We start from the raw sequence: 72089 nt of genomic DNA, 5'->3' as shown, positions 1-72089 counted from the left end.
TCCTCCCAAAGTCTGAACAGTGGAAGGTTATTAAGTATTTACATGACTTCCCAGTTAGGTGAAGATTCCTTATACAAGTTGATCTCCCATATCTTTATAAGGAAGGGATTATCTCAAACCACTAAAGAAGTAACCAGAGTGTTTGAACTTTGTGTTCCTAATGACCAAGGGAGCCACCCAATCCCACATCTTCTGTTAAAGCCAGTACAACACAAGAGATCATTTCCTGGGGAAGATTGTCAAGTGGATTCCACCCAAATGCCATCATGCAAAGAATTTAAGTACTTATTAGTATTTATTGATACTTTTACTGGGTGGATAGAAGCCTTCCCCACCCAGACTAAAAAGGCCTTAGAAGTTTCTAAGTTTTTACTTAAGGAAATTATGTCTAGATTTGGATTGCCGAGGAGCTTACAGATTCTTTCACTGCTAAAGTAACCCAACAAGTAGCCTTTGCTTTAGGAATTAAGTATCATCTTTATACCCTTCCTATAGGCCCCACTCTTCAGGGAAGGTAGAGAAAGCTAACCATGTCCTTAAGAAAACCCTAGCTAAATTCTGCCAAGAAACTTCTGAAACATGGGTAACTCTTTTACGTATCTCACTGTTAGTCCAGGTAACCCCCAAGGACACCTTGAATTGAAGCCCTTTGAAATGACTTAATGGAAGCCCTTCTTAACTTTAGATCTGTATTTTAATAAAGAAATTCAACAGATACTATCTCATATCATTAAGCCAAGTACAAAAGGTACTCCAAAATTACGGCAAAAGCATTCTGTCTAATCCCCTAAGACTCAATTAGACCCTCTACTACAATCAGGAGACTATGTCTTATTAAAAACTTGGAAGGAAGGGTCACCAGAGAGTCAACTTCAAACCAAATGGAAGGGGCCCTACCAAGTTCTGTTAGGTACCCCCAAATGCTTTCAAATTACAAAGAATCAACAACTGGGTACATCTGTCTCGAATTGAACCTGTTTCTTATGAGTTCCTGCAGGTCCCTCCAGAAAGCCAGACAGAAAGTGCGACCAATTCTTGTAAATCCATAAAAGACTTCAAGCTTCTGTTCCAAAAGGAAAACAAATAAGTTAGACTTGTTGAGGGGCCTTCCCCAGGAGTCCATCCCTGCTCATCATGAAAGTTTTACTTAGCATTATATCCTTTTACTCTATATTAATGGACTGCCTAAGCCTACCGTAGTAAAATAACTTTATTATCAATTCTTCTTGGATTATCACTAAGGGAGAAAATATATCTAACTGCTGGGTCTGCCATTTGAGGCCGGAGAGTCTGGGGAATGCCCAAACTAACTTAAGAGCGTGTCCCATAAATAATGGCACAATATTCCAGACTCTAAATACCACTTTAAATATTACAAAGCCAAAAACCAATCTTATATTGGGCTTCTTCTCCCTTCTCTTCGTTTTCACATAATCAACTTCTCTACATACAAATTTAATTATACTACCATCTCTTTAAATTGTAAAATTAATATAGGGTACATACCCTTACAATGATACCCATACTAGTGACATAGACATCTACAAAGTTATAACTAATGTAAGTCAGGGGGTAACCCTCCCCCTAGAGGGACCTATATTTAAACCTCTAAATTAGTCTAACATTGTAACACAGCACAATTTTAAATTGGATTGAATCCCCATCCGTGCACTGATTTAAATCATGCTCCTGGGTCTAGCGGGGTTGGTTGTGCCTCACGGAAATTAGATTACATTCTTCAAGGAACATTACCTTCCATTAATAGGCTTCTGACAACAAAGGATCCTCATATCCAGTCCTCTCTTGGGCCTTTATGCAATTGCGTAACTCTGCCCAGGACATTCCCATACCGATTTAATCAAATAAATCAAACTTCCTTCCCTGCTCCTTTGGGACTTTACTGGCTTTGCAGCACCCCTAACAATTTTCTTAAGGGACCTAGAGAGCCCCTTGAGGCATGAGCCACTCTCAATTAGACAATTCCGAACATAGGGAGGATTGCACCCTATATCCCATAGGTGGGATAGCCCCAGGAGGCATTACCATTCTTTTTTTTTAAGTTTCAGGTGTACAAACCAACATAATAGTTAGACATTTAAACCCCTCATAAAGTGATAACACACCCCCCAAGCTACTACCCTTCTGACAACTTATATAACTGCTATAATACCATTGACTATCTTCCCTATATTGAACTCCATATTCCATGCATATATATATATATATATATATATATATATATATATATATATATATATAGTTATAGTTGACATTCAATATTATCCTACTTCAGCTTCAGGTGTACAGCACATTGCACAGTCTCTGAAGTGATCTCCCTGATAAGTCCAGTGTCCATCTGGCACCTCACATGATCTTTACAACATTGTTGGTTATATTCCCCATAATGTATTAACTATCAATTTGTATTTCTTAATACCTTCACCTTTTTCACCCTGCCCCCAACCCCATTCCCTTTTATCACTCTGATAGATTTAGTACCTATCTGTCATCGTACCTAGTTATTACAATATTATTGACTATATTCCTTGTGCTATACCCTACATCTCCATGACTACTGTGTAACAACAAATTTGTACTTCTTAATACTTTTCCCTTTCACCTATACTTAACCCCACTCCCATCTTCAAGAAGTCCCTCTAAGATTTCTTGTAATAGTGGTTTGGTGGTGATCAACTCCTTCAGTTTTTTTCTTCTCTGGGAAGCTCCTTATCTGTCCTTCAACTCTAAATGACAGCCTTGCTGGGTGGAGCAAACTTGGTTGTATGTTGTTGCTTTTTATCAGTTGGAATATTTCCTGCCACTCCCTTCTTGCCGGCAAAGTTTCTGTTGAAAAATCAGCTGCCAGTCTTATGGGGGCTCCCTTGTAGGTAATTAACTGCTTTTCTCTTGCTTTGTTTTTAAAAAATTTTTTGTTGGGGAACAGTGTGTTTTTCCAGGGACCATCAGCTCCAAGTCAAGTTGTTGTCCTTCAATCTAGTAGTGGAGGGCGCAGCTCAGCTCCAAGTCCAGTCACCGTTTTCAGACTTTAGTTGCAGGGGGTGCAGCCCACCATCCCATGTGGGAATTGAACTGGCAAACTTGTTGTTAACAGCTCGTATTCTAACCAACTGAGCCATCAGGCCACCCCCCTCTTGCTGCTTTTATGATTCTCTCTTTGTCTTTAACCTTTGACATTTTAATTATGATGTGTGTTGGTGTTGGTTTCTTTGGGTTTATCTTGTTTGGGACTCTTTGTGCTTTCTGGACTTGTACGTCTATTTCCTTCACCAGGTTAGGGAAGTTTTCTGTCATTATTTCTTCAAATAGGTTTTCAATTCCTTGCTCTCTCTCTCTTCTCCTGGTATCCCTATAATGCAAATATCGGTAAGTTTGATATTGTCTCAGAGGCCTCTCAAACACGTCTCCATTTTTTTGTACTCTTTTTTTCTTTTTGCTGTTCTGGTTGGGTGTTTTCTGCTACCTTATCTTCTACATCGCTGGTTGGATCCTCTCCTTCATCTAATCTACTGTTGATTCCCTGTAATATATTCTTCGTTTCCATTATTGTGTCTTTTATTTCTGACTGATTCTTTTTCATGGTTTTAATCTCCACATTTATGCGTTCTACCTCTCTGTTGAAGTTCTCCCTGAGATCACTGAGCATTCTTATAAACAGTGTTTGGAACTCTGCATCTGATAGATTGCTTATCTCCATTTTGCTTAGTTCTTTGTCTGGAGCTTTGTTCTGTTCTTTTATTTGGGACATGTTTCTTTGTCTCCCCATTTTGGCTGCCTCCCCATGTTTGTTTCTATGTATTAGCTGCTATGTCTTCAGTTTTAGTAGAGTGGCCTTATGTAGTAGGTGTGCTGCGGGGTTCAGTGGCACAGTCTTTCTGGTCACTTGAGCCACTCACTCCAGGTGTGTCTCTTGTGTGGGATGTGTGTGCCCTCCTCTCGTAGTTGAGCCTTGGTTGATAATTGCACATCACTGGGAAGGACTGACCCTCGGGCTCACAGGTTGGGAGAACTGGCCTTGACTACAGTGGAAGAGTTGTTGTGCAGGGGCTGATCCTACAGAGCAGGATCTGCTTCAGCAGGACGCTGGTGCCTGCCCAATCTGCCCCTTGGGTGTGTTGTACTAGGAGGCAGCTGGGTGATACTCCAACTCATTTTGAAGCTGGTCACTGGGGAACCACCTTGGAGAGGACCTGCTCTAGGTCAAGTTCAGCCACAGCCCATGCCCCACCCAGGGCCACCCAGTGGGAGCAGAAAGAAATCTGTAGGTGGCTGCTGTCTGTGCTGTGCTTGGAAGCAACTTGAGAGTCCAAATGGCAAACCAAAGCCGGCTGCCACTAATGATGGTTTAGGGCTGCTCAGCCAGAGTTACAGGACATATTCAAGCCAGATGCTGCTTGTCTGGGTTTTGCAAACATTTGAGCAACCCTAAGAAAGTCTGCAGTTTGAGCCAAGCCTGGCGATCCGCACACACACACACAAACAGACACCACTGCAAACAGCCTGGGTTGTGCCCAAATGATGGGAGGGGCCAGGTCTCAAATCACCAGGATATGGCAAACTAATGGTGGAGACTCAGATATGGCAGCTGCCTGCATCTGCAAGTGGAGAAGGGAAGAGCTCAGCAAAGAAACAATGGCCTCCACCAGCTCCCCTATCCAGAAGAAAGCCACCTCTCCAGCCCCCCGATCCCAAGCTGGACAATTCAGTTCCCCACCATATGTCCCTGCTGCCTTTCTAGCTGCTGCCCCAGTGCTGGAGCTCAGAGCAAGTGAGTCTGTTGGTGGGTAAATCTGTGTGCAGCCCCTTTAAGAGGAGCGCCTGTGAGGGCAGCTGTACTCAGTCTCATTCAGTCACAATCTCCACTGGTTTTCACAACCAGAAATTATGGGGACCTCTCTTTGGCACTGGGCAGGAGTGGGGCTGGGACCTCTCACTCCTCTGGGGCAGGGGGATCTCCACAGCTGAAATATCCCTCCCGATCTTTAGTGGTCACACAGGGCTATGGGACCAGCCCCACCCACGTCTCTGCACTCCCTACCATTTGGCTTCTTCTGTGCATCTTTAGTTGAAAGGCTTCAGTTCAGCTTGATTTTAGGAATTCTCATAATGGTTGTTTTGTAGATTAGTTGCAATTTTGATTTGGTCGGCATTACCATTCTTAATATAACAAAGACACACAGTGTCATGCAGGGCGGCCTGCGGGGTCTCAGCTCCCGCTCCCCCCATAAGAATGCAGGACATGGTGAGGCCAAAAAGGAACACCCACAGAGCCATAGGTAGGGGCTTGCTGGCAGCTGGGTTGGAGAAACAGGAAGCAGGAGCCACACTGTTCGCAACCCTCACTGCACCGCTTGCAGGCTCAGCCACCATCTTCTTGCTAGCCCCCATTTTTCTGCTAGCGTAGCCACAGCAGTTATATTAGTGGCCAATGGCTCACTGGTTACAGCTGACGGCCAACTAGCCACAGCTGATGGCCATCCAATCACAGTCGATGGCCATTTACTACCTGAGCCAGCACCTTTCTATGTGAGGCCGAGAGCCTGGAAACTGCACTCTGGGGCTCTCTCCCCACACATAGCTTAATTCTTACAGAGGCTATTGGAGCCTTTTGGGCCTCGGGCCTTGGTCCTGTCGGGGATTAATCTACCATGAAATCACCCTTAGAGAAATAACTACATGAAGAGGGCTTTACGGACACTGCCCACACATTAGGGGCATTACAAATGTGATGCGGGGTCTCTGGTCCCAATCTCAGCGGGTGGACACAGAATAAGGTGAGGCCAAAAAGGAACAACAATGAAGCCATTGATAGGGGAGTCATACCACTATATTCTTGATGGCAGCTGGATGAGACACAAAAGCAAACATCTGCGAGTACCCCAACAAGGGGTTTTTCTGTACTCCAATCTCACTGGTGGCTGGACGAGACAAGGTAAGTGGGATCAACACGATCTGCAATCCATAATCTGCTTGCTAACCACACTTGCTAGCTGCAATCCATGCTTGCTAGTGTAGCCATGGCAGTTATATCAGCGGCTAATGGCTAACTGGTTACAGCTGATGGCCAACTAGTCACAGCTGATGGACATCTACTACCCGAGCCAGCACCTTTCCACGTGAGGCCGAGCGCCTGGAAACTGCTCTCTGGGACTCCGTCCCTACAACAAACCTCTCTAAATTGATGAGCAAATGTAGTCTATAACAACCGACTAGCCAAACAAGGGGGGTGTAGATGCTGTTATCAATAAAACCTATTGCACTTATGTTACCGAAGAGTGGGCTCTTCTCGGCATGGTGTCCAGGTTCTTGGCGCCTCAAGCAAAGAACTGAACGAGACACAGAAATAAAGTGGTGAAAGAACACTTTATTAGTGTCATGCGGGGTCTCTGGTCCTGCTCCCCACACAAGAAAGGAGAATATGGTGAGGCCAAAAGGAACACCAACGGAGCCGTGGATGGGGGTTCATACCACTCTAGTCTTGCTGGTGGCTTGGTTGGAGCCACAGGAAGCAGGCTTCACATGATCCGCAATCCACCGTCTGCTTCTCTGCCAACCAACCAACCAACCAACCCCTAGCGTAGCCACGGCAGTTATATTAGTGGCTAATGGCTAACTGGTAACAGCTGATGACCACCCAGACACAGCGGATGGCCATCTGATTACAGCTGATGGCCATCTAATCACCGAACCAGCACCTTTCCACATGAGGTCGAGAGCCTGGAAACTGCCTCTGAGACTCTGTTCCCACAATTAGAAGAGATAGTACACTCTAAAAAAATAGGAGTGGACCCAAGCAGCAGAGAATGGCTCAAGGGCTCATTATTAAAATAAAAAGAACACTCCAAAGGGTTTGGAGCGGGCCCTGAGCAAAGGCAAGGCTCAAGAGACTCAAAGAGCTCAGATTGGTGAGGACTTGGAGTTTCTATCCTTTCTTCTCTAGAATGGGCTGTTCCTTTCCGGTCATGGGACCACTTGATTGACACCTGTGATTGACAAAAAGCTATTACCTCATCTTTTCAGAACGCCTATGTTCTTTCCCAGAATTCAGTCTGTTATAATGAAGTTCTAGGCATATGTATGATACTCTAATGATGGTATGATGAGGCCCAGGTGAAATGAAGGTTGTTACAGTCTTTACTGCGAAGGTGTGAATGGCTGGTTTAATCTAGTTGGGTATTTTGTACCCATTTGTTCCTCATAGGGTTAGACAATTACAATGAAAATGGGAAGTTTTGGGCTGAGAAGGAAGGTCTTTTGGGTGCTCACATTCTATGGGTTGTGCAGGAATGCAGAGACCCGATACCTAGCTCTAACTGCCTGCCTTGTTTTCCCCTTGAGAGACACGATCCGCATAAAATCTCTATGGGAAGTTGAGGGACAGAAGGTCTTTTCTTCCATATCTGCTTTCTGGTGGACAGGGGCTGTGGGGACAGAACCAGGAGATCAGTTTCCAGGCTCTCAGCCTCATGTGGAAAGGTGCTGGCTTGGGTAGTAGATGTCCATCAGCTGTGACTAGTTGGTTATCAGCTGTAACCAGTTAGCCATTAGCCACTAATATAACAGCCGTGGCTACGCTAGGGGGTTGGTTGGTTGGCAGAGAAGCAAACGTCAGATTGTGGATTGTGTGACCCCTACTTCCTGTGTCTCCAACCCAGCCGCCAGCGAGGATATAGTGGCGTGAACCCATGGCTCCATTGGTGTTCATTTTTGGCCTCACCATATCCTGCATTCTTGTGTGGGTAGTGGGACCAGAGACTCTACATGACAGGGGCACAGAGCTGTCCCTACCTATTAGGGGATTCATGGAACTCTCTCCCTATCTGATCTTAGAAGAGAGGAAGGGGTCTTGAGATTCACCTGGAAGACCATGTTGGCTTCTTTTATTGCTACTGGCAATTTTGCTGTGGTATCCTCTGTATCCCCAAGACCCCTGAATGAGGAGAAATAGATTTCAATTAATAAATCTGTTAGCTCTATAGAGCCTGTGACCATTCAACAAGTCATTCAGGTGTTGTTAATTGTCCAGGAGTTAGGCCTGGGATGGGTAGGAGAGAACATTAGGCTTCAATGATTACAATCAACAAGTATAAAATCACAAGTTTTAGGGTAATTATCTAAAGCAGGGGTAGGAGCTAAAAATCTTGGGAAAAGGAAATTTGAGAGGGAAACTTAAAATTTCCATAGGAAATAAAACTTAAAAGTTTTTCAGTGGGGACGGGCTACTCAGTGGCCCGTATCACTTACATAAACTGTTCTGGAACTGTAGAAACCAACATCAAAAAAATATATAATCAAGCTTAATGCTTGCATCGATATTACGAAGAAAATAAAGACTCACAAAACACACTTAAGGGATGGTTTCCTGGATTTACCTGGCTATTGCCCTTTTTGGGACCACTAGTATATTTAGTTTTACTGTTAATCTTTGGACCTTGTATTTTTATTCTTACCAAATTTGTATCTTCCAGGCTGCAACAATTTCAGGTGAAGATGATGGTCACATAGGACTTCCAGTGAGTTCCAGTCACAAACCAGAACTCATGTTCTCAGCCCCGGGGGTCCCTTAGAAGACGTTTCCAAAGATTTGTATTCCCAACAGAGAGGACTACCGCCCTTTCTCAGGCTAGAAGAAGTAACAGAAGACAGATTTTTCATTCTTCAACAACCGTTTAAGATTAAGGGAATAAAATCGCTGAGGGGGGAAATAATAGAGGGAAGCATCATGTGGACTATTTTGACAGAAGAAGAAACTAGGAGGTTGGATTCCAAGCCTGCTACCTGCTTGCTACCAGACATAGACCTCAGGCACACAGTCACCAATCACACAGAACAGACCATCTGAAGCCTATGGAGCAAAAACATTCCATTCCAATGGCCACTCATGTAATTACTCCCACTACAATCTCGCCACAGGTTGTACCTTACAAAAACTAAGGATAAGCCTGCCCCTATTCTTTCTGTGTCTTGCTTCTTTCCTCCTTTCCCCCACACCAAGAACTTTTCCATGGGAACAAGAAACACCTATAAAACCCTACACAAATGCGCAGAGGGGTCTCCCTTCCACTAGGGATTAGAGACCACCACTCCATCTGTTGAGCAGCCTTTTCTTGCTTACACTCTGCGAAAAGAACTTACTTTCACTTTAAACTCTACCCTCACCCCTGACCTTTGAGGGCGTTTCTCCAGCCCAGGCGTGCTGGGAGGGGACTGTGGTGACCCCATCACTAACCACCGAGGGCTCCCCCGGCCCCCCTACCCACCCTCGCACTGAGGGCAGCATATGTGCAACTCCCCCCAGGGCCAGCCCTCCAGGTGAACCACGCTCCCAACACCTCGCTGTGGCCCCAATCTGGAAGCTGTTCAAACTCCTTCACGGGGGAGTTTTTAATGAGGCTTCATCATTTAGGCACGATCGATTATTACCTCAATCGCTAGCTCCTCTCCCCTTGCTGGAGGATGGGCTGGGCCTGAAAGGTCCAAGCTCCTAATCATGGTTGGGCCTTTCCGTTGACCAGCCCCCATGCTGAAGCTATCTAGAAGCCCACCAACAGTGGCCTCATTAGGACAAAAGATGCTCTTGCAAATCACTCAGGAAATTTCAAGGGATTTGGGAGCCCTGTGTTAGGGAACCTGGGTCAAAGACCAAATATTAGGACAAAACATGCTCCTACACTGCCACCACTCAGGAAATTACCAGGGTTTTAGGAGCTCTGTGTCAGGAAGTGGGGCAGAGACCAAGGTTGATAGATATACTCTTTATGTCACTACATTTATCATGTATATGGCCAATTTGGTGAACTCTTAGTAATTTAAGAGTTTTCAATACATTCTCTTGGATTTTCTGCTATATGATTTTACAATAGGCATATCATCTTAAGAGGGAACACATCTTTTTAACTGTTATACCTCTTGTTTCTGTTTTTCAATTTTTTTCTTTTGTCTTTGTCCTTTTTGCATTATCCAATTGTCAAGAGAATCTCTGTGCTGATCTTTGTTATAATACCCAGTATTGGTGAGAATATGAGAAAATGAGCACTCCTACACATTGTGTGTGCGAGTTAAGGTTTTTTGCAGGGAATTTAACAAAGTCTTTTAATTTTAAATAAATATTTCGAACTGCATATTCACTTTCGGTGACTGTTCAACAGAAATGTTTGTATACATGCTCAGCTGTGTTCCAGGTTTTTCTTTTCAGCATTATTTAAAAAATAATAATAATTCAGATATCCAGGGGTTTTAATTATTATTTATAATTGTGGTAAACAGCACACATAACATAAAATATATCATCTTAATTGCTAAGTATGCAGTTAGCATTATTTTTTTGATAGCAAAAAAGGAAAGAGAAAGAAAGAATAAAAGAAAAAGAGAAGAAGGGGGAAGGAGGACGAGAGAAAAAGAGAGTACGCAAAGGTAATGAATGAAGTAGAAGCAATCCAGTTTTAATTTTTCCCTCAATTTGGACAAGAATTTAGTTCATTTATATGATCGAATACTATGTAGAAAATAATTTAAATTGTGGGTCTATATATAAACTTCCTGAAAAAGATCATGAAAACAAATTAAGTGAAAAAGGTGATTTGCAATACATTGTGATAGTATGATGTCACTCATGTAAACAAAAATCTACATGTGTACATGTAAACATATGTATGTGAATCCATGGGAAAAGGTTTTAAATGATGTACCTTCACTGCTAACAAGGTTATCTCTGGGATAGGTTTGAGTAAGGGGGTACAGGAGGAGAACTACCATATTTTTCTCTCTCTGTTTCCCCATTATTTACAATTTTAAGTAGGAAAATCTAATCCTGTACTCTGTACATAATTTAATGAAAGAAGGACTCCAGGACACAGCCATGTGTGCAATACTAAGGGACATGGTCAAAATGGAGATAAAATCCACATAAAGTTTTTTAATTATTGATTTTTGTAAGCTTTTTATAAATTAATTTCTGGTGAACATAACAATGCAATAGTTGGACATTTCACCCCTCACAAAGTGATAACTCCCCTCTAATCTATTGTCCCTCTGACATTGTATATTGTAAACGTTTTTAATGAGAATGACTTTGAAGATTTACCTTGTTCTCTTCATGACTTAGGTTTATTTCCATCTTTCCTAATGATTAAGAACTATTTTTATTTCCTCTTCTGTGAACTGACTTAATATACTTTGCCCATATTTTCCCTATGGTTGTGTGGAAGAGTATAATTTTTATATATTAAAGAAATTACCCAATTAAAAATATTTTTATTGAAATACAAAAATATTTTAACATACAACATTATGTCATTTTCAGGTTTACACCATATTTATTCAACAGTTATATACATAAAGAGTTATTTGGGCTGGTCCGATGACTCAGGTGGTTGGAGTGCCAGCTCCATTTCCACATGGGCTAGTGAGCTGCGCTCTCTACAGCTGCCATGGGCTGCCATGAGCTGCTGTGAACTGCTGTGGGCTGCTGCGGGCTACAGTGTGCCACCATGAGAGGCCGGTGGCCAGCGTGAGCGGCCGGCAGCTGGCGAGAGCTGCCATGAGCTGCTGTGAGCAGCCGACTGGTGACCGACTGACTGCGGGGCAGGGGTGGGGGGGGTGCAAGGCTCATAATACCAGCATGGGCCAGGGAGCTGTGTCCTACACAACTAGACTGAGAAACAACAGCTTGACCCAGAGTGAGGGGGGGAAAATGATACATTTAAAAAGAAAAAAAAGTGTTCACCATGATAAGTCCAGCAACCATCTGATTCTGTACCACGCTATCACAATATTATTGACTGTATTCCCCATGCAATATTATTGAATGTATTACCCATTACATCCCATGACTTATTTGTTTCATACCTAGAAATTTGGATGTCTAATTCCCGTTCACCTCCTGCCCCTTTAAAAATTTTCAATTACAGCTGACATGAAATATTATTTTATATTAATTTCAGGTGTACAGCATAGTGGTTAGACATATATAATTTAAGAAGTGATCCCCAGGACTAGTCTAGTACCCACCTGGCACTCTACATAGTTATTACCATAGTATTGACTGTATTCTCTATGCTTTACTTTACATCCCCATGACTATTTTGTAACCGCCAATTTTTTTTTTAAATTTATTGGGGTGAAAATTGTTAGTGAAACTACATAGATTTCAGGTGTACAATTCTGTATTACATCATCTATAAATCCCATTGTGTATTCACCACCCAGAGTCAGTTCTCCTTCCATCACCATATATTTGATCCCCCTTACCCTCATCACCCAGCCTTCACCCCCTTACCATCTGCTAACCACTAAACTATTGACTGTGTTTATGAGTTTTTCTCATTTCTTTGTCTTGTTCTTTTGTTGTTTTTGGTTTATATACCACATATCAGTGAAATCATATGGTTCTCTGCTTTTTCTGTATGACTTATTTTGCTTAGCATTATACTCTCAAGATCCATCCATGTTGTCACAAACGTTCCTATATCATCTTTTGTTACCGCCGAATAGTATTCCATTGTGTATACTTCTTTATCCATTCATCTATCGAAGGACATTTTGGTTGTTTCCATGTCTTGGCCACTGTAAACAAAGCTGCAATGAACATTGGAACCCACGTGTCTTTATGTATAAACGTTTTCAGATTTTTTTGGTAGATACCCAAGAGAGATATTGCTGGGTCATACGGTAATTCTATTCGTAATTTTTTGAGGAACCTCCACACTGCCTTCCATAACGGCTGCACCAGTCTGCATTCCCACCAACAGTGTATGAGGGTTCTTTTTTCTCCACACCCTCTCCAACACTTGTTACTATTTGTCTTGTTGATGATAGCCATTCTGACTGGGGTGAGGTGATATCTCATTGTGGTTTTCATTTGCATTTCTCTGATGATTAGCCATGTTGAGCATTTTTTCATGTCTATTTGCCATTTGTATGTCCTATTTGGAGAACTGTCTCTTCAGGCCCTCTGCCCATTTATCAATTGGGTTGCTTGTTTTTTGTTGTTGAGTTTCATGAGTTCCTTGTATATTTTGGATATTAGCCTCTTACCAGAGTCACTGTTTGCAAAAATCTACCATTCAGTTGGTTGCCTCTTTATTTTGTCAATGTTTTCTTTTGCTGTGTAGAAGCTTTTAAGTTTCATATAGTCCCATTCGTTTATTTTAGCTTTTACTTCCATTGCCTTTGGAGTCAAATTCATAAAATGCTCTTTGAACCCAAGGTCCATAAGTTTAGTACCTATGTTTTCTTCTATGCAGTTTATTGTGTCAGGTCTTATGCTTAAGTCTTTGATCCATTTTGAATTAATTTTGGTACATGGTGACAGATAACAGTCCAGTTTCATTCTTTTGCACGTGGCTATCCAATTCTGCCAGCACCATTTATTGAAGAGGCTGTCTTTCCTCCATTGTATATTTTTAGTTTCTTTGTCAAAAATTATCTGTCCAAATTTATGTGGTTTTATTTCTGGGGTCTCAAATTATTTCCATTGTTCTACTTGTCTGTTTTTCTGCCAATACCATGCTGTTTTGATTATTGTAGCCCTGTAGTACAAGCTAAAGTTATGGAGTGTGGTACCTCCAGGATTATTCTTTTTTCTTAGGATGGCTTTGGCTATTTGGGGTCTTTTGTGGTTCCAAACAAATCTGATGATTTTTTGTTCTATTTCTTTAAAAAATGCCATTGGGATTTTGATGGGGATTGCATTAAATCTGTATATTGTTTTGGGTAATATGACCATTTTAACTATGTTGATTCTTCCAATCCATGAACACAGAATGTCTTTCCATTTCTTTGTGTCTTTTTCAATTAATTTCAAAAATGTCTTACAGTTTTCAGCATATAGGTCCTTCACATCGTTGGTTAAGTTTATTCCTAGGTATTTTATTCTTTTTGCTGCAGTTGCAAAGAGAATTGTTTTTTGTATTTCTTTTACTGAGATTTCATTCTTAGCATATAGGAATGCAATGGACTTTTGTACGCTGATTTTGTAGCCAGCAACTTTACTGTTTTCGTTGATTGTTTCTAATAGCTTGTTGGTGGAGTCTTTAGGGTTTTCTATATATAGCAGCATGTCATCTGCAAAGAGTGATAATTTAACTTCTTTATTCCCAATTTGGATGCCTTTTATTTCTTTCTCTTGCCTGAATGCTCTGGCAAGGACTTCTAACACTACGTTGAAAAGCAGAGGTGACAGGTGACAGCCCTGTCGTGTTCCTGAATGTAAAGAAAAGGGCTTCAGTTTTTCACCATTAATTATGAGATTAGCTGAGGGCTTGTCATACATGGCCTTTATTATGTTAAGGTATTTTCCTTCTATACCTATTTTATTAAGTGTTTTAATCATAAATGGATGTTGTTTCTTGTCAAATGGTTTTTCTGCATCAATTGATGTAATCAAATGATTTTTGCCTTTATTTTGTTTATGTGAAGTATCACATTGATGGATTTGCGGATGTTGAACCATTCTTGTGCCCCAAGGATGAATCCCACTTGGTCGAGATGAGTAATCTTTTTAATGCAGTGTTGTGTTTGATTTGCTAGAATTTTCTTTAGGATTTTTGCATCTGTATTCATCAGACATTGGTCTGTAGTTTCATTTTTTTGTGTTCTCCTTACCAGGTTTTGGTATCAGGGTTATGTTGGCCTCATAAAATGAGTTAGGGAGTACTATCTCTTCTTCAATTTTTTAGAAGAGTTTGAGCAGGATTTGTATTAGATCCTCTTTGAAGGTTTAGTAGAATTCACTAGTGAAGCCATCTGGTCCCGGACTTTTGCTTTGGGGAAGGTTTTGGATCACTGATTCAATTTATTTACTGGTGATCGGTCTGTTTAGATTTTCTAGTTCTTCATGGATCAGCCTAGGAAGGCTATATGTTTCTAAGAACTTGTCCATTTCTTCTAGGTTATTGAATTTGGTGGCATATAATCCTTTATAGTATTCTTGGATGATCCTTTTTATTTCTCTGGTGTCTGTGATAACTTCTCCTTTTTCATTTCTGATTTTGTTAATTAGTGTCTTCTCTCTTTTTATCTTAGTGAGTCTAGCCAAGGGTTTGTCAATTTTGTTAATCTTTTCAAAGAACCAGCTCTTTGTCGCATTTATTTTTTCTATTGTCTTTTTTTCTCTATTTAGTTCTGCTCTAATTTTTGTTATTTCCTTTCTTCTGCTAACCTTGGGTTTCACTTGTTCTTCTTTTTCTAGTTCTTTAAGGTTATTTATTTGGGATTTTTCTTGTTTCTTGAGATAGGCCCGTAATGATATAAATTTCCCTCTTAGCACTTCTTTCACTGCATCCCCAAAATTTTGGTAGGATGTATTTTCATTGTCATTTGTTTCTATGTATCTTTTGATCTGTCCTCTAATTTCTTCTTTGACCCAGTTATTCTTTAAAAGTATGTTGTTTAATTTCCATGTATTTGTGTTTTTTCTTGATTTCTTTTTGCAGTTGATATTTAATTTCAGAGCCTTAAGATCAGAGAATATGCTTGGTATGATTTCAATCTTCTTAAATTTGCTGAGGTTGATTTGTGTCCCAATATATGGTCTATCCTTGAGAATGTTCCATGTACACTAGAAAAGAATGTATAGTCTGATGTTTTAGGATGAAGTGCTCTATACATATCAATTATGTCCATTTCATTTAATGTGTCACTTAGGGCTGCTATTTCGTTATTTATTTTCTGTTTGGATGATCTATCCATAGCTGTCAATGATGTATTTAAGTCCCCTAGTATAATTGTGTTTTGGTCAATTTCTCTCTTTAGTTCTGTTAGCAGTTGCTTGGTATATTTTGGTGCTCCCTAATTGGGGGCATAAGTAATGATGACTGTTATGTCTTCTAGTTGTATTGTCCCCTTTACCATTATGAAATGTCCATCTTTGTCTCTTGTTATCTTTTTCACCCTGAAGTCTATTTCTTCGGAAATCATTATGGCTACACCTGATTTTCTCTGGGTACCATTTGCTTGGAGTGTCAATTTCCACTCTTTCACTTTGAGTCTATGCTTCTCCTTGTAGCTGAGATATGTCTCTTGGAGACAGCATATGGTTGGGTTTAGTTTTCTGATCCAATCTGCTACTCTGTGTCTCTTTATTGGTGAGTTCAGTCCATTTACATTTAGGGTGATTATTGATATGTGAGGATTTCCTGTCATTCTATCTTTAGTTTTCTGGTAAAGTACTGTCTCCATTGTTTCTTTGCCTTTTTGTTGTTGTCTATTCTTTCTGTGTGGCAGTATTCTATGATGTTTTCCTCTGTTTCTTCTTTTATTACAGTACATATTTCAGTTCTGGATTTTTTTGAGTGGTTACCCTTAAGTTTATGTAAAAGAAAGTTTGATATTTAGATTAAGTGGTATTCCATTTTCTTCAGCACGTTTACTTTCTCCATTCCCATATTCCGGTTCAGGCCTTACTCTCCCCCTTTTTATGTTTTGGTTGCCACAAGTTGTCCCTGTTGATGGCGGTCTAATAGCCTCCTGTAGTATTTCTTGTAGTGCAGGTCGTGTATTAGAAAATTTCCTCAGCTTCTGTATGTCTGGAAAGGTCTTTATTCCTCCTTCATATCTAAAGGATATGTTTGTTGGATAGATTATTCTTGCCTCATAATTTCTCTCTTTCAATAGTTTGAATATTTGGTTCCACTCCCTCCTGGCTTGTAGAGTTTCTGCTGAAAAATCTGATGATAATCTAATGGGCTTTCCTTTGTAGGTTACCATCTTCTTTTCCCTGGCTGCCTTGAGGATTCTTTCTTTGGTGTTAATTTTAGATAGCTTCAATACAATGTGCCTTGGAGAAAGTCTGTTGGGATTGAGGTAATTAGGTGTTCTATTTGCTTCTTGGATTCGAGGATCCAGTTCTGTCCACATGTTTGGGAAGTTCTCATCGACAAATTGTTTGAATACATTCTCTTTTCCCATCTCTCTTTCTTCTTCTGGTATGTCCATTATTCTTATATTGCTCTTTCTGATAGAGTCAGAAAGTTCTTGTAGAGTTCTTTCATTTCTTTTAAGTCTAAAGTCTCTTTCTTCTTCCATCTGTGTCATTTCCAGGTTTCTATCTACGATGTCACTGATTCTTTCCACCATCTGGTCAACTCTACTACCTAAGCTGGTTGTTTCATTCTTGATTTCTTCTATTGAGTTCTTAATCTCCAGAAATTCCATTTGGTTCTTTTTTAAAATTTTAATCTCTTTTGTAAAATTCTCCTGTTTTTCTTTGATTGTGTTTCTGAGTTCATTAAACTGCCTTTCTGTGTTTTCTTGCATCTTGTTGTGTTTTTTCAGAACTGCAATCTTGAACTCTCTGTCATTTAAGTCACATATTTCTATATCTTTAAGTTCCGTGTTTGGAGACTTTTCACTTTCTTTCTGAGCTGTCTTGTTGCCTTGGTTATTCATGGCAATTACTGATTTATTATTTCTCTTCCTAGACATCTACAAGAGTGGCTTCTGCAACAGGTTGATAAGAAGAAGTCTTTCTTTTGCTTTCCAGTACTTGTTGGTAGAATGTTTTATTTTCTCTCCTACTGCAGCCTTTTTTTCTCTCTCACAGGGTAGTGCTATGTTTTCTCTGTACTATTCCAGCTTCTCACACAATGGGGAGATTCCCTGGGAGATGGGCCTCTCCTCTGTTAACAGTTCACCTGGGTCATAGGGCGCCACGTCCCTGTGGGGGAGCAGAGAGCTTTTGAAGTTCCAAAGCTCTTTCTGCACCAGATTCAGAGCCCATTGGTTTCAGCAGTTCTGTTTACTCCTGCAGGGATCCGCCCAGATAGGTGGGGCCAGGGGCGGGGTGAGTTGTGAGAGGTGGCCCAGAGTAATGGCTGCGACCACCACCATAGCTGTCCCGCTTCCACAGCTCCCTCCCCTTTGCCAGAATTAGTTGGGCTGGGAATCTGTGTCTGTGGTCCACAGTTCTCAGAACAGCAAATATTCTGGTTTTTTGATCTGACACTGCTACTGTTCCGGGCAGTTGGGGGTGGGGCGAGCTCTGGGAGGATAAGGAGGGGGCGGCTAGTCTCAGTGCCTAAGGCTTCCGTTTTCTGCTCAGCAGTGAGGGCTTAAACCACCGATTTCAGCCCTCTTCCCTCAGTCTTTGCTCCGAGGTCTCTGCCATGAGTGTTGGGTTCAGTCGTTTTATATGCTGCCCCCTCAGCCCTGTGTGCCGTAAGCGGAGCCCTAGCAGTCCAAGTTCTTCCCTCTCCCGCAGCTGCGGTAGTTCCGGGATGCAGCGAGCTCGGAGTACTGAGCTAGGTCTGCGTCCTGCATCCGCCCGGCTCCGTCTCCGCACTTCTCCCTTCCCTCCTCCCCCGCTCACGCTATTTGCCCACCTTTAGGTGAATTCAGTAGTGGGCCTGTTCGTCTTGCCTGTCTGCTGCGCAGGGAGTCCTTTGTGTAGTTATTGTTGTCTGATTCATTGTAAAATCCAGGGGAGCTTTACAGAGAGTCACCTCACGCCACCATTTTGATGAGGTCTCTGTAACTGCCAATTTGTATTTCTTAATCCTTCCCCCTTTTCACCATGCCCCCAAACACTCTCACATCTGTCACCGCAAGAAATCTAGTACCAATTTGACACCATACGTAGTTATTACAATATTATTGACTATATTCCTTATGCTGTACATTACATCCCCATGACTTCTTTGTAACAACCAATTTGTACTTCTTTATCCCTTCTCCTTTTTCAGCCACTCCCAAATCCCCTCCCTTCTGGCAACCATCAAAATGTTCCCCGTATCTATTAATTTGTTTGTGTTTTGTCTGTTTATTTTGGTCTTTGGATTCCACATATAAGCGAAACCACTTTGCATCTGTCTTTCTTGGTCTGACATACTCCACTCAGGACAATATAATCCACGTCCATCCATGCTGTTGGAAATGGCAAGAAAGCCTTCCCTTCCATGGCAGAGCAATATTGGATATATGTACCACCCCCTTTTTATTTATTCATCCAGCTGTGGACACCCAGGTTGCCTACACATCTTGGCTGTTGTAAACAATGCTGCAATGAATACATGGATGCGCACGTCCCCTCAAAATAGCATGTTGAGTTTCTTCAGATAAATACCCAGAAGTTGGATTAGTGAGTCCGTCTTTGTCTCATATTATAGTCTTTTTTTTAAAGTCTATTTTGTCTGGTACAAGTATTGTTACAGATTTTTGTTTGTTTCTTTCCATTTTCATGAAATATTTTTTCCCATCCCTTTACTTTCAGTTTGTGTGTGTTTTTGATCTGAACTGAGTCTCCTAAAGACAGCATAAGTAAAGGTTTTATTTTGTTATCCATTGAGCCAACCTATCTATCGATTGGAGCATTTAATCTATTTACATTTAGAGTAATTGTTGATAGATATGTAGCTATTGCCATTTTGTTATTAATAATTTTGATTTTTTTTTTCCATTGTAAAGAAGTCCCTCTAAGATTCCTTGTTTAGTGGTGATGAACTCCTTTAGCGTTTTCTTATCAGGGAAGCTTTTTGTCTATCCTTTGATTCTAAGTGATAGCCTTGCTGGGTAGAGTACTCTTGGTTGAAGATCCATGTTTATCATCACATTGACTATTTTGTGCCAATCCTTCTCTCCTGCAAAGTTTCTGTTGAAAAATCAGCTAATTGTCTTATGGGAGCTCCCTTGTAAGTAATGTCTTGAGTCTTTCTTTTGTTGCTTTCAGGATTATTTCTTTATCTTTAATCTTTGCCATTTTAATGATGATGTGTCTTGGTGTGGGCCTGTGTTGGTTTATCTTGTTTGTGACTCTCTGTGCTTCCTGGACTTGTATGTCTATTTCCTTCACCAGATTAGGACAGTTTTTGATTATTATTTCTTCAAATAGGTTCTCAGTCCTTTGATTTCTTACTTCCCTTTCTGCTACCCCTAAGGCGCGAATGTTGGTATGCGTGATGTTGTCCGAGAGGTCACTTAAACTATCCTCATTTTTTTGGATTCTTTTTTCTTTTTGCTGTTCTGATTTGGTGTTTTCTGCTACTTTGTCTTCCAAATAGCTGATTCGATCCTTTGCTTCATCTGATCTGCTGGTGATTCCTTCTAGTGCATTCTTAATTTCAGTTATTATATTCTTCACTTCTGACTGATTCTTTGTTATAGTTTCTAGGTCCCTTTTTATGCTTGTTATCTTTTTATTGAAGTTCCCACTAAGTTTTTTGCTCATTCTCATAACCATTGTTTTGAACTCTGTATATGATATGTTGCTTGTCTCCATTTCATTTAGTTCTTTTTCTGGAGTATTCTCCTGTTCTTTCATTTAGGATGGTTTTCTTCATTTCCTGATTTAAGCTTCCTCTCTGTGTTTGTTTTCATGTGTTAGGCATATTTGCTATGTCACCCAGTCTTGGCCAGGTGGTCTTATGTAGTAGGTGCCATATGGGGCCCTGGCACAGTCTCTGTGACCACCTGCTCCTGGTGTTCCAGGAGTGTGCCTTGTGTGAGTTGTGTGTGCCATCTTGTTATAGTTGAGCCTTAATTGCTATTGGCACATCAGTGGGTGGGATTGGCCTTTACGGTGATTTGTTGTGGGGTTTGGTCACATCCACATCTTATGGGCTGCTGTGTGGGTGGCTTACCCCACTGAGTAGGATTCATCCCAGTGGGTTCTGGTGCCTGTTGAGACTGTCCTTTGTGTGTACTCGTTGTGAAGCTAATTGGATGGTGCTCTGCCATGGTATGAAGCCAGTCTCCAAGTATTTGGTTCTGGCTACTCTTGGAAGTGGCTTCAGTGCAAGTCCAGGTCACCCACTGCCTTTGACCATCCAGGGACTACCTGGTAGGAGCTACAAAGTGATTTGCAGTTGTTTGCTGCCTGTCCTAAACCAGGAGGCATGTGAGAGAGTCACATTTCGAACTGAGGACTTCTTCCACCAGTACTGGGCCTGGGGTAGCACTGCAAAAATCCAGGACACCCTGAGGCCTGCTGTCAACTGCAAGCTCCCTTAAGATTCAGCTATTGATAAAGCCTTGTGCAGTGTGCAAGTTAGGTAAGGAAGGATCTCAGGGAGTCACTAGAGTGGGAAGAGTTGTAGTCACTGGGTTAATGTAGATTTTAGTTTGATGCCAGCGCTGAGCCTAAAGCTACTCAGCAAAAGTCTGAGCACACTGAGGTCAGTTACCACCTACTTGGGCCCTCAGACTCTGATAGTTTTCCAAGGAAGTGTGCAATGTGGATGGGCCTGGCTGCTTGTTGAAAAAGGGTCTCCAACTTTGGGCAAGTTTGGTGGGGTGGTGTCCTAGAGGAGGTCAACGGACCAATTTAGATTAAGATTTGGTCATAGGGATGAGTGGCTGGTTATCTCAGTGGTTAGAGTGCAGTGCTCATAACACTAAGGTCACCTGTTCAATTCACACATGGGCCAGTGAGAAACAATGGCTTAAGCTTGGAGCTGAGCTGCAGGTGGGCAGCCAGTTGGCTCAGTGGTTCGAGTGCAGTGCTCATAACACCAAAGTCACCAGTTTGATTCCCACATGGGTCAGTGAGCTGTGCCCTCCAGAACTAGATTGAAAACAATGCCTTGATCTGGCGCTGAGCTGAGCCCTCCACAACTAGATTGAAAAAACAACGACTTGACTTAGAGCTGAGCTGCGCCCCCCCACAACTAGATTTAAAACAACAACTGATGGGTCCTGGAAAAACACAGTGTTCCCTAATATTCCCCAATTTAAAAAAAAAAAAGGATTTGGTCATAAGGAGGGCTCAACAGAGGAAAGATGATGTCCACATCTCAGCTGCATACGATAAGGACACCACACAGGGAAAAATGATGACTGTCCAGCCCTTGCTTCAAGCCATACATCTCAGTCTGCTTCCTATATGCCTCTGATGCCCCTTGAATCACTGTCCCTAAGCCGGAATGCAGGTGCATTGCCTGCAAGTAAGGGAGTCTGTGAGCAGGCCCTTTAATAGGATGTTTGGGTTTCACACAGATTTCCATTGCACCCACATGGTCAGAATCCCCATTCTTTTTCACAGCCAGATGTTATAGTAGCTCCTCTTCCTGGCGTCAGTACTCTGGGCTGGGGACTCTGGTGTGGAGCTGGGGTCCCTCACTCCTGCTGGGAGAACCTCTATGGCTGAGATATCCGTCCTGATTCTAAACCACCACATGGAGGTTTTGCGCATCTGCCCCTCAATGTGTCTCAATGTGGCTTCTTCTTTACATCCTTAGTTATAAAACTTCTGTCCAGCTAGACTTCAGGTGGTTCTCCAGGTTGACTTTTCTATAATTTAATTTTAATGTGTTCATGGAAGGACACAAGTACATTGTTTATCTACTCCACCATCTTGATTCTCTTGTACCATTGTTTTCCATTTCTTATTTTTAAAAAGAACATTTTCCCACATAAACAAAATACCATCTTCACACTTACCAAGTGAAAAAACATGTATTTCCTCATACTCAATCCATATTCAAATTTTCCTGTAGTCCTGTAAATACTGTTTATAGCTTGTTTCTTCAAATGAGAATCCATTCAAGGTTTATGCATCGTATTTCATTATCATGTCCATTAAAAGAAACACCAAAACAGTGTTTCTGAACATGCAGTTCTCTTCATTTTCTGAGACACTGACACAGAAGAGATCATTGTTGTACAATGTCCATTAAGCAAGATTGCTATTGGTACTCATTTTAGTTGATTTCAGCTAAAACTGGGTTAGGAGAAGAAAAGATGCACAAAATCAACTATTTCTGAATCTTTATTATTTTAGTTACTAAATATGCTAAAGATGTCCTACCTATAAATTATTCACTTCACAAAACATCACGTGGACATTGTCAATATCCATAATTACATTTCTATGACACCTTTTTATTTATTTATTTTTTAAATTAAAGTTTATTGGGGTGACATTTTTTAGCAAAGTTACATAGATTTCAGGCGTACAATTCTGTATTACATCATCTATAAATCCCATTTTGTGTTCACCACCCAGAGTCAGTTCTCCTTCCATCACCATATATCTGATCCCCCTTACCTTCTTCTCCCACCCCCCACCCTCCTTACCCTCTGGTAACCACTAAACTATTGTCTGTGTCTATGAGTTTTTGTTTCTCATTTGTTTCTCTTGTTCTTTTGTTGTTTTTGGTTTATATACCACATGTCAGTGAAATCATATGGTTCTCTGCTTTTTCTATCTGACTTATTTCGCTTAGCATCATACTCTCAAGATCCATCCATATTGTCACAAATGTTCCTATATCATCTCTTCTTATGGCCGAATAGTATTCCATTGTGTATATATACCACAACTTCTTTATCCATTCATCTATCGAAGGACATTTTGGTTGTTTCCATGTCTTGGCCACTGTAAACAAGCTGCAATGAACATTGGAACACACATGTCTTTATGTATAAATGTTTTCATATTTTTTTGGTAGATACCCAGGAGAGCGATTGCTGGGTCATATGGTAATTCTATTCGTAATTTTTTGAGGAACCTCCACACTGCCTTCCATAGCGGATATGTTATCTTTTCATTTTGTAGTCAACTTTATCATCTTTTTTATGTCATTTTGCTTTTGAGTCATATATAGAAAGTCCTCTTGGCATTAAGGTTATATAAATACTTTCCTAGATTTTTCTTTAGAGTTTTTAGAATTCTTTTCTTGTGTTAATCTATTTTGGAATATATTTCAGACTGACATATGAAAAAACAAGTCTTTAAGGTAATAAGATTTTTGTGTTTATTAAAAATAGAGATGATTTAGTTAATTCGGTTTTATTAGACAGACATGGTAGGTTTCCCACCAAAACTCTGCACATGTCGCTCTGTCTTGAGGAACAAGTCAACTTGCATGACTAGAGCAGGGAGAGCACAAAGTGTTCCAAATGCCCTTTTATTAACTAACTACTAATGATCAACACAAATTTGTGAACGTAACAGCTTTAATTGTGCTAGTGGCACTCCTGTACGCATTTAGATCAGATGTGCTAATTGTGGTTTTGCTCTAAGGTTGATTACTTATGAACAGGGTAAGTTTTAGTCTATCAAAAATTAACACTACTGCTTGGTCTGTTTTTAATTTTATCATGTGATCTTCCCCCAAATGTGTGATCCTCACAAACACAATGGTCTACTTATTTCTCCTTTTGCATGTGCATAGTCAGTGACTGCTGTCAATCTCCACCCTCTTTATAATGTAGTCCTGTGTGCAAGACAACTTGCGGTTATTGGTAGAAAGCTAACTGTCATGTCAGCACTATTTTTAGAATGTTTATTTCTCAGAAAAGTTATTGACTATTTAGGTATCAGAAGTATTGTTTTAATATTGGGCTATCACCCTGGACTTTAAAGAATATTGCCAGAAATTTTATCAGGCCAAGCCAGAAGGCCTGTCCTTTGTGGAGGCTACAGACAAGTCCATTCAACACATGAATGCCTGGGTGGCATTTACATGAGAGCCTTAATTTTTTTTGTTGTCAATAGCATTCTCATGAATATTTCTGCCACATATACATTGTAAGATTATTACATAAGGAAAAGTGCTCTATTCTTAATTATTTTGAGAGATTTAAATAAAGCTTTGCAATAATGGTCATCAGCAAATGAATTTTCCTTTCGTTACTTCTGTACTTGTCAATGGATCAGTAATATGCCTCCTTTGCTCGGGAATATGTTCTGAGAAGCCGAAGGATCTCCTGGTATTTGAGGCGGTTTCCTCCAGTTCATCTGAGTTTAAAAAGCACATATGAATGCTGACTTTGGCCAGACACTAGAGATACAAAAATGAAAAAAAAAAAATCACCCTTGTAGATCTCTGAGTGACATTGCAGGTGGGAGTGATTCCTGCATTCAGTGGCTCAAGCCAGCCATCCATCGGGCCGCTGTGAGAAGCCTCATTACTCCCAGAATCCTGTGGGGATCCTGTGGAGACCCTCCTCCTAGAGGATGTGTTGTGAGGATTAATGACATTAATTTAGCTCAAGTCCTTGGGGACAATGCCTGAAACATGGTAGGTCCCCATGAGGTCGTCGGTGTCTAATCCTAGACACCCTGCCTTCCAAACTGTCCACACTGCCATTCCACTCAGACACAGGTGCGTTTTCCTCATGTCATCCTCCCAATGGCACTCTGGATTTCTGTAGGATGCTCTGCATTCCTCTTTGGAAAGTTGAAAAGTCTTGGAAATCTTTCTTCACAAGGCCAGATGCAGCTACAATTTCACTATCTCCTCATTCACTTTATAAACATTCTCTATTTTATAAACTATTTAAGATATTTTGTTTACTCCTAAATACTTTTTAAAAGAATCACAATTTGCTTTCTTGCACAGACAACAGGCGGCCCAAACTTTCTGAACTCCATATTGTTAAAAACACCCTGTGAAAACTCAGGAATTACCGATTGATGGTAAGAGCAAATTTATATTAGTTTGAGTTAAAGGCATGATAACTACAGCATAGTTTGAGAAGGTAATCCTCAATTCATATATATTCATTATGTGTGTCATCACAGCATGTGTGTCTAAGTATTACGTAGGCCTATTTTGTTATTTTTTTGAAAGACAAAATTGGAGAGGTATTGCCTGCCAATTTAATTGCTTTATTGACTAAACTGGTCTACATCAATGACATATATTTCAACAGATTCTACTCCAGGAGTATGATGAAAAAATAGAAGAGGAGACTTTCAAAATTAGCAAGATGTGTCCCTGTGCGGAAACTGTCTGGAAACATTGGGACCCTGTTATGAGATGAATTGTGCCCCCTCATATTTGGAGATTGAGGTCCTACCCCCAGTGCCTCTGAATGTGACTTTGTTTGGAGATAGGGTCTCTAACGAGGTAATTAGGGTAAAACGAGGTCACACAGGTGAGCCCTAGCCCAAAACAACTGATGTTCTTATAAGAAGAGGAACTTAGGGCGCAGACACAAAGGGAAGATGATGTGAAGAGACACATGGTGAAGATGGCCATCTACAAGCCAAGGAGAGAGGCCTTGGAGCGAACCAACTTTGCTGGCTCCTTGCTCTTGGAATTCCAGGCTCCAGAACTGTGAGTAAATAAACTTGTCTTGTTGAAGCCACCCAGACTGCTGTCCTTTGTTATAGCAGCCACAAGAAACGATTTCAGATTTCAAGAATCACAATGATTTCTTGAGGGTTTTTGAATGCAAATGAGTACCCAAACACCAGAGATGATTTTCTCTTCCTCTGCACCATGTGAGGATTGCGAGTCAAGCTTACATTTGTAATACGTTAAGACCTTTGTCTTCCCCTTTTCATTGCATGGGTGTTGTCATGTCAACCTGTGTGACATCCAAACCTCTGGGGAATTTTTCTAATAGTTTATTTGAGCCAAACGACAATTGCTTGGAAGCAAGATCTGAAATGCCCCAGAGAAGAACAGTTTGCAGTTTCCTTTATGTATTTGGAATTACGTAGGGAACGTAAGGGGGATTACAGGAAGGTGGGAGAAAGCAAGGGAGGGATCATAATGCAGGATAGCTAAAATTATGAGCTCACTTGAAGGTGGTTACCCCTTTGAGGGTATTACATGTGGCATTTCAAAGGTGTGGTAACCTAGACGCACAAGAACAATGGACAAGGCTTGCTTTAAAAGCTTTCACTGACTGTTATAGGTTTGGGGCTTGATCATCTTCCATGATCTCCCCAGTTAGGAATTAATGATCAGGTCACCCTGTGAGGTTTCTTTCCATAGAACCCCTTTTTCATTCACAGTTGAATTACACCTGCTTCTTTTAGAATGAGACCAATCAAGTGAAGGTGATGTGTCGCAGCTCAGGCTTTCGCAGAGGAGGAGTAGGCCCGGGTCCAGGAGCTGCCCCATGTGGCTGGGGAATCAAGTGTGGCCATTCCACTCACTGGCATTGATGTGCATCTAAACGTCATGAGTCGTGGTTTGGTGTTGTGCTATGTACACCCACATCTAACACACACCCTCCTGAGTACCTGTTCTGGGGCGTTAGAGATGGTTTAGAAATTAAATACAACTACAGCTGTGGCAGAGCAAGGCTGACTCATTTTCTGGGATGTTAGGATCCTGTCCTGGGGCAGGGGAGGGCCTCTTTTGCCTGCACAGCTCCCGGGGCTGCCATTCATATTGAGTGTGACGGGCCTGTCATCCCTGGAGAAGGGTACCCTGCTCATCCTCTGTCTGAGGCCCACAGCATTGTTGACATCTGCTAGGAACACTAGAAACATGAAGACAGTTCAAATGTGCTCCTGTTCTTAAAGGAGTTTACAGCATATAAAAGAAAAACAAACCCACATTCAATGTGAGCTAGAACATAATAAAATGTATGTGTAAAGTACTTTTGCAATTAGGAAGCACTTTTAATCCATTTGTCTATTTGATGTTTATAACTACTCTAGGCCACAGGCAAAGCAAGAAAATTATCTTCATTTTACAAGTGAGGAATTCAGAACCAAAAGTTTTCGTAACTTGCATTAGATCACACTGATAGTAAGTGGCAGGACTCAGGACTAAAATTCCAGAGTTTGATTACACAGAGAGATGAACAATAGAGGAGGATGGAGGTGAAGCTGAAAAAACTCAAGAAAAAGGCCGATGAGCTGAACTTCTGATACATCGGACTTTCTAAGACAAAGGGTCAGCATGGACAATGGTGTGGACAGTGAAACCGAGGGTCCTTATGATTTTGATCAAATTTCGTTTTAAATCGTACTGCAAAAACTCGTGTCTCTCTCTCTCTCTCTGCTCTTAGAGACCTAGCCTTGCCCTCTTACCCCCATAATCAGCAAGCCCTGAGGCAGCAGAAGACAGTAGCCAGGATCTGACTAATGGTCACACTCTCCAGACCTCTGGCCGGCTCAAGATAACATTTTGCTCTTAGTTATCTTTCAGCTTGGAGCGCTAAGGTTCAACAACCCCCTGGGTAGAAATGATTCATTACCCTTCCATCACATCGGATCAATCATCTCCCAACAGGTCTCTGAACCCCTGACCCACAATGTCTTGTGACTTTACCTGTATGATCTGTAACCTACCATGTTTCCCCGAACATAAGACCAAGTCTTATATTAATTTTTGTTCCAAAAGACGCATTAAGGCTTATGTTCAGGGGATGTCATCCTGCAAAAGCATGCTCGGGCTTATTTTCTGGTGAGGTCTCCTTTTCGGGAAGAACAGTATTCGCCTGTGGAGACAGGTGTCTGAGCACTAGCTCACCTGTATCTCCAGATTTGAGGCCATTTCCTTAAAACACACACACACCTTTCCTTTCTTTGCTGCAAAGCCCACTCCTGTGTCGTTTGGTGTTGATGCACGTAGGGAAATGAACCCCTTCAATTCAGTAATAAGAGAAAACAGTCCCAGATGGGACAGAAAGAGAAGCGATGGGCACCAGAGATGCAAGGACTAGAGCCATATTTCCTTTGTAGTCCTTAACTCCAGGCCATTGTTTATGATCAGTGGGGTAACATAATCTTGAAAGCTGGAACACTGTTAATTCTTTTTCATTCCAGAAACTACCAGATTCCTGGCACTTAATCAAAAGTGCATCATGAATGTTTATTGTAAAAACACTGGAAGCCCTGGATCAGAGGACGACCTGGCTGGTTTGGGTGTGGGGGAAGAAGTAAGAAGTAAGGAGGGCCTGTGCCAGGGCGGGGGTGGCTCTTTCCAGAGAACTTGATAGTGCCAGAGAACTCAAACTCACTCTTTTAGTTTTGAAACAGTGAAACTCTGTCAAGAAGACAGAGTATTTTGGCCAGAAAGCTGCCTGCGGTTAATTGGAATAAACAAAATAAAACCAAATTACTTTTTGGAGACTTTGACTCAGATCTGTCTCTGTTTCTTGTTGCCCGATAAAAGAAAGGAAGGAAGGGAAGGAGGGAGGGAAGTAAAAAGAATGAAAGAATGGAAAGAAGGACAGAGGAAAGAAAGAAGAGACAGAGAGAGAGGGAGGGTGTGATGGAGGGAGGGTGTGATGGAGGGAGGACAGGCAGAGTTCTGAAGGCCTATCATCTAGCCCCCTTGGCACAAACGCAGCTGGGCCCTGATTCAGGGGAATTTTTCATGTTCCTTTCTCCCCTCTCAGCAGTCATCTTTCCTCCCTTGTCAAGAATTTAATTCTGGGCTATTTTCACTCTCCGTCTCACACAAATAAGAAAATAGTATATAGTCACTTGTTTATATTTGTTGTTTTGTGTCTCAACTCATACACCCTTTCTTCAGGAATGCCCTCTAACTTCCTGCGTGGATTGCGCCCCTGACCATGTGTTCCTACAACCCCCAGCCATCCTGCTCAGCACTCATAGTGCTCTGTGCCACTGAGGGATTCATTTAAATTCCCATCCACCCATGAATGATTTTAATTGTGGTAGTGGAAAATGTAACTCCATGTTGGATCTTCTCTAGAATTTCATAAGGAGAGAGAAATATCAAAGTTAGTTCCAGATTGGAGGGCCCCGTATTTATCTGAGTTGCAGGTCTATGATCACATTTCAGGGAAGGAAAGCCAATGGAATAAGGAATATTCTGTAGCATGTTGTTCCTGTGAGTCTGGAAGGAACTCCGAGAGGTGATCACCTGGACAAACATATTCCAGTGTTTGATTCTGAACCTCCACTAAGATACTTGAGGAAAGAAGGCAGGTTCTTTGTCCCAGTCCCACAAAGCACGGGAAGAACGCCAAGTTTTTTGCAATAAATGCAGGCGCAGGGAGTGTGGTGGGAGCACGGCTGGCCTGCCCTCACAAATTGGGGTGCTGTAAGGATCAGAGCCTAAGGTTCTCCCCTAACTGTCTTTAAAGAGGAAACTTGGAGAAGCCAGGGTCTGCCTCCCAACTGAGCACACTTCCCAGAAGGGAGTGTGTGTCATTTATTCATCCAATGCCTGAAGCCTCATGAGATCCATGCTTCTTACATTTTGCCCACTTTGGCAGTGTCGTATCTTAAATTGACTTCTTTAATGACCTGTCACTGCAGAAGGTAATACTTACATTTGGTCCTTAGCAGGGGTCGATTCTCCAGCAGCGCTGTCTGGTTCCTGCCCTCATGGCATGTTCTCTGCTTCATGCCTGGTCTTTTTCTTTTAGAAGTGACCCACGAACAGAACAGGTTTCTCAAGTGGGAGTGGCTGCTACCATTTCTTTCAAAGAACTGTTAGGATATTAGATATCAAGAGCTATTAAGTATTGTAATGTTGCTGAGTATTGTTACGTGTCATTTGAATAACTTTTCTGTTGGTTGCAGAAAACACTCCAATATTTATTCTTGTGGGGGACCAGAGTTTGCCACCCGAAAATATACCTTTTAGGATATTGATTGTTTTAAGCTAGTTATTTTAAGAAACAAATGACTCAGAAAGAAACATTGACCGTCCCTCCCTCCCTACCTAAAGGAATTCAGAGACAAGAACCTGCTTAAAGTAAGGGAGCATGCCCCTAGCATCATAATATGAACTAAGTGTGGCAGACAAGGGGAAATCTAGCAAATCCTGTTTGTTAGACTGCCCTCCATGTCCAATTGTTTCTGGGTGGCCTGGTAAGAATTTGTTTACCACAGGTTTGCTCTTTCACATCTCCCTGTGGATTGTCTGCTTTCCCTTTGAAATCTTAGACCCCTGCCTCTCTCTTCTTTGAAGGCCTCAATTACTGAATATGTCTTTAGGGGTCACATTCTCATGGAATTCCCGTATGTACATAACAAATCTGGAATTTTCTCCTGTTAATCTGACTCCTGTTAATTTGATTATTAGTCCAGCCAGAAGAATTTAGAAAGGTAAGAGGAAAATTATTTTTTCTGCCCCTGCATTATTCTGTAAGGAAAACCAAATAGCTGTAGGTAGTTGACTGGGAACTTATTTATATCCTAATTTATATCCTTTTTTGAAGGGCAGAGGTACTAGCTGTGAACCAATCTCAATGTTTTGCACTATAGTGTGTGATAAATGTTCATTTAATTAGACTGGGTTAGCTAAGCAATTGACATCATCAAGGATAGTTTAACCCGTTAGAGTAAATTTTTTCTTTTTACTCATGGAAGGTCCCAGTTGACTATTTAGACACTCAGCCTTTCCTTGGCTCATTTACTGTGATCTGATTTTTAAAATGTATGGCTAAATCAATGCAAGTCCATTTCTACCACTGACATCAAGGTAGAATTGCTCTTCAAGTTTTATGAGTCAGTCAATCCACATAATACTAAAAAATATAGGTGGAGAACATGTGTTACATAATATAAATATCACCATAAATATCACCATGAAGTGTTGCCAGTTATGAGAGGAGCAGCCTTTTTCCTCCTTTTGTATTAGAGCTGAAGTGTCAGCAAAACAGAATGTGCTTATTCAAGGAGATGGATTTAGTCGCTGTTCTTTGATCTCTGATCATGGGTGAGTTACTGTGCCATGCTCTAATGTCAAAACCAACTTGTGTTAAATGAGCTAGACATGGGTTACAACATGCTTTTTGATCGTGTTCTTGTCAATCTATTATTTTCAATATTTCAAAGGGGACTTATTTTCAAAAGTAAAACAGTGAAACAAAATATTTACCTGTAACAACCCCAAATTTATAAGTAAAATGAGCTGTGTTTAGTACCCATGATCAAGATCGTTGGTTAATCTTTATTTTCAATTTACCGATTGTTAATTCAGATGGTTTTGAAAACACCTAAAAGGCTCTGTTTACTTTTATTTTTACATGAGTACTGAATTCCTGTTAACTTAAACATAAAAGGCCAAAGTGAGGGGAAGCAACCATTTATTTCAGACCCAAAAGAATAGCTATTCCGGAAGCCTTGATTCAGGCAGAACCTGAAATGGCATTCTGAGTAGGGGGTGACGGCAAGGGGTATTTATGAGAAATGGAAGGGGAACAATTACATGAATAGAAGGAAGGAATTTCTGTAAGTGCAGATAAGCTAACATAGTGATGCTGTAAAGAATGTCTTTAATTTTCAGTTCGTTAGCATAACAAACAGTTGTCTGGGATACAGTGCTTGCCTTAGGCCCAGTCCAAAGGTTATTTTGTCCCATTTTAATATCTCAAAGATTGGAGGATTAAGATGTGCAAGGTAGTTCTTCTGGAATGGCAGCTGTGACTGTGTTTCAAAGTTGCTCTGTTTTATATTATTTTTCACAGTCTTTTGAACCCAAAAATGAACAAGTTCCTTATCCAGGGAAGTTTGGCAAAAGAAAATACAATGTTATTGCTGAGCAAGAGCCATATATTTTCAGTTAGGGTCAGTAGCAGGGACAAATTAAACTGGGATCAGAAAGAAAAAGACATACATTCTCTAGAGGCAGATAACTTTGTTGACATCATTGCTATTTTTGAAGTGAATTTTCTATACCATTAGACACCAGTGAATCACCAAGCACTACTAAGAAACAACTGTGTGTGTGGCCTTCTTCAAATGGACTGGGGGTGCTCTTGCCTTCCCCTTTTTACTGTTCTCTGGCGGGGTCACTACCCTCTCCTCTTCCAACCATCACCTGTGACTGAAATAGCTTAGAGGCCCCCCAAACTCAGCTCTCCAAGACAACTTTGTTGGGAGATTCTGTGAATGAATTTCCAAACACTGAAAAGCCTTGTGGAAAACTGAATGCAGATGAGATGCAGCATATCTTTGATTCATCCCTGCTTGCCTTTCCACCCTCTCTTTCTTGCCCTTGTGTCCAAGAGAGTGGCACTCTCCATCAAGGAATTAGCACCAAAGATATAGTTAATGACTAAGCAATAAGAATGAGGAAGAGAAGATGAAAAATACAGAAGAGGTCTCAGCGATGATAAAAGGATAACCTTTAGGTCTTTATCCCTTCGGCTCTAAAAGCTGGTTTGTCAGGGGTCCTTATTAAAGAATTCTAGTGAGACAGCACAGGGACTGGGGCCCTGAGGCCAAAGGAATGTCAATGTCCAGGAGGAACGCTGCATAAGCTCACCACAAGAGTGCCACCATCCCATCACCCCTATGCAAAAAATACAAAAGTAGCTGATTATCATCTCTCTTCTAAACCACTATTCTGCAAGAGCAGTTGATCAACCTTTGATGCTACACCACCTTCCTACATAGAGTGACCATACTGAGCAGTCTGCCATCTTGCCCGACAGTGCAGTAGTGAAAGGCTCTAACATGGTTACCAGATAAGGTAACCTGTAAAGAAAGTCCGCCACTTTCAAAAAGCCCACATTTACGTGCAAGCCCACTTTGTTTTCAGCTTATAAAAGCAGCCAAACAAAGTCAGCCCCCGAGTCATTTTGGAAGACCTTCCATTCCTCTGTGCTGCCTCCCTTGTGCTCGAGCCTATGGAAATTTTTCTGTGGCTTCCTCTCAATTTTTATCTTGGGGAACCCAAGAACCGAAAATCTATTAACACTAGCAACCTCTTCCATTCTATAAATCAGTGGCTAAAAGGAAAGGGGGAAAGTCCTGGAAGCATTTCCAGTGATGCCACATCAAACCGCAGCTTCGTTTTTGGGTATAGACAATTGAAACCCCAGGCCTTTGTCACAAGAACTGTGATTAGAGTAGTTCTTCAATGTGTACTCATATCACTTATTTTAAAATATCTGACTACTTTTACTTTTGATTTTGTTTTTCCATTATAAGCCTGTTAGGATACTAAGTTACGAAAATGTGAAAACATACATTCAACATCTTTATACTCTTTCTAGGAGGATGCTGGGCCTAGAATTAGTAATTTACATAATTTGGAAATAGTTCAACTTAATTTAAATCCAGGCAGGGTGGTGGAGAATACTGGTCTACAGATTCCTGCCTACATCTCCCTGACAAGTAAACCTACTTTTAGAAAAAGTAAATGAGATTAAGAATGACTTGCTCTTTTGTGAAGCCATGCTGGCTTCTTCTGCTCACCTTTTTATTTTGTACGTGTTAACAACACTTGGAGGTGTTAGCCAATGCAATCAAAAAAAGACAAAAGAGAGGCATGAAAATTGGAGGAAGAAGTACAACCATTTCTATTCGTCGTGATATAATATAGCTGTAGGACTCAAAAGAATCAGTGGAAAATAAAACTAAAACAAACAGTGAGAAAATTCAGTAAGGCACCAGGCTATAAAGGCTGTCGACACATAAAAATTTTCTCACACACAAACGAAAGTTAGAAAATATAATGGAAGAAAAGTGTTTACCTATAATATTAACAGAAAGATAAAATAACTATGAATAAACTAAACATGAAATGTGTAAATCTTATATAAAGAAAACTTTAATGAAACATTTCTGAAAAAGAAAAATAAAATTGAGCAAATAGAAAGATCCAGCATGTTCTTAGATAGGACAACTACATCAATATACAAATGTTAATTCACTACAAGATAAATTCAATGTGATCTGCAGGGGAGCAGAATATGCCATCCCAAAATGTGCCACTTTGGCATGTGGATTATTTTGAGCTGAAGGCAATGGAGACCTAGAAAATTTGGGGAAAACTTTACCTCTCCCTTACGTGCCTAAAAAAATTTAAATAGAAGGCCTGGCCTACAAGTGAGCAATTACCAGAGGTAACTTTTTAATTTAATTTAATTTTATTATTAATTTCAGGTGTAGAAAACAACATAATGATTAGGCATTTATACTTGTCACAAAGTGGTAACCCCCCAAGTGTACTACCCTTCTGACACCATAAATAGTTATTAAAATACCAGTGACTATATTACCTACACTGTACTTTACATCCTGTGACTATATATTGCTAGGTGGGAGGCGAGATGAGAGATGGGTGAGAGGTGAAGGGATCGGGAAGTACAAATGGGTAGTCAGTCACAAAATAGTCACGGGGATGTGAAATACAGTATGGGGAATATAATCAATAATGTTGTAAAGACTACGTAGGGTGTCAGATGGGTACTGAACTTATGGGGGGATCACTTCATATATTATATAAATGCCTAACCACTGTGCTGTACACCTGAAACTAATATGAAATATTGACTGTCAGAGGTAACTTTTTCATCCAAAGACTTACTTGCTTGGCATGGTCAACATCGGATTACATGCATCTTCTCTTTTCTGCCCTCCTCCCCCTTGAAGCCCCAGGCCTCTATAATTCACTTAGCTAGGGATGGCAATAAGCCTTAATTGCCTGAGGGCCTATGGGCAGGTGCCTTGGTTTAACAGGAGAAAAACAAATTTAATTTCGAACTACAGGAGCTCCAAAGATAAGAGACTCAGGCAAGTCAAGATTTCTTATGTGTTGTGTAATTTGTCAGTACCCTGAGTCTAATTCACACGGTCCAGAAGAGCACTGGAGTCTTTGAACACACGAGGATCGCGTATGCTTTGTTCATTTTAAATTTCTGTTCTGCACTGTCCAACTTAAGCCCATGTGCCAGGAGCCCGCAATGTCCTGGTCACTGAGGACTTAATTAACAGTTTGCACAAAGCCACAGTAACACACTTGTGGGGCTGAGCCTCTGGCCTCCTGATGGAAAACCTCAGGCGGGTCAGGCCCTGGTTTGATTCGCCTCCCCGGTGGCCCCGTGGACCAAGTGATGGCAACTAGGACCAGAAAGGACTCACGCCCCCCACCCCCGGCCACCCCCCCCTTCCGTCCTAGGTCCTCGGGAGGCGGTCGGGAGCCGGCGGATCAGCCCGGCTCCGGGGCTGCGGGGGAAGCGCACCAGGCCGCCTCCCCAGCCCGCCGCGCAGCCTGGGCCTGACCGCGAGGGGCGCCCCGGTTTCCCGCAGGGGGCGGAGCGCCGGCTCGCTTCCCGGGGTTCGGCCCGCCTCCGGCCCCGCCTGTATTTGAGGCTGGGAGCTGCTCGGGTCTCCCGCAGCAGCTCCGCTCATTCCCGCAGCAGCTCCGCTCATTCCCGCAGCAGCTCCGCTCATTCCCGCAGCAGCTCCGCTCATTCCCGCAGCAGCTCCGCTCTCTCCCGCAGCACCGCCGACAGTCTGCGGTAAGTGTGTGTCTGGGCTCCTCCGAGGCCAGGCAAGCCCGGAGGCGGGGAGGCGCGGCCCGGCCGCGCGGGGCCGCCCTGGGATGGGGGTGCGGGGGGAGCCCAACGGCTCGGGTTACCTTTACGAGCCCAGCGGCAGCAGCGGACGGTGACGCCACCGGTGAGCTGTGCATGGCAGCCGCTGGCCCGGCCGTGACGCCGAGGATCGTTTGGACCCGAGACGCACAGCCCTGAGCCCGCAGGGGAGGCGGCCAGCGGGCATGGGGGCGGCGCCGAGCATCCCTGGCTGCTGCGCAGGACCCCTGGGCTCCAGGTGACTCCTGCTTACCCCTGCGTCACTGGTGACGCCCGCCGGTCCCTGGACCACAGGTGACCCCGGCCCCAAGCTGCGGGCGCGCGCAGCCAGGAGCACGTCGTTAAACGGGGTAGTGGCGGCGGAGGGGGAGAAGGGGAACTGGAGGCCTGAGAGAAGCCGAGGGGTCGGTGCCAAAGGCTGCCGGTTCCAGGCTCACTGGAGCCTGGTCTTCCTGCCCGCAGAGTGTGGCTTGAGCTCAGGAGCTTGGCAAGTTGTGCAGCACTTTCGAGGTCGCTCAGGCCTGTGAAGATAAAAGTGAGGACCATTCCATATCTTGTTACCTCTCTGTTCTGTTTTGTTTAAAAATTAAACTCACTGCAGGCAAAATATTACAAGGTTTGGTGTCCTCGGGGCTAAGAGGACGTGGAGAAAAATTTGAAAATCATACTTGGGGTTGTGGTGCTAGAAGAAATTGGCATTGATGTTGCTCACTTTCCTTCTCCCCCCGCCCCCAAGGCTCAGTTTTGGAAATGAGAAGTATCAAAAATTAATAATTCAGATGCTGCCAGGAACACTCAGATTCTCTGGGGAAGCTGGGTCACTGCTGGGACTTTTGCTTTCTGGGCCTTGTTGTAACTGATGACAGGAAAGGACCCAAGGCTTCCGGCTGCCTCCAAGGTGTGGTTCAGGATTGATGAGGTTAGATAATGATGGCTTCAAGTCCTGCAGGGTTGTATTCCTGGGGCTAAGTAATGTGTACTGTGAGTAACATGAATGACTGCTGTTATCAGTATTACGATGGGGTGTGTTCCAGTATTTCATGACTATTGAGTAATGCCAACACAAAGAGTGCAATTTTAGTCCTACTTGGGGCCATGTAAACTAAGTATTTAAAGTTATATGAAGCCAATTCCAATTTAAGGCATTTTACTACAGTTCAGTTTCTTAGAGTTAACTCCAACCAGAGAGAAATTAGAATGAATGAATCACTGTTCTTTTTATGTTTGTAGTAAAAACACTCTATATCACACCAAGCATATTCTGTAGGACCTCGAGAAGACCACACACCTTGTATTTCCAAGTTTGTTGAACGTGAGATTAGGCCTAGACATCAGAAGAAAGGAAATAATGTATTAGTCTACGCACCATTTATTGAATACCTACTGTGTGCTAGGCATTGGTTTATTTAATGCTCACAGTAAATCTATGAAGTGGGAGGAATCATCCTCTGTGTACATCTTAGATGACTAATGTTCGGAGAAACATACACACACACACACACACACACACACACACACACACACAGACACACAGAGCCAGAAAACTAACTAGGAACCCAAGTCTCCATTAAACCAATCTTTAAATGGTGAAATTTTGTGGGAAATTAAGGCATCTTTAATCCAAGAAGGCCAGAGGCACAATTAAATAGTGACACCTTAAAAAACATGATTAAGATTTAATCAGTCAAATAAAATCAATTATGAACATTAACTGTTCAAAGTTACTGGTGGTGCTATACAGAAAACAATGGTGCTGGGATAGATTTGTTAGACTGGAGGTTATATATATACATACATATATTTATATATATATATATATATATATATATACACACACACACACATATATATATAATTGTTCATTAATAAAACCTTAATACCCAGTTTTTATGCTTGTGAATAAATATATATTTTTTTAATGGTTCTTTAGGTGAGACCCAAAACTCCTCATTGGGCAGTTGAGGCTTATATGCCATTCAGGACAAGGGAGAGGGAGGCAGGGCTCTGGAATTTCAAAGGGAAAGCTATCAATTTAAAAGTAGGTGAGAAAGAGCAAAGGTGTGGAACACAAATGTCTGGGTCACCCAGAAGCAGTGGGGCACAGAGGGGAGTCCAACAGGCTTTGCTAGATTCTTCCTTCTGCCACTTTTAGTTCATATTCTGATGCTGAGGTGATGCTTTCTTCCTGTAAGCAGGTTTTTATGTCTGACTTCCTGTAGGCAGGTAAAGGGGGAGGGTCAATGTTTCTTTCTGAGTCTTTTGTTTCTTAATAACCAGCTTAAAATCAATATCCCCAAAGGTATATTTTGGGTTGGCAAAACTTGTGTCCCCTTCAACAGTATGGTATATTAGGGGCTTGAAAGGAAACCTCAATACAGCTTTGTCACTGGTGTGGCCCAATAACCACACCCAAACCCACATGCTTCTGGAGGGTTCAGATCTTGATGATTCATCTGTGATTGCTATGTAAAAGTTTGGTTATTCCTGTTTCCTGGGCTAACACGCATAGTAGTTATACAAACTATCCTAAAAGCCTAAAAATTAAACTAAAAGACTTATTTGACAGAACTCTGGGTTATAAAACCTAAAGGAAAACTCAAATAATACTTCATTTTAAGGAAAGACACCAAGTTACAAGAAACTGGAATTTGGTGTTTGGCTGAGGCCTTAGTAAACTCCCTATGAAGGGGGAATTGAAGCTCAAAACACCCTTAACTTACTCTGAATGTGCTTGGCTATCAAAGAATGGATTCTGGGCTCCAGAAGCATCTGGGGTAGCACAGTGACCAGGAACCTGGCAGCCTGTGCAGTGAGGAGGATGGTCCCTTAAGATTATTTTAGCCTAGAGAACCACTAAAATAGCATTGCTATCACCTTAGGGATGGTATAAAAAGATATAACAAAGATAAAATGAATCAAACCCAAGGTATTAATACCTTCATACTGGATTTAAGTAGAAATAAGTTCTGTAACCATTGTACCGTTTTGTGTATTTTTAAACATGTTTGAAAGTCTTAGGTGATTCTAGCTTACTAGATTTCTAAGTCTTGATTTATTAGGTTTATAGATGTTTAAATGTTTACTAAGGTTTGGTTGTGAAATTCGTAAATTTGCTTTAAAAGGTGTTTAAAGCATTAAACAATCCGATCTATTAAAATATGTAACCAATGCTTAAATATTTAAGAAAAAAATTTTTTGTTGTGTAAGCAGTATGCTTGTTTGAGAAAATGGTTGTTTTTTTTCACCTGACTGACAATTAATTGACCATTAACTGTAGTATTTTAGTAGGGAATGTTGTTTATTGTCCATGAAAATTCCTCTTTAGGAATGAAAACCGCTGTGCTCACTAGCAGGGTGAGAGGCTAGGGAGGAAAAGGGAGCTAGCTGGTAGATTATTCCTTGTATCTGAACATGTGGAAAAATTACTGAAAGGGTTTGACTGACAAGTAGAACATTTAGGGAAAAGTTGCCATTGGGACATAGAAAACTAGAGAAATGGGAGGGGGATGCAATATTAACATGTGGAAAATCGGTGTTAAGTGAAAGAAAGGAAATGCTTTCTGAGCTATAAAGAAAAGTATTGGTGGGGAAGGGCAGTACCAGTGTATAAGAGAAAGTGTTGTCATTTGTAGTGTCTCTTTTAGCACTGATTTTTAAACTAAGTGTATATATATTAATTTCATAAAAAGAAATATTAACCACACCCCCAGAACAATTAGGTATGTTGTAGAAAATGTGAAAATGCAGAAAAAGATTAAAAACATGAAAATTACCCGTAGCCCAGAAACATTTAGTGTACAGTATTTCCTTCTATTCTGTCTATAAATTATGCTTACATGTACTTTTCCTAATTTATATAGATAATATTTTAAAATTGTAATTATAGTTTTATATTTCCTTTTTTCACTTAATTTTATATATTCCCATTAAATTAATATGATATTAGAAAATTAGTATCTCCACTAGTATCCCATGCCAGAATCGAAGTGGTTCTCTGTTGTTGGACATATAAAAATTTTTTTTTCTGTACAATATGAATTACTTAATAATTGTTTTTGTGCTTAATTCTTTTTATCAGTATCTGAGTCTTACCTTTAGTGAAATTCCCAGCAGTGAAGTTTTGATTCAGATGGTATGAATGTTTTCTGGCATTTTCTTTTCTTCCTTTGCTTTTTTTTTTTTTTTTAAGATAATTCTCAATTGTAATTGGGAAATATTGGTGTGCCAATTTACAGCATCATTTGCACAATATAAGAAGGGATGACTGTCTTAACTTTGTCAGTACTGGAAATTAATCGTTTTTGGACTTTCAAAGTTCACGTTTTAAAAACGTAAATTTAATTTGCTCTCCACCTGTCCTTTTTTTAGAAGACTGTGTGCCATAGTGATTAAGAGAGTGAACTCCATAGCCACACAGGTCTGGTTCCAACTCTCCCTCTGTAGCTTGTGGCCCTGTGACTGCAGGAGCAAGATACTTAAAGAACTGAGGCTTGATTTCTTTGCTTGTCAAATGCTGACATTCTCAACCTTTTGAATTCTCACAGGGTTGGTTATAAGGATCTTTTAGAAAAAGTCTAACATAGGGCTTAGCACATGGCATATATTCAAAAAAGGATGTTTATTATTTTTTCTGAAGTGACGACTTTTTAATATAATTATTAGCTATTGTTTGTCTTTAAATCTGCTAATATCCTCTTACGTGTTTCTACTGGGATCCATTTTTCTTATCAACTCTTTGGAGCCCAGTTTACTCTCCTCAGTTTTAAGAGTATTTCCTTGATTCTGGCTGCTTTTCAGGTAGGCCATCACATAGTTTGCTAATTATGCTTGTTTTGTCTTATTTCTGATAAATTTCCTTCTCTTTATATATCATGAGTTGTATTTGCCTTGGCCAGACGTATCAAAACAAAGTCACATACGCATCGGATTACAGATGTCTGTATCATGATCCTGTTCTAGGAACAAGGGAACTGCTTATAATATTTTATCAGTGATGATGATGGGTGCTGAAGTAGATAATCCTTGTCACGTTAAGGAAGTTCAGGAATTATCATTTCCTATTTGATTTGATGACCTTATCGTGAGAAGGTCTTTTGGACTTTCAAAGTTATTTCATGATTAACATATTTTCTGCTGTAAAATTATCCTGCATAGTTTGGATAAACCTCCAGGGCATTGTTTATTTACTGTGTCTTTTCTATTTAACAATTTTCAAAGGACAGGAATGTAATTTTACCTCTAACAGCTATCACTAGTCATTTTCAACTGAGAAATGTAATGCTATTACTGACTTCACTGTGGGCTTCGAAATTGAGCTAAATTTTTGCTCTTCTTTCTGCATTAATGTTAAGAATTATTGGATATGAAAGATGGAAGGGAACACATTATCTGGTTTATCCACTTCTTCATAAAAGGAACAGAAATCAAGTAATTTATTTAGGGTTCCAGAGCTGGGACTGTAAAGCCTGCCTCCCTCCTGACTCATGCCGTGTCCTCTGAATGTCCTGGTTTGTTTTTCCCAGTTCAGTATTTTATAAAAGAAGACTGAAACTGCTATTTATTGAGGAACTATTGATCTTTCAACTTTAAATTCCCTTGACACAAAGAAGCAGAAGTGCCCTGATTTTTCCTCAGCCCCAGTAGAGTGCCAAGGGCTGGCCAGGCTAGTGCTCAGGTAGAGGGAGGGTAGGTGTGCCTTTCTGATGTCAGTGAGAGAAAAAGGCAGAGTCCAAAACAAAATCTTTAGGGATATTACCAGTGACACAGTGCTTTATTAATGTCCTTTTAAGTTGGCATTTCTATTTGAATTAAAACTCCTTCAACATTTGAGGGGGAAATGTGTATGGATGGTAAAATAGAGTCTTGGGTGAGGTAGGGAGGCGGCACACGGGATCTCTTTGGCCAGTTGAACTTGCCACAAACCTAATATGCACAGGACCCTAAACCGCTGTCCTTTTTCAATGCACCTAGGGGCAGAGGGGCTGAGTAACACCACAGGCTCTCTGTGTGGGCTAAACCATGTTGAGGCCAAAGCCAGAGGTGTCCTTGTCCTCAGCAAGAGAAGACCAGTGCAGTGTGTGTGTGTGTGTGTGTGTGTGTGTGTGTGTGTGTGTGTAAGGGTCCACTTGTCTGGGTCTTCACATTTGATTTTGTTAGGAACACTCAGGACTGTGTTTCTTGTATTGCAGCAGCTCCTCTTTGTCTAATTCTTAATTCAGAAGTTACCCTGTTTTACCAGTTGTTCTTCTTAAAATTGATAAGCAGGGCTGAATGATCCAAGCTGGTGGAGTAGATAAATGCTGTGCCTGCCTCATCCCGTGAACACATCAGATTATAATTAAATTATAGAACAGTCAACCTGGAGCACCATCTGAAGTCCAGCTGAACAGAAGTTTTATAACTAAGCATATAAAGAAGAAGCCATGTCAAGACTGGTCAAGGGGACAGAGATGCAAAATGGGCCAGCCCAAACTTCTGTGTGGTGGATGAAAACTGGGAGGGATATCTTAGCCACAGTGGAGCAAGAAACCCCAGCCTCACACGAGGCTCCCCAGCCAGGAGTACTGGTGCTGGAAAGATGAGCCCCCACAACATCTGACTGTGAAAGACGGTGGGGATTCTATCCATCTGTGGGACCAAAGGCTATGGGAAACCCAAGACATCCTCTTAAAGGGCCTGTGCACAGACTCGCTCTCAGGCACTCACCCTGGGCTCTGGTGGAGGAATAGTGACTCGGGGTGTCAAAAGCATTTGGGGGGCAGACTGAGGTGTATCGCATCGGGATGTGGCTGGGGGTCAGTCAGCATTTTACCTGTGTGGAATCATTCTGCTGTGCAGCCGGAAGATGGGCACCATCTTGCTTATGTTGAGCCCATCCCCACATGGCCAAATCTGAATCTGACTGGCCTGGTGAGCTCTGCAGCTCTATTCTGCTGACTCACTAAGACCCTCCCACACCCAACTCCATACCGTATGAAGTGTTATTGGCAACTGAACGTTACCGGAGCTGGCAGTCAGCAACCAGCAGTAGGCGGAAACAGGTTTTGGTCTGTCCTGGCTTTTTGCAGAACTACTCTAGGCCTGGCAATGGTGGCAGCCATCCTCATTTGGCAGCATGACCTCTTTCACATGCCTCCAGATCCAGCACAGGCAGCAAACAACTGTGGATCACTTTGTAGTTCCTACCAGGTAGTACCTGACTGGTCACAGGCATTTGCTGACCTGGGACTGAACTGAAGGCCTTCCCAAGAGGCCCCAGAATCAACATACATGGAGATTGGTTTCAGACCATAGCAGAGCACCTCCCAATTAGCCCCACAAGCAGCACACACAAAGGGTAGTCGCAATAGGCACTAGAACCCACTGGAGTGAATCCCACTCAGTGGGGCAAGCCCCCTCCCCCCCACGCACAGCAGCCCATAAGCCAAACCCCACAGTCAATCAGCCTGAGGGCCCATCCCACCCAGTGTCATGCCAATAGCAATCAAGGCTCAACTATAACATGAGGGCACACACAACCCACACAAAAGACACTCCGGGAGCACCTAGTACAGGTGACCAGGGAAACTGTGCCACTGGGCCCCACAGGGCATTTACTACATAAGACCACCTGGAAACAGACATAGAAGATCTGTCTAATACATGGAAACAAACAGACAGGCAGCCAAAATCAGGAAACAAAGAAATATGTCCCAAATGAACAGGAGAAAACTCCAGAAAAAGAGCTAAACGACATGGAGGCCAGCAACCTACCAGAAACAAAGTTCAAAACACTGGTTATAAGGATGCTCAAGGAACTTAGTGAGAACTTCAATAAAGAGGTAGCAGGCATAAAAAAATACATGGGAACCATAAAAAAGTACCAGTTAGAAGTGAAGAATACAATAAGTGAAATGAAGAATGCACTAGAAGGAATCACCAGCAGATTAGATGAAGCAGAGGATCCAATCAGCGATTTGGAAGACAAGATAACAGAACACACCCAATTGGAACTGCAAAAGGAAGCACAGAGTCCCAAACAAGATGAACCAAAACAGGCCCACACCAAGACACACAGTTAAAATGGCAAATGTTAAAGACAAAGAGAGAATCCTAAAAGCAGAAAGAGAAAGGCAAATAGTAACTTATAAGGGAGCTCGCATAAGATTGTCAGTTGATTTCTCAACAGAAACTTTGCAGGGCAGAAGAGATTGGCAGGAAATATTCAAAGTGATGAAAAAGAAGGACCTACAACCAAGACTACTCTACCCAGTAAGGCTATCATTTGGAATCAAACAGATAAAGAGTTTCCCAGACAAGAAAAAGGTAAAGGACTTCATCACCACCAAACCAGTGTTACAAGGAATGTTAGAGGTATTTCTTTAAAATGAAAAAAAAGATAAAAATGAATAATAAAATGCAACAACTGCATATCTATCAATAATTACTTTCAATGTAAATGGATTAAATGCTTTGATCAAAAACATAGGGTGGCCTAATAGATAAGAAAACAAAACCCTTACATATGCTGCCTATGAGAGACTCACTTCAGACTGAAAAGACACACACAGACTGGCAGTAAAGGGATTGAAAAAGATATTTCATGAAAATGAAAATGGAAAAAAACAAACAAAAAATGCTGGGATAGCAGTACTTATACCAGACAAAATAGAGTTTAAAACAAAGGCTATAATGTGAGACAAAGGACCCAGTAATCCCACTTCTGGGTATTTATCTGAAGAAACCCAAAAAGCTACTTCTAGGGGATGTGTGCATCTATATGTTCATTGCAGCATTATTCATATTGGCCATACCTGAGTGTCCACCAATGGAAGAATGGATAAAGAGGAGGTGGTACATACATACAGTGGAATATTGCTCGGTCATGGAAGGGAATGGGTTCTTGCCATCTGTGGCGTCATTAATGGACCTGGAGGTTGTTGTGCTCAGTGGAGTATGTCAGACAGAGAAAGACAGATGCAATGTGATTTCACTTATACTCATATGTGGAATCTAAAGAACAAAACAAACAAATAAAACAGAAACAAACTGATCGATACAAAGAACATTTTGATAGGTGCCAGATGGGAGTGGTGTTGAGGGGGTGGGTGAAAAACAGGAAGGGATTAAGAAGTACAAATTGGTTGTTACAAAGTAGTCATGTGGTTGCAGGGTATAGCAAAAGGAATGAATATTTTAATAATTATGTACTATATTTATTGGGGTGATAGATGGGAAAGGGCTTGGGGGACAGGGTGAAAAAGGTGAAGGGACAAAGGTGAAGTACAAATTGGTAGTTACAAAATAATCTTGGGGATGTAAAGTAAAGCGTAGGGAATAGAGTCAATAATATGGTAATAAGTATGTATAGTGCCAGGTGGGTACTGGACTAGTCAGGGGGATACTTCTGAAATTATACAAATGCCTATCCGCTGTGCTGTACACCTGAAGTTAATACAAAATAATATCGAATGTTAACTGTAATTGAAAAATTTAAAAGGGGGGAGAAAGCTGAAGGGGAATAAGAGGTCCAGATTTTTTGTTTATCACTTGGATTTATCATTTCATTTCGGTGAACTTCAGGTTCCCTATTGTAAAATGAGGAGTTGATAATAAGTCTCTCTAAAGACCCGTTGTGCTTTAACCAGCTTGAAGACTCCTGTCTGTACCCAACCCCATCCCCGACTGCCTGAGGGTTCCCGTTCCGGACCCTGCCTGGCCCTATGGGGCCACCACGAATTTGGCCAATTGCGTGTGCAGCCCAATCCCTGACCTCTGAGGCCTGGGTCTGGAGGTGGACTTGGGCGCATGCCCACTGCCCTGCAGCAGCCAAGTGCTTGTTGTCCAGAACAAGTGTGGGGGACTCCTGGGGCGTATGACCTTCGATTTCAGGTTTGTCACATGCATAGGTTTCCTAGAAGGATAATCCAGGGTCAAGAGTGCTTGTTTGTAAGACTTTCATACGTCTTTTTATGTGGTTTAATTTAACTTTTATCTTAATGCTTTAGGCTATCCTAAAATGGACCCTTCTACATTATAAAACATTCAATCATCTTTTCTTGTGTAACTTTGTGATTATTGGATTTATCATTTTGAGTGCTTTTTATGTTATAAAATAATACATATAAGTTCATACAACACACCAAGCAATACAGAAATGGAACCAAAAGCCGATAACTTCTTTCCTAATCCCACCCCATGAAGTAACTAGGGTAAGCAGGTGAGTGTGTACCCTTCTATATGTTCTGTGGGCTCACTGCGAAGTACCCAGATCAAAGTCCTCCTGCTCTCCACACACAAACCAGGATTATATTATAAACATCATTAATTTTACTTAATAGAAAAACACAAAATAATTTTGACGTCCCCCCCAAAAGAAATAGAGTTTTGTAGGTGGACTTGCTTGCTCATTGAACCAAAGTGTCAATGGTAACTGTTAATAACAGTGAAATGCTGACAACATGTGAGCCTATATTTATGTGACAGATTTTAAATCCATTGTTTCAGACTCGCCGTCATGGATACTCTATCAGAAATAAATGGCACCTTTGCCTTCAACCTGTTGAAAAAGCTGGGTGAAGACAACTCGAAAAACGTGTTTTTCTCACCCTTGAGCATCTCCTCTGCCCTGGCCATGGTCTTCATGGGAGCAAAGGGAAACACCGCGGCCCAGATGGCCCAGGTATGTGCCTAAAGCCATTTCTGGGCACCAGTAAATGCCAGTAATTTGTCAGTTGAGTTGGTCCTCCATGGTTAAAATCCCAAAGGACTTGGTCTTGACAGATAACTCTGCTAGTGTTGCATGGGTGTGGGCACGTTAGCCCTGTGCAGGCACCTTAGGGTTTGTACCTCTGATCTGTTAGGGATGGAGTAGCACCCTCTATTCAGGAGAATGAGTCATTTCACCACCCCATTAATGGCTTGGACACAAGTTTATGAGTAGATACAAAGGCACAAGGTCCAGGTTGACTCAGTGGCAGTTTTTCAGTATTGTCAACTACTTTTCAATTTTTAGCAATTCTTATTTTAATTTTCTCAGTTAACTGTAAAACTTTTCAGTAGTGTTTCAGTTATTTATTGTTCGGTATATAACACCCCAAAATTTAGTGCGTAAGCTGAAGATTGACTCGAGGAGCATCAGGTGGTACCTCTGCCCTTCTTGGCCCTGCTGGGTCACTGGTGTAGGGCCTCGGGCCTCTTCCAAGTATGTGGCCTCTTCCACATGCTGCCTCATCCTTTAGGTTTCCCACATGGTGTCTCTTTGGCAGGGTAGCCTGGGCTGTCTTACAGCGCAGTACCTACCTTCCAAGAGACACGCTTGAATGTGCTTATCCAGCCTCTGCTTGTCAAGCTTGCTAATGCCCTGTCGGCTGAAGCTAGGCATGTAGCACAAGGGTGTGAAGATGGGGGACCCCATGGCTGCCCTCTGGCTCCTAATGGTTCACAGCTCTGCCATAGGAAAGGTACACCTACCCTTTCCAAGACCCCAAAGTGTCATTTCATCATGGGGCCAGACTCGGGCTTGAAATCCAGGAGGGACAGGGCTACTGAGGCTCTCTGTGTGGTTCCTGGATGCAGAGCTTTGTGAACTTGAGACACAGTATTGCTCACACGTCCCTCCCCCAGCACTCAATGGTGACACCGGGAAGGATAACTGCAGTGGACACGCCCTTCAGAAATGGTGGGGGGAGGTGTCTCAGTCTGTCAGAGCTGCTGTAACAAAGTACCACACATTGAGTGGCCTAAACGGCAGAAATTTAGTTTCTCACAGTTCTGGAGGCTGGAAGGCTAGATCAAGGTGTGGGCAGGTGTTCTTCTAAACAGTTGTAGTATTTCTGTATATTGACTTAAATTCGTTTCATTGAACAAAAGCACATGCACAATACCTGTTTGAGGCAGGACTCTGTGCTGGGGGACAATGTCCTCAAGATGCTCAGAAGGCCTTTACCTAGCCAAGAGGGTCTGTGAGGCACTTCCTTAATCTTTCTAAGGTTTTATCAAAGGGGATCTTGACCCTGCCCTTGACGCCTGTGCCTTGGGTTTCACCATTGCCCTGAGGCCATTTTTCACTTGTATAATCATTAGCCAAGTAGAGGCTGGGAATAAGAAACATTTTTATACTTTACCCAGCAAGTCCTAGGCTGAAAATATTTCCTTTAAATTCTGCTTGAAAATGAAACAATTGCTTCTTTAGCTTATCTTTCAGTTCCCATACTTTATCCTAGGCAGCTAAAAGAAACCACAGTCTTTCTCAATGTCTTCTTAACCATATCTGTGATTCATTGGCAAAATTCCAACCTTTCTCATCACTGCAGGTGACAGTCTATCCAGTTTTTACGCCAGTACATGCCACGAGCCCCTTTCCTCTGGCCTCCAGCACTAATTTTTTCACTGTCCTTGCAGCCTCTACTCAGTCTCCTCAGTCCCTTTCTGTCCAGCCTCTGCCAGCTGCCTGGTCCAAACCAATGCTGCATGTTACAGATTTTATTATGGCAGAACTCCATGTCTAGATTGCTGCAAGGGTCTTCTATAGCTGCAAAACAAGTCATCTCAAAACTTGGTGGCTGGAGATAACAATGATTATTTTTCAGATTTTGTGGTCTGAACCCATGATGCCAGCTGAGATCACTCATGATCCAAGAGAGGTCTCTGCTGCATGTCTGGGGCTTTGGTGCTGGCAATTGGCTGGGGCCCCCATCTATAATTATCTGTCCCCATGTGGTGTTGCTTTCTAGGGCTTTTACACGGCCTCCACAGGATAGCTTGGACTTCCTTACACCGTGGCTTCTGGGGCATAAGAGAGCAATGTGGAGCTGCTAGTCCTTTGAAAGCCCATGCCTGGAGCAGTGTCACATTTCCTTCGTTTTGTTGGTCACAGGGCCAGGCTGGACCCCTGGATGTAGGCTGTACCTTTCGGTATCAGGACTGGCCTGTGTTTACAGAGATGGGAGACCTGGCTGGCAGCCCCATTTTCAGGCAGACTACAAGTAGGGAATAGCCAGAACCTGGGCTTGCCAAGGGGTATTTCTTTGCCAGTGCTGGCAGGGCTCTGACTCCTTACCGGAAAGGGTGTTGCAGGACGAGGGTGGTTTTCAAGATACTTTCTGTTTTTAATTGGATGAATCTTCTTTTAAGCTATAGTGAGGATCTGTACAGTTCTTAGGCTGAGTTTAGTGTTGTATCTATTTCCTGAAATCAGAGCATACTGAAGTTGTGTATTTTCATTCTGTTTTTGACTTCAGGCACTTTCTTTAAATAAAAGCGGCAGTGGAGGTGAAGATGTCCACCAGGGTTTCCAGTTGATTCTCACCGAAGTTAACAGGACTGGTACGAAGTACTTGCTTAGAACTGCCAACAGGCTCTTTGGAGAAAAGTCTTATGATTTCAACTCAGTAAGTCACAATTGCTGTTTTTCACTAAGAAACTAAAGGCAATGAGGAAGACAGGGCATGTGTAACAACGGAAAGTTGTGGGCTACAAACTCACACAGATAGTCATGAACTCAGGTCTACTAACCTCATGCACTTCCTTTAACTCTCTTTTAGTTTTGTCCTCTATAAAAATAGCCTTATAACAAATACTATCCAAACTTTTGTGAAGTGTAAGTGAATCACTTAAAAAAAAAAAACAACAAAAAGCTTTGGAGCATAACACAATACGAGATGAATTGGCAAAACAAAAAAAAAGATTGAAATGAATATTTGTAATCATTGTTTTTTACATATTGGTAATTTTTTGTGCATTGTGAGACACACTCAACGTTTTACACATGTACATATTTGATTGTTTTTTCCAATGCATTATTTTTAAAAAGATTTGTTTGTCTAAGTATACTGGTTATTTATTTGCCATGCTTTCATGATTTTTTTTCATTTTTCAATATCTACTCAAATAATATGTGAGTATATTCTTTTTAACTAAAAATGAAAAAAAAAGCAGATAAAGCAAGAGTCCTTACAACCTCTTTTCCATACCCCATTGCTCCTTTTCCCAGTATAAGAGCTTTTATAGATTTGATATGTATCCACCTGTACATATAGAAATTTGTTTTGTGGAGTTTTTTCCTACATAACTTAATTTTACCATGTATTTTCTTCTATAATTTGTTTCTTGTCACCTAATACTGTGACTTAAATTCTTTGCATCTTGGTATATGTGGAAGTACATCACTCTTTAACTGTTACCTGGTATCCTTTTTCTATATTTTAAAAATTTTTCCCCCTTTTGCTATCTGGTATTCTTAAGTATGGATGTACTATAACCATTCTTCCACTCATGGGCATTTAGGTTGTAGCCAATCTGAGCCATACAGTCAGTGAACACTCTTGTACATTTAATACTCCAGGGTAGACTTGTAGAAGAGAAGAAGGGAGTGACATTTTGAAGTGAATATTGCAAAATTGCTGTTCAAAATACTGTATCCGCACCAGTGTGATTTTTTTTTCCAACTTGCTATACTTATTTTTATCAGTCTTAGCTACTTCATAGGTTGTTACCATCTTTTTAAAAGCCTTAGATATGAAGAAAAACAAAACTTCCAATAAACACAAGGGTCCCAAGATCATTGTGTAATTACAAAAATAAGTTAAGGGATACAGACAAACACACACACACCCAAAAGAAGTAAAAATAATGACAAAAACATAAACATAAAGGGGATAAGTAAAAAATGTAGTGATTTTAGAATATGTTCAAGCATAAGTAACCATCAACTTAAAATAGACTGGTATAAACATAGCTTGGTATATATGAAGCACATTATAACCTCAAACCAAAAATCTATAAGAGATACATGAACAATAAAGAGATAGGAACTGAAACATAACATAGAAAGTCATCAACACAGAAGAGAAGGGAACAAGAGAATAAGAAAGGAACAGAGAAGAACTACAAAACAATCAGAAAGCAATAAAATGGCAATAACTACATATCTATGAATAATTACTTTAAATGTAAATGGACTAAATGCTCCAATCAAAAGACATAAAGTGGATGAATACATAAAGAAGCAAGACCCACATATATGCTGCCTATAAAGGACCTGCTTCAGATCAAAGGATACACACAGACTGAAAGTAATGGATGGAAAAAGGTATTGCATGTAAATAGAAATGGAAAAAAAAAGTTGCAGTAGCAATACTTATATCATACAAAACAGACTTTAAAACAAAGGCTGTGCCAAGAGACAAAGAAGGGCATTTCAAAATATAAAGGGATGAATCCAATAAGAGGGTATAACCCTTGTAAATGTGTATGCACCCAACATAGGAGCACCTAAATATGAAAAGCAAATATTGATGGACATAAAGAGAGAGGTCAGTAGTAATACAGTCATAATAGGGGACTTTAACACCCCATTGACATCATGTTCATCAAGACAGAAAACCAACAAGAAAATAGTGGCCATAAATGACACATTAGGCCAGATGAACTTAATAAATATCTTTAGAACATGTCAGCCAAAAGCAGAGAAATATGCATTCTTTTCAAGTGCAAGTGAAACATTTTCCAGGATGGACCACATGTTAGGCCACAAAAGAAGTCTCAATAAATTTAAGAGCTTGAAATCATATCAAGCATCTTGTCCAACCACAGTGATATAAAACTAGAAATCAGTTATAAGAAGAAAACTGAAAAACACACAAAAACGTGTGAGATAAATAACATGCTACTAAATATTGAATAGCTTAACAGTGAGATCAAGGAAGAAATCAAAATACCTTGAGACAATGAAAATGAAAACATGATGACCCCAAAATCAGTGGGACACAGACAAAGCAGTTCTAAAAGGGAAATTCATAGCATAGAGTCCTAACTCAAGAAACAAGGAAAATCTCATAAACAATATGTCCTTACACCTAAAGGAACTAGAAATAGAAGAAGAAAGCCCAAAGTGAGTCAAAGGAAGGAAATAATAAAGATGAGAGTGGAAAGAAATAAAATAGAGCCTAAAAAGAAAATAGAAAAGATCAATGAAACCAAGAGCTGGTTCTTTGAAAACATAACTAATAATAATAATAATAATAATAATAATAGTTGATAAACCATTATCCAGACTCATCATGAAAAAGAGAGAGAGAGCCCAGCCCAAATAAACAAAATGATAAATGAACAATGAGACGTGACAACTGACACCACAGAAATACAGAGCATTATAATAAAATACTAGGAACAAATATATCCTAACAAATTGGACAATCTGGAAGGAATCAATAAATTCCTAGAAACAAAGTTGTACAATCTTTCAAGATTGAATCAGTAAGAAACAGAAGATCTGAACAGATTGAGAACTATTAATGAAATCAAATCAGTAATCAAAAAACTCCCCAAAAAACAAAACTTCTAGACCAAGTGGCTTCACAGGTGTATTTGACCAGAAATTCAGAGAGGAATAAATACTGTCCTTCTGAAAGTATTAAAAAATAAACTGAAGAAGAGGGAAGGCTCCAAAACTCATATTATGAAGCTAGCATTACCCTGATACCAAAATCAGAAAAGACACTACAAAAAAAGAAAATGATAGGCCAATATTTCTGATGAATATAGATGCAAAAATTCTCAACAAAATATTAGCAACCTAAATTCAGCCATGCATTAAGAAGATCATACACCATGATCAGATGGAATTTATTCCTGGCATGAAAGATTGTTTCAATATCTGCAAATCAATTAACATGATACACCACAAAAACAAAATGAAGGGTAAAAATCGTTTGATCCTATCAATAGATACAGAAAAAGCATTTGACAAATGCTTTTCTAATGAAAATGTATGATAAAAATTCTCCGCAAAGTGGGGATAGAGGAAACACACCTAACCATAATAAAGGCCATATATGATAAACCCTCTAAGATTGGGAAAAAGACAAGGAGGCATACTTTCAAAACTTTTATTCAACATAGTATTAGAAATCCTAGTCAGAGCAATTAGGCAAGAAAAAGAAATAAGAGGAACCCAAACAGGAAAGGAATCAAAACTGTCTATGTGCAGATGATGTGATGTTATATATAGAAACCCTAAAGACTCCACCAAAAAACTGTTAGAACCTAATACATGAATTCAGTAAAGCTGGAAGATATAAAACAAATATGCAAAAATACATTGCATTTTTGTACACTAATAGCAAACAACTGGAAAGAGAAATTAAGAAACAATTCCCTTTATAATTGCGTCCAAAAGAATAAAATACCTAGGAATAAATTTAACCAAGGAGGTGAAAGACCTGTACCCTGATCACTATAAGACGTCGATAAAAGAAATTGAAGAGGACACAAATAAATGGAAAGATATCACACTCTAATGGATTGGAAGAATTAATATTGTCAAAATGCCCATACTACCTAAAGGAATCCACACATTCAGTGTGATCCACATCAAAATTCCAATGGCATCTTTCACAGAACTAGATCAAAGAATTCTACAATTTATATGGAACCACAAAAGACCACTAATACCCAAAGCAATCTTGAGAAAGAAGAACAACGTTGGAGGTGTCATGCTCACTAACTGATATCAAACTATACTACAATAGTAATCAAAACAGCATGGTACTGGCATAAAAACACACAGATCCATGGAACAGAATAGAGAGCCACACAAGAAACCCATGCCTATATGGTCAATTTATGTCAAAGGAGACAACAGTATACAATAGGGTAAAGACAGTCTCTTCAATAAATGGCATTGGAAAAACTGTACAGATATATGCAAGAAATGAAACGATTATTTTCTTATACCATATACAAGAATAAATTCAAAATGGATTAAAGACTTAAATCCTGAAATATATATAACTTTACTAACAATTATCACCACAATAAACTTTAATTAAAGTTAAAAAAAGTTTGCTAAGAAAAAAAATCCAATTAAAAAATGAGGAGAGGAACCTAAATGGACATTTCTCCAAAGAGGACATACAAATGGCCAATAGACATGTGAATAGATGCTCAATGTCACTAATCGTCAGAGAAATGCAAATAAAAAGCACAATGAACTATCACCTCACGTCTGTCAGAAAAGCCATCATCAATAAATCGACAAACAAGTGTTGGTGAGGATGTGGAGTAAAGGGAACCCTTTGTGCTATTTGTGGGTTTGTAAATCGGCGCAGCCACTATGAAAAACGTATGGAGGGACCTCAAAAAATTAAAAACAGAGCTACCTTGTGACCCAGCAATTCCACTTCTGCATATTTATCTGATGAAATTCAGAACACTAATTTGAAAAGATGTATGCACCCCTATGTTCATTGCAGCACTATTTACAATAGCCAAATTATGGAAGCAAGCTAAGTTTCCACTGATAGCTGAATGGATAAAGAAGAGGTGGTACATGTATTCAATGGAATATTATTTGGCCACGAAAAAGACCAAAATCTTACCATTGTGGCAACATGTTTGGACCTAGAGGGTATTGTGCTAAATGAAATAAGTCCGACAGTATGACAAACCATGATTTCAGTTATATATGAAATCTGAAAAACAAAATAAATGAACAAACAAAACAGGAACAAACTCATAGATACAGAGAACAACATGATGGTTGCCAGATGGTGGGTTGAGGGGGGGGTTGAGTGAAAAAGCTGAAGGGATTAGGAAGTACAAATTGGCAGTTGCAAAATAGTCACGGGGATGTAAAGCACAGCAGAGGGAGTATAGTTAATAATATTGTTGTAACTATAGTGCCAAGTGGGTACTAGACTAGTCGGCGGTCACTGTCTAATCAGATGTTGTACACTTGAACCTAATGTGATATTAACTAATTGAAAAATTAAAAACACAAAATAAACTGTTGTGAAACTGGCAAGGCATGAACTATGCAAATAGTAAATGAAGTGATATCATGAGATCACCTAGTGCAGTGTCTGCAACATGCTGAGAATTCAAATGTCTCATCAAAGAGTCCTAACGCTCATTCATCTGGTACTCACAGTAACCCTCTGAGGTGTAGCTCCTGCTCTGTCCTCATTTACAGGGCAGAACAATGAAGCTTAGAGAGACTAAGCAGCCTTTTTAAGACCACACATCTAATAAGCCACAGGACTTGTGTTCTCAGCCACCGTGCCACTTTGCTTCTCTTATGCTATACTGAAGGAGAAATGTGAAATCCTGTAATATAAAAACAATTCAGAAAGGGGAATTAAGTATGTAGCTGTAAGCTGTTCAGAAGAAAGGTTGGGACACCATTCCACAGTACACTGTCATCAAATTTGTTCTTTTAGTGCATTTGTTTTCCATCGCATTTTTTACTTTTATATGGCATAATGTAGGTGTTCATTAATATTATCATGTCAAAATATAGTTTAAATTTTTTCGTGAGTTGCTTACACTCTAGAATAAACGGTAGCCACTAGATGCATTGTTGCTATTTAAATTTCAGAGTAGTTTAAGTGAAATAAAGTTAAATGTTCAGTTTCTCGGCAGCACAAGCCTTATTTCACACAGCTCAGTAATCCCCTGTGGCTTAGCTTTAGAACATTTCCATCATCACACAAGTTGTGGTGGGAGGTGGGTACAATTTTCCCCATATTACACGGAACAGCAGGCCCTGGTTATGAAACATAGAGGGAACTGAGGCTCTTGCTGTGGGTCGGATGTCACTTAGCATCCCACCCAAATGCAGTGGCCTGTTTGGAGTGACACACTGTGTAGTTGCTGCACCGAAATGTCCTCGCACTTCCCTCACTGACGCACAGCTACTCCCTCAAAGGATCTAGCGGTTCATGATGTTGCTTTGATATTTGGACCACTGTTTTCCTTAGTTTATGAGCTAAGATCAAATGTAGCTAAAGATTGAGAGATTGGATTTTGGTTAATTCCTCATCTTTGTACATTACATATATGAATCATAAAATTATCTATTATATCTTCTCATTTGGCACAGTGAGGAAGTAAGCTGTTGGTGTTGCTTGTTTTTGTAGCCTTGCAGTGATAGCTCTCTGTTTCTCCTAGTCTTTCAAAGATTTCTGCCGCAAATTCTACCAAGCAGAGATGGAAGAGCTTGACTTTTTGAAAGCTACAGAGGAGGCCAGAAAACACATAAACACCTGGGTGGCTAACAAGACAGAAGGTGAAAAGTACATTGTTATTCTATTCTAGTAGTACTTTAATCAGTCTTATTGTCAGTTCCTTCACAACATCAAATGTAAAACAGGAATGATGTTTTTCTCTAAATAACTGTAAACTTTTAAAATCCACTTCAGAAATATTGTCAATTTATGAATATTTTCCTTAGTGTTTTCCTGTTCTTATCAGTGTATCTGGGATGTCTCTAAATATTCTGTACAGAACAATCCACGTTAAGTTTTGTTGCTGTTAATGTAGTCTTTTCTTTTCACAAATAGTGTAAAGAAAAATTCGGATACAGATCTCAGCTGTGTCCCTGTGCAGCATTGCTCTGGGCCCAGAGTCCCATGCACGACTGGAGGACACTTAGTGATTCCCTCATGCCCCTGTGAATCTTAAAGTGTTCTTCACACTTGCTACACATTCTCACCTGTCTTTAGGCACCAAGCATTTCTTTCTGTCTCACTTGTTATGAATTCATCCTGCACAGGTTACTTTGTTTATTTTACATGTTTTCTTCAAGTGATGGTATTTTTCTTACCACAACTTTGAAAGATTTTGTTGCTGTGTTGCTGCTATTGTTTTAAGGACCAATATCCCTTTACACGTTTATATTTGGAGGGCAGTGAACTCCTTTATCTGTATACTTTACTACCCAAGGAGATGGATTGATGTGAATATTATCCTCGAAGCATGCATTGGGAAACTCCTAACTAACTGGTTTTTAATCCTTCTTTTCAGGTAAAATTACTGAGTTGCTGTCTCCAAATTCAGTGAGTCCACAGACTCCTCTTGTTCTGGTGAATGCCATCTACTTCAAGGGAAACTGGGATAAACAGTTTAACAAACAGCATACCCAGGAAAAACCATTTAAAGTCAGCAAGGTGAGTCTGTTGAATAACAAAGGAAATCCTTAGAAAGTCTCATTGTTCACACTGGTTTTTAAAACTTGTGAGAAGCCTCACCTCAAGTAATTTGGGCTTTATATGGCCTTAGGCAGCCTGCAAGCCTGGGGGCCTTTCTGCACACTTCTCTTTTGCTGTGTCATGAAAGGTTGGCTACATAACCCTAGGCTTCTGGTCTGCCTTCCCATGTCATCTGCCATACTCTTTCCAGGTCTTCCTTCTGTATCACAATCTGGTGGTGGACCTCTCAAATGTTGAGATAAAGTTCTAACTTCAAAATATGGTTGGTGTCTGAGGCTCTTTGTAGAGCTGGATCCTACCCATTTCTCTACCTTCATTCCCACCAGTATCTCTGTACTCCTTCCTTTCCAGCAGTTAGTTCCTGGAAATCTTCCCTGATGGTCCTCCTCCGTAGTCCAGTTTCTGTACCCCTCCTCTAAGCTGTCACAGCGCCCCCTGACTTCCTCGTGGTGGCACTGCAGTGATTGAATGACTATTTTCTCTGCTGAATGCCATCTCAGAGCACAGGGCTGTCTTACAAGAGCCTGCCAAATAGTTGGTGCTCAATAAATATTGAATGAAGGAATGATCTGCAGTCTTCTTTGATAATATGGATAATATGAGGTGTGATAAAAAAACATGGTGAATGTTTAAATTTTTAAAAATTTATTATGGTAAAAGACACATTGCCTTTCATCCCCATCGAAATTTTGTCCCAGGGGATAAGAGTGTTCGAAGTGAGGGGGAGTATTTTGAGGGGGATGAATGGCAATGTGTTTTACTGTAATAATTTTCTTAATGTAAACATTCACCGTATTTTTTGATCATACGTCATATAAACAAATTTTTATTTGAAAACAAGAGAACAAAAGCACATGCATATAGGATAGACACTGAGTTGAGTTACCTCTGACTTTGGAGACGTTATTTGCTGACAGCCCTGTGTCTTTCTCTCACTGAATCCAGTACACTTTCTATTTTAGTAGTCTTTAATTGCAGAGAGTTTTGCACACACACCAAAGTAGACAGAGTAGGTTTATTATAGCCTATTCTTGAATACTGAACATAAGTTAAATCTTCCAGGTGGACTTGAGCCTGAACCTTTAGTTTCTCAAGAAATATATTTTCTCCCAAGCTTTATTCTGAAACAAACTGCCTTATTTTCCCCTGGCAAAATTAATTCTCTCCTTGAAATTAATCCTTAACGAGATGGATGTTAGGACTTCATTCAAGTTACATTCAAGTGCAAGTAACAGAACCCCCAATTCACTGTAGTTTAACTCATAGACGTTCAGCTCCCCTATCAGGAGGCCCAGAGGTGGGCCGCGAGTGGGGTGATGGTCTCAGTAATTGGCTCTGTGTCTTTCTGCTCTGCCGTCCTTAGCGTGTGGTGTTGCTCATGGTCACAGTGATTGTACCACAGTCCAGGCAGGCTTAAGGGGGAAGGACGGGGTGAGTGCAAAAGCCTTCTCCTTCGCTGTTTCTGCCTTCTTCACAAAGAGAAACCTTTCTTCGGTATCTCTTAGGCCACAACTAGTCCAGGTGGCTTCTGCTACCTCCAAGGAGGTGAGGACTTCTATCTTACAGGTCAGGTATTCTATGTTGCTTTCTTATCTCCACAGCAGGGAAAGGGGTTGCAGTGGGAATTGAGCACACTAGCCTATGGGGCTGTGTGACCGAAAGTAAACAGAGTTTGAGTTGATACAAATTTTCCTTTTAATTCCTTTATGTCTAAATAAGATGGACCTTATCTACATAATTGTATATTTAGTTACTGAGATTGGATCCTTTTATTTTATAAGATTGGAGGCTTTGGGCGCTGAGGGTTGGAGGGAGAAATTGTCTAACGCAGGGGCCTGCAGGCCAAAGCCACCTATTTTTTAAATAGAGTTTTATTGGAACACAGCCATGCTTGTTTGGTTACGTATTTCGTGCTACAACAGCAGAGTTGAGTAGCTGTGACAGAAAACGTATGGGCCACAGAGCTGAAAGTCTTTATTATCTGGTCCGTTATTTTAAAAGTGTGTTGGTAGCTATCCGAGGAGGTGAAGGAGACGCCTGAGGCCGGTTCACACAAGCCTCAACAAGGCTCAGACAAAAGAGCTGAAACGGAAATGTCTTTGGTTTCTTCCAATTACTAGAGAGGAACGTGCTATGATATACCAGGGAACTGGAGGCCTCCCACGGGGCCTGCTGCCTGGGCTTCAGTAAACACACAGCAGCTGCGAGTCTTACACAGGACGCAAGAGCCGAGGAGGACGTTGGGTAGAATGTGGTCATTGTCCCTGGGGCTTCTTTACTGTCTGGCTGAGGACGCAGTCGAGAGAAGTGCATTTTTCTCCTAGTAAGATGTTGTTCGTTTTGCCTGGTCATTTCAGTGTTCCTGACCTTTAGTTGTTTATCTGTCAGCAAATGTTGGTTGAGGGCCAGGCATCATGCTAGGTACTATTACAGTGTGTGCAAAACCGGTGAAACGCCCCTCCCGTCATGAAGCTTCCATTCTTCTGGGGGAGAGACAGTATACGTAAATAAGAAAATAGGAGTGTAAGACAGCGGTAGTGCTCGAGAGACAGACAGAGAGAAAGGCACAGGCCATTGTATTTGGCCTTCACTGAGCAAAGACTGGAACGAGGCACGGGGGTGTGCTCTCAGATTCTGGGGACAAGCTTACTGGAAACTGGTTTGCTCACAGAACCACCAAAGGGTCCCTGTCGCTCTAGCAGATGGGCAAAGGGAGACTGGAGCAGAGGGCATAGGGGACAAGCTCTTGTCATCATTACCGGTTGCTTTAAGGATTTCAGCATTTACTCCTTTGGAGTGGAGGGGGAGCCATAGAAAGGTGTTCAGCCAAAGAGTGATGTGATCTGACTTACAATTTGATTTCCTGAATCCCTCTGGCCACCAGACTAGGGGGAAGGGCAGATTTGGGAGTCACTTAAGAGGTCATCCTAGTGACCAGGGCTAGACTGATAGCAGTGGAGGTGGAATGAACAAGTTGAATTTTTGTCATATTTTGAAAGAAGAGCCAAAATGATTTGCTAATGAGTCAGATGTGGGGTGTGAAAGACGAGTCAAGGATACTCCAGGGTTCTTGACAATGGGTTGAATGGCATTGCCATCAACTGAGATGGGAAAATTGTAGATGGAGCAGACTTGGAAGGGAATGTGAAGAGCCCAGTGTGACATGTGACATTGGAGGTTTCTCTTATGCCCAAATGCAGGTGTCAAGTAGGCAGGATAATACACGAGTCTGGAGTACAGGGGAATAGTTCGGGCTAGAAATAGAAATTTGGGAATTCTACTTAAAGTCACAATGAAGACAAGCCAGCAAAAGAGGGGCAGATGTGCTGTTCAGAAATCAAGAAAGTATTTCTAGGGGCCCAGAGTGATCAGCTCTGTGATTTGTCCAATGTGTCAGCTGGGTCTGGTTTCAGCTTAATGTTTATCCTGTTCCTTTATAGGATGAGAAGAAACCTGTGCAAATGATGTTTAAGAAATCCACCTTTCAGACGACCTACATAGGAGAAGTATTTACCAAAATTCTGGTGCTTCCTTATGTCGGCAAAGAGCTGAACATGATCATCATGCTTCCAGATGAAGACGTCGGTTTGGAAAAGGTAATGAGTGCTAAGCAGTAATCACGCTGTGAGGGCCGGGGACTCACGTTTGAGTGTCTGCTTAGCTGTTCTCTGCGTTTCCCAGTGGATATGTGAAACGCCAGCATAACTTCCCGTTACTGCCAGCTTAGAGCATTCACACCATAGGGCACGGTCCTATCGGGCAGCACTATTCTAAGTCATAAAATCTTCAACTCTCCTTTTCTAGGTGGAAAAAGCACTTACTTATGAGAAATTCATAGAATGGACAAAGCCAGACATGCTGGATGAAGAAGAGGTGGAAGTGTTCCTCCCTAGATTTAAGCTGGAGGAGAATTATGACATGAAGGATGTCCTTTGCTCTCTGGGCATGACCGATGCCTTTGAGGCGGGCAAGGCAGACTTTTCTGGGATGTCGTCGCGGAGAGACCTGTATCTGTCCAAGGCTGTGCACAAGTCCTTTGTGGAGATCAACGAGGAGGGCACGGAGGCCGCAGCCGCCACTGCCGCCGTCATGATGCTTCGATGTGCAAGGATCACGCCCAGGTTCTGTGCTGACCACCCTTTCCTTTTCTTTATCCAGCACAGCAAAACTAACAGTGTTCTGTTCTGTGGCCGATTCTCCTCACCGTAAAGAGATGGTCAGCACTGCACAGAGCTCTTCTCCTGTCCCCATCTGCCCCACTTTTCCTCTGACACTTCACAATGTGCCTACAAACCAAAGTGACCTTTGATAGCAATCCAAAAATAAAGGGGCTAATTTTGAAATCCCATGTTCAGAGCTCCTGTGTATTTGTGTGTTCACATAGCGGATGTTTGCTAGGATCTGAAATTGCCATTCAGGAAGGTCTGTGGTCACACTGGCAAGGGCAGCACTGGCTGCTTAGCAAATACAAATAGCCCTGCTCTGAGAGGTGCCCCTCCACCTGCACACCTGTACGAGGCCCTCAGCTCCTCCCTTTGGGCAGAGTGCTGCGTTGACAGCTGGCTGTGCTGCTCTTCTCCCGGCACACGGGGATCAGCAGTGCCTCTCTCTCTTCCCCACATGGCACCGTTAGTGAGAGAACAGAGGGAAACAGAGGCCATGAGGAACTGTGGGAAGCAGGTCTCAGAGACCTTCAGCAGGAAGCACTATGCCAAAACTTGTGAGCTCTCCAAAAGCCAGCACAGAAGCAGGAGGAGCAGTTAACTTAGGCCTGTGAGAAATCAGCCCCATTTCCCACGTGCATTTCTGCTTTTATTGTAGCTTGTGTTCATGGGGCTCTGTGGTCACACCTTTTCAAATGCACAACGATCTCCTTTCCCTGAAAAAGTTAAATTGCTACCGGGTGCCAGAGATGATTAGATAAAACCATTCACAGTTATGTAGCTTAAGATAACTTTGAGTGTACATCAGATGACTTTCTATTTTACTGCAAGTATTAGAAAAACAGAGGTGGCTAACGTTTCTGCAGCCACTTGTGTTACTTGCTGGAAATGTGATCACTGTGCTTAGTGATACCAGAACCAAATGATGTGTGAGGTTTAAGTGGGAGAGCTCTGTTATTTCCTAGAGGATAGCTGTACGGACTTTCCCACTGACTTATTTGCAATCATCAGAAGCCTGGGCTCCCTCTAACTTACTGATGTGATGGACATTTTCATTCTGTCCGTGGTTCGCTTTCCCTGTTGTAGCCAAGCCAGCAATTTAGCTGTGGGGAGTGACTGGGACTGAGGAAAAGTTGACATTATGAGTGGGATGAGAAGAGGAAAGGGTTATGAGAGGTTGCTGGTTTTGTCACTGTTTTCTTCCCCCCGCCCCACATTACTGATTGTATAATCCATATCAGTAGTAAGCTGTGAAATGAATGCCAGTGGTCCTGTTATAGACCTACATAATACAGTTAGGAACTTTGCCATGAAAAAAATAATAATGTATGTAGATAGACTAGCAACATGCATACTGCTCTAAGAGGCTCTTTAGGTCTCATTGAGTTGTTTCACTTTAGCAGTCTGTTACATTGAAGAGTTCTCACTCAATGCATGATTTTAGTAAAAGGCACAGTCACCTGAATAATGCTTCCACATCTTTTATGAAATTGCACCAAAATACATGTCCATTATGTTGTGCGTTTCTTATAAGGTTCTACGACATAAAATCCTTCAAAGATTTAATTCTAATTAAAGTCGGTCTTCTCCCTTCACAAATGTTTCCCAAGCACTTTCTTTGCATTAGGTATTTTACATAGATGATTTTGTTTAATCCTCAGCAATGAATAAACCCAGGAGGGATCTAAGCGGGGGAGGGTTAAGTAACCTGAACAAGTTCTTGCAGCTAGAAAAGGGGTAGAACCAGGGTCTAAGGTCAGATACTGATAACTCCAGATCTCCGCTCATGCCTTGGTGGGACTGTCCACCACCCAAGGCCTATGTGTGAAGGTCTGAGTGGAAACTGCAGCTCCCACCAGCAGGACATCTGTGATCACTGCATCTAACAGGAAGCAGTCTGCATCTGCTTTCCCATCTGCAAAGTGGGGCTCGGGATGGGACCCAGAACGAGGGCCCTGGGTGTGAATCTAAAGGCCCCGTGCAGCAGCTCTTAGGAAGCCCCCCAGGGTGGCCGCCCCTGAAGGAGTGACACAGGGAGTTACTGTGAGCCTGATCCCCTCCTATTGGGCTGCGGTTCTCAGAGGAGGGGCCATAGTGTTGCGGCCGCAAAAGGGGACCAGGCTTGGGATGCGTGGAGGCCCAGGGAGCACAGGTGTATAGGCCCGCGGTGCCAGGAGACCCACACGTGTGCGCCAACGCCAGCAGACAGCAGTCGGACCGCACAGCCTGGGTGAAAGGGGATGGAGGGCAGGGAGCTCCTGCACAAGTTGACGCTGATCTTTTATTCTCTGACTGGTGGGCAGCAGGGAGCCAGGGTTCCGGGACTTGCCCCTGAATGTCCCTGCCAGTTGGGGCTGGACCAGGATTTGGGATGTGGACTTATCTCCAGTCGCCTCCGGGGTAGGTGCCCAGGAGGACTCCCTTCCTCGCCCAGGTTTCACTGCATTTCCAAAGGACTGTTTCATAGTGTGCAGGACCCAGGATCTGGCCGCTGGGAGCATCTTGAGCAGTGATCCAAATTCCCTTTGACTCCGGGTGAATAGAAGAGCTGCAAGGAATTTAAGCACTGCTATGTTTAAAGGAGGATCCAGTATTGGTGGGTTTTGCCTAATTTTTTAGATATATATAGTAATTAAATGTTTTAATGCAATGAACATGTATTCTTGTACAATCAGAAAAATATTTAAAAACTGGACAGGAAAGAAAGGCTTTCTGTTATATTTAAATATGATGGAATTACGTGTGCTTGGGGGCACAGTGGTGGGAGTCTGTTTTTTTTTTTTTTAATTTTGTTAATATAGACACCATGTAGTACGTTACACCCCCCGGGAATTATTTATCTTATACTGTAACTGGAAGTTTGTACCTTTTGACCACCGTCACCCATTTCATTCACCCACCAACCCCCAACCAATCTGTTTTCTTTATCTACGAATTTTGGTTTTTGTTTGTTTTAGATTCCACTTATAAGTGAGATCATACAGTACTGGCCTTTCTTTGACTTATTTTACTTAGCAGAGTGCCCTCAAGGTCTATCCACGCTTTTGCAAATGGTAGGATTTCTTTCTTTTTATAGCGAAACACAAACCACACTCACACACACACACACACACACACACACATGTGTGAGGTCTGACAGTGAAGAACTCATCCTAGAAAAAGTGCTATATACCTCATTGCGGAATATCACTGGACAAACAGGTAACCAACTTTACTATTTGGAAGTGCTGAAAAGGCTGTGTGAAAAAGTTAGACAACCTGAACTTTTCACCAACAATTCATGGCTCTTGCATCACAACAATGCACCAGCTCACACAGCACTGTCTGTGAGGGAGTTTATAGCCAGTAAACAAATCACTGTATTGGAACACCCTCCCTACTCACCTGACCTGGCTCCCAATGACTTCTTTCTTTATTCAAAGATAAAGGAAATATTGAAAGGAGGACATTTTGATGACATTCAGGACATCAAAGATAATATGACAACAGCTCTGATGCCATTCCAGAAAGAGTTCCAAAATTGCTTTGAAGGGTGGACTAGGTGATGGTGTCAGTGCATAGCTTCCCAAGGGGAGTACCTTGAAGGTGACAATAGTTATATTCAGCATTGAGGTATGTACCGTGCTTCCCCGAAAGTAAGACCTAAACAGAAAATTAGCCGTAGCATGATTTTTCAGGATGCTTGTAATATACAATAAGCCCCTAATGCATTTGGAGCAAAAATTAATATAAGACCCAGGATTATTTTTAGGGAAATACAGTAGGGCTTATTTTATATTATGAGCATCCTGAAAAATCATGCTAGGGCTCATTTTCCAAGTAGGTCTTATTTTCGGGGAAACATGGTAGCACTTTTTCTAGGATGAGTTCATGAACTTACTTGTCCGACCTCATATGATTTATGAATATTTTCTTCCATTCCATACGTTGCCTTTTCATTTTGCTGTGCAGAAGCTTTTTAGTTTGCGGTATTGGCACTTGTTAATTTTTGCTTTTGTTGACTTTGCTTTTGGTTTCAAACCAAAAAATCATTGCTAAAACTGATGAAAAGGAGCTTACCACCTAAGTTTTCTTCTAGGAGTTTTATCGCTTCAGATCTTACGTTTAAGTCTAATTCATTTTGCATTAATTTTGTGTTTGGTGTAAAATAGGGGTCCATCTTTCCCAACACCACTATTGAAGAAACTGTCCTCTCCCCATTGTATAGTCTTGGTTCCTTTGTAGTATTTTAGATGATGACATATGCATGGGTTTATTTGGGGGCTCTCTATTTTTTTCCATTGATCTCTGTATCCACTTTTATGCCAAATACCATACTGATTTGATTGTTATAGCTTTGTAATATAGTTTGAAATCAGTCAATGTGGTGATTCCACTTCTTTCTGAAGATTACTTTGACTATTTGGAGTCTTTTGTAGTTACATACAAATTTTAGGATTGTTTATTCTATTTCTGTGAAAAATACCATTGGAATTTTGATAGAAATTGCATTGAATCTGTAGATTGCTTTGCATAGTATGGAAATTTTTAACAATATTAATTCTTCCAGTTCATGAGCATGGAATATCTTTTCATTTATGTATCTGTGGGGACAGAGATAGAAGTGCAGTTTCCAGGCTCTTGGCCTCATAAGGAAAGGTGCTGGTTCAGGTAGTAAATGGACATCAACTGTGATTGGATGGCCATCAGCTGTGGCTAGTTGGCCATCAGCTGTAACCAGTGAGCCATTGGCCACTAATATTACTGCCATGGCTATGCTGGCAGAAAGAATGGGGGCTAGCAAGAAGGTGGTGGCTGAGGCTATGCTAGCAGAAAATGGGGCTGGTGCACCAGGAAGAAACGGGAGAAAGAGAGTCATTCTGTGACCTCCTTCCAGGTCTTCTGACATTGGTGTGAGCCAGGACACACCCTGGGGCACACTTATGTGTGAGTGTGTGTCATCAATTTGCAGCAGTTAATGATATAGGAAATATTTCTCTGCGTGCCGGGATCGTGTCTCGTGAAACTGAAGAACGGAAGCACAGACCAAGGAGAGGTGAGGAATTGTAAAAGAGGATAGTTTATTAAAAGTGAAGACTAAAGAGTCGCAGCTCTTGGAGAGGGGTTCCCAACTGGGTTGCCCAGTGACTGAGTGTCATGCGGGGTCTCTGGTCCTGCTCCCCACATAAGAATACAGGACATGGTGAGTCTAAAGAGGAACACCTACGGAGCCATAGACATGAGACACCACTGTATTCTCCCTGGCGGCCGGGGGAGATACGTGAAGTAGGATCCACATGACCTGCAATCCGCCGTCCACTTCTCTGCCTGCCAACCAACCAACGCAGCCAAGGCAGCTATATCAGGGGCTAATGGCTAACTGGTTAAAGCTGATGGCCAACTAGTCACAGCTGACGGCCATCTACTACCCGAGCCAGCACCTTTCCACGTGAGGCCGAGAACCTGGAAACTGCTCTCTGGGACTCTGTCCCCTGACTGAGACAAAAGCTTACTTTTATACCTTCCCTTCCCGGTGTGGAGAAGGAAGCTGGCTTCTTCTAATGGAATTAGTCAATCAGATTTGTCCTGTTTGCCCACCCTAAAGGGATTAATGAACCCATTTCTATCAGATCTGCTCCTGTTTGTCAAAAGGGATTTATGAGATAATTTATTAACCTCAAGGCACATTCTTATATCTTTGTCCTGGAGTGAAGGAGACATTCCAGAACCCAGAGTTTCAGAACATGGCTGCATTTTGTTTATTCCGCCAGGGGCCTCCCTGTCTACCTAACAACATCCTAACTAATCTGTGTCAATAATAATGGGAAATACCATGCTACTGACCAGCGTCTGACGTTGAAAATAAATAGAGGTTAGGAAATGAGATGAAGGAAGAGAAAAGACAGCAGAAATCAGAATTAGGCAATTCCGATGAATTAAAAGCAGTTAAAATGCAAAGTTGAGATTGATGGGATATTCCAGTTCATTCCTTTACCTGTTCAGACAGGATGATCACACACACACATACACACACTTTGGGGCCAGAGCCAGGAGTGCAGTATCCAGTCTCTCGGCCTCACGTGGAAAGGTGCTGGCTCAGGTAGTAAATGGCCATCAACTGTGATTGGAGGGCCATCAGCTGTGGATAGTTGGCCATCAGCTGTAACCAGTGAGCCATTGGCCACTAATATAACTGCCATGGCTACGCTAGCAGCAAATGGGGGCTAGCAAGAAGATGGTGGCTGAGCTAGCAAGAGCGGATTGCAGAGAGGCTGATGCCGCCAGTGAGAATATAGTGGTATGACACCCTTATCCATGGCTTCGTGGGTGTTCCTTTTTGGCCTCACCATGTCTTGCATTCTTATGTGGGGAGCGGGAGCTGAGACCCTGCATGACACCCTGCGTGACACACACACTCACGCTCATACTCACACCTAGGTTTATGCCTGAATTATTTAGATGGCAAAGCTCTCTTGCTCAGGTAAAGTCAAATTCAAATTTTATTTGTGTCTTTATCTTCCTTTTTACTTAATCCCCTCCCTCTTTGGGTTTCTTTATTTGGTGTCATGCTCTGCTGGGCCCAGTGCTTTGAAGTTTGAATATCCCTTTCTGGCTCACAGCCTTTTTTTTCCTGAAATGTCTTCAAGTGTAAGGTGAGGTTGCATGGGGCAGGAAACGGCTGGACCTGGCTCTGCGGGGGGTTTGTACGCAGTCAACATGCCACCTTCCAGCAGCTGCAGCCCTTGGGTCCAAGCTGTACAGCTGAAAGCTCCAAGACACTTTGTAATTTGAAGTCAGTTGAGGAACTTGAACATTCCACATTTATCATGAACTGCTATATGCAGGGTATTGTTGGCAAACGATGCCATTATAGTACTTACTTGGTTGACATTTTCACACGTTGTTTGAAACTTAAAAGAATTTGCATTGGTTTGAGTTGTTCTGTATTTAGAAGGTGTTTCTCATACTTTTTTTTTTAAACGTGAGACACTCCCTCTTGAAATATTTTAGGCGGAAGCTTAAAATAAAACATTGAACAATGTAGAAGCTCTGCTTGAACAGCTGTCCCCAGCATTGCCATGTCACCCACCCTACTCTGCATTCTTCCCACTGTGTCCGGAGAGATTCAGAAGACTCTTTTTAAGGATTAACAAAGTTTCAACACTGCAGTGTGAGGCATTTTGCAGTCCACTGGGAAACAGGAAGAAGAAAGATCAGAGGAGGATCCTCCTGTTTATAAAAACGAATCTGTAACAGTGTGGCAGTTGCTAAAATAATTAAACATCTGATCCAACAATTCCACTTCTGGGTATTTACCCCCCAAAAATTAAACATAGGGACTCAGATTCTTGCACACCATGTTCATAGCAGCATTATTCGTAATAGCCAAAAATATGAAAGCAACCCAAGTTTCTTCAATGAATGAACAGATTAAAAAATGTGGTATATACATGCCAGTATGACTGCCTATCTGTGGCTCCGTGGTGTTCCTTTTTGGCCTCACCATGTCCTGCGTTCTGATGCGGGGAGAGGGAGCTGTGACCCCACATGCCACCCCGCGTGACACATGGTGATGATGGTAGCACAGTAATGTGAAGGTGCTTAATGCCACAGTATCTCAAACTGTGCACTTAAATAGTTATGTGTATTTTACACAATTGAAAAAAAAGAACCTGTGCATGATGATTCTTATCTTTGGATGAAGTTTCCAGTAACTCTGTTTTGCTTATTAATATTTTCTAGTTTTCCAAACTGGTACATATATTTCTTATATAGCTTTCAAATTTTTGAGCTAAAAACATACATGCATATAGAAAAGGATAAAATAATAGAAAAATATTAAAATAGAAAAAAATGTGATTATGGATGATTTGTACCTTCATTTCCTCAAAAGCTCTAGGTGTAACAGCAAAGCTACTCTGGGAAACAGAGTGTGTTGATGAACTTCAATAAGTAATTGAGTAGTAGCCCAGCCAAAACAAACAACCCCACTTTTATTAAGTAAGGTTTAATAGAAATAGACAACGCTTGACATAATAATTTGCTAAAATTATAATAACAATAGTAAATTCTAATAACTTTTGATTTAGTTATAAAGCTTCTTCCAGGGCCGTCTTTTCTTCTTTTGTCCTACTTTCCACGGTACTTAGAGAGGAATCCTGCTCCCCCTTTCCTGGGAGCATGTGTCTTAGAGCTGACACAAGAGACACAGAGGCTGCACCCAGATCAATACCTCTAGTGTAAAGTGCCTACCCTGTATTGGTGTAGAATTAACCCTGGTCATTTGCAGAACGTGAACGCATTCACGAGACTCTACAAAGTGGGAGAGCAAGAAAAGGTTTATTGAAAGTTAGACAGAGAGAGAGAGTTCTGTTTGGAAGAGAAATATTGGCAAAGGGAGTTTTGCCAGGCCTGATAGGGAGAGCTGTGGCAGGTTTCTGTTAAGCTCAAGTTTTATATTGTTCTAAGCAGGATTTAGGGTGCTTGTCAGCTTGCAGGAGGGCTGCCATTACAATTGTCTTCCCATCTGTGATGGATGTAAGGTGCTTGTCAGCTTCCAGCTACAGTGCTAGCCAGGGGATTCAAAGCCAAGCGATTAAGTTTTAAGCTCATTCCTGCTAGTGCACAAGCTCGCTCCTCTTACTTCTTGCTTGTCTCATCATACCTGATGACTATAGATTCCAGCTTCGTAATTGCTGTCTCTGCCCTGGGCCCTCTGTGCAGCTCCCAGCGAAGTCTCAGCCACTATGGTAAAAAATGGTGTATCTCTTTGGAGTCCCCTGATTCAAAGTAAATTTTTTCTTTTCCACATAGCCCACACTTTAGGTCAGACTGTCTCAAACCAACTCTCCAGGTTTAGTGAAATCTGCCCAATTCTTTATTCATAGAACATGGTTATAAATTATATTACAGAAACAAAATTGAGAGAGAACTAGCAGCAATGGGGTGGGGCCTATGTAATGATTCAGGCTCTGGAACAAACTGTGGGTTCCAGTCCCACCTTCATGAAAGACGGTGCCTTTTGGATGTGGAATAAGCTCAGTCTTCTCACCTCTAAAGTGAGGTGACAACTGCACTGACCCCAGCGTGCTGTTGTGAAGGTTCAATGAGATAATGTGTGTGAAGTGCTGGGAGCAGTGCCTGGTCACTGTTATACAAGGGAGGGTACAGGAGGCACATCCTGGAGGGTGTCTGTGAGCCTGATGTGGCTGTGTTGCTCAGGTTCACCAGTCGTGAGCCCAGGCAGCACGATTGGCAGCTTTGTGAATAAATCAGTGTATTAGTTTACTATTGCTGCTATAACAAATGACCACAAACTTGGTGGCTGAAAATAACCGAAGTTATTGTCTAACCATTCTGGAGGTCAGACGCTCAGGAACAAGTCGGCAGGGCTGGCTCCTTCTGGAGGCTCCAGTGGGAGGTACATTTCCTTGCCTTTATCAGCTTTTAGAGGCTACCTGAATTGCTTGGTTTATGGCCCCACATTACTCTGACTTTTTCTTCTGTCCTCTAACCCTCCTGTTTTTCTCTTATAAAAACTTTATGATTATGTTGAGTGCACCCCGGTAATCCAGAATAATCTCCCCATCTCAAAATCCGTAACGTAATCCCATCTACAAAGTCTGTTTTGCCATGTAAGGGCACAGTCACAGGTTTCAGAGCTTAGGGCGTCGACATCTGCTGACCATACCCACTGTCTACTGACCGGCACCAATGACTAGGGGACTAAAACAGGGCTTGGTTGACAGGCTTCTGGGTTATGCTTTAGACCTAGACTTCCCCAGATGATCCTTTAGACCACAGACTTGCCTATGTAGCAAATGGCACTTTTGCCATAGGCTTCTTCAGAATGTTGGGTAAAGAAGATGGACTCAGGAAATGTGTTTTTCTCAGCCCTGCGCATCTCCTCTGCCTGGCCACGGTGTTCACGGGAACAAAAGAAAATACCGATGCCCAGATGGCCCATGTATGCATATTTGTCATATAGGAGGAACAATGGCATGTTTTTTTCCCTGTGATTCCATACAGTGGATCTTTTCACACCAGCAGATGAAAGCTAGTGTGGCCCCTGGGTGACAGGAGGGGCACTGTGGTGATGGAGAAAGGGCAGACATGGGTGGAAAGGTCAGTGTGTAGGCCAGGAAATTTCCCATAGTAGTCATGGGAGAAATCAGATGATTTGGTGATTTTTTCTAGAAAAAAGCATCAATGTATTATAGGAAAATTGCATCTTTGATAAGGAAGGTAAAACTATAACTCTGTTTCACAAAAAGGCAAAGATTTCAACTTTGTTTTGCTTTAAACTTTTGCTAAAAGTGTGTTTAAAACTGAAATACAGCTATCTAAATGAACTTTTTGTAAAATGGGCCATTTTTAGTGTGTGAGTATGCATAGTGAAAGAGGAATACAACACAAGTGAGAATTTACATCTTCTGGAATTATTTAGCAGAAATATATAATCCACTTGCTCTGAAATGGGTTCTGTGTGGCTTTTTGAAGTAAGCAGTGGGTAATACTTTAGAGAAGCAGTCCATAGCCCTTGTGTCTTGGATTTCTTTCACAATCTGGCAAAAGTATTCCAGAACATTGCCATGTGCACAAGTAATTTTGCAAGTAAAGTCAGGGGTACATAAATGCTCCCCTGAAGTGCATCCATGGGCCCCAATTGGGGTTCCCCTGACATTTTCCCTTCCAGCTCACAGGAGGAGAGAGGCTGGGGGCTGGGGGTGGGAGGGAGATACAGGAACAACCTCAGTTCTCATTCTGACTTGATGTTTAAATCACTGTCTGGTCTGGAGAACTACCGTAAAATTACTGGTGAAAACTTTTCATTGTTATTTCTGCTCTTTCCTGGGGCTATATTAGATTCGGTCTCAAAGACTTTTTTTTTCTGTTTGTCTGTCTCATGTTTTCATGCCCTCCTGGCATAAATAAATCTGCTACAGGGTTCTCAGCTGGGAGCAGTTGTGCCCTCTCAAGGACAGTTGGCAATGTCTGGAGACATTTTTGGTTGTTATCATGGAGGAAG

General features: G+C 41.5%; 1 protein-coding gene across 2 annotated transcripts; it reads left to right on the top strand.

Annotated features, from left to right (window-relative positions):
• Nucleotides 1-35535: 35535 nt before the first annotated feature.
• SERPINB6 (serpin family B member 6) lies at nt 35536-61266 on the top strand. 2 transcript variants are annotated; one of them, XM_081057647.1, is made up of 7 exons: nt 35536-35874; nt 46435-46609; nt 49170-49319; nt 55879-55996; nt 56734-56876; nt 60359-60514; nt 60723-61266. In XM_081057647.1, exons 2-7 carry the CDS (start codon nt 46445-46447, stop codon nt 61125-61127), a joined length of 1137 nt encoding a protein of 378 aa, XP_080913773.1. In that variant the 5' UTR covers nt 35536-35874; nt 46435-46444; the 3' UTR covers nt 61128-61266. The 2 variants fall into 2 exon arrangements, with proteins under 2 accessions (XP_080913773.1, XP_080913772.1); XM_081057646.1 differs by lacking the exon at nt 35536-35874 and adding an exon at nt 36000-36187.
• Nucleotides 61267-72089: the final 10823 nt, after the last annotated feature.

This window comes from Rhinolophus hipposideros (assembly GCF_964194185.1).
Source record: "Rhinolophus hipposideros genome assembly, chromosome: 8".
NCBI classification, from domain to species: domain Eukaryota; kingdom Metazoa; phylum Chordata; class Mammalia; order Chiroptera; family Rhinolophidae; genus Rhinolophus; species Rhinolophus hipposideros.
This window is presented reverse-complemented; position numbering and strand designations above follow the sequence as displayed.

Coding starts and splice junctions, on each gene's coding strand:
- SERPINB6 (XM_081057646.1), top strand. CDS start 36,135: ATGGGGGCGGCGCCGAGCATCCCTGGCTGCTGCGCAGGACCCCTGGGC. Junction 55,997..56,733: donor GGTGGCTAACAAGACAGAAG/GTGAAAAGTACA, acceptor CCTTCTTTTCAG/GTAAAATTACTGAGTTGCTG. Junction 60,515..60,722: donor AAGACGTCGGTTTGGAAAAG/GTAATGAGTGCT, acceptor CTCCTTTTCTAG/GTGGAAAAAGCACTTACTTA.